The following is a 72,089-nucleotide window of genomic DNA, read 5'->3' on the forward strand; positions in this document are numbered from 1 at the left end:
GCTTATGCTAAATTCATGAAGGATATTTTGACTAGAAAACGTGCTTTTTGTGAGGTAGAGACTGTAGCTTTCACTGAGGAATGTAGTGCTTATTTGCAAAACAAGTCTCCACCTAAACTTAAGGACCCCGGGAGTTTTTCCATCCCATGTAACATTGGCACCGTATTTATTGATAAAGCTTTATGTGATCTAGGTGCTAGTGTGTCTGTCATGCCTTTGTCTGTCTGTACTAAACTGAATATGGGTGAGCTTAAGGTTACCAATATCACTCTACAAATGGCCGACCGTTCTGTCAAATACCCCTTAGGTGTTTTAGAGGACGTCCCTGTTAGAGTAGGTAAATTCTATATACCTGTGGACTTTTTAGTATTAGACATGCAGGAGGATTCTCAAATTCCCATAATCTTAGGTAGACCCTTCCTTCATACGGCGGGGGCGGTAATTGATGTTAAAAGTGGGAAATTGACATTGTCTGTTGGGGATGATAAGGTGACTTTTAATCTGAATAGTGCCTTAAAAAGTCCCATGCTAGAGGAGGAACAATGCTATCGCATAGATGTAGTCGATTTTATTACTCGTGATAACGTCTCCCAAGTTCTCGAAAGAGACCCTTTGGAGGCAGTGCTTTGTTGTGAGTCTTCTGCAGGTGATAGCAGTTCTTGGAGTGCTGAAGTGGATGCTCTGGAGTTGGCTCTTAATGGTGGAGAATCTGAGCCGGAGAGCACCAAATTGAAGAGGTTAGTTCGGCCGGTTTGTTCTGTTAAAGAGGTAAAGAAACCCGAACTTAAACCTCTTCCTGCTAACCTTAAGTATGCGTTTTTAGATAATGAACAACTTTGCCCTGTGATCGTCAGTACTGCACTTGATGCAGGCCAGTTATCCCAACTTCTTATTGTGTTGAAAAGGCACAAAAAGGCCATTGGGTACAGTATTGATGATTTAAAGGGTATTAGCCCTGACTTTTGTATGCATAGGATACATCTAGATGAAAATCATAAACCATGCATTCAACCCCAGCGTCGTTTGAACCCTGTCATGCAAGATGTTGTAAAAGCTGAAGTTATGAAATTGCTTGATGCGGGTATTGTGTATGCTGTGTCTGATTCTAAGTGGGTGAGTCCCGTTCAGGTAGTGCCTAAGAAAGGGGGGACAACTGTGGTGAGAAATGAAAAAAATGAGTTGATACCAACTAGGGTAGTCACAGGTTGGCGCATGTGCATTGATTATAGGCGTCTTAATGTTGCTACTAAAAAGGACCATTTTCCCCTTCCCTTCATTGATCAAATGTTAGAAAGGCTAGCCTGTCACAAGTTTTTCTGTTATCTGGATGGTTATTCTGGTTTCTTTCAAATTCCCATACATCCAGACGACCAGGAAAAGACCACCTTCACCTGCCCCTATGGTACCTTTGCATATCGTAGGATGCCTTTTGGTCTGTGTAATGCACCTGCTACTTTCCAACGTTGCATGATGAGTATCTTTTCTGATTTTATTGAGTCTATCATGGAAGTGTTTATGGATGATTTTAGCGTCTATGGTACTTCTTTTGATTCTTGCTTGCTAAATCTGATTAAAGTTTTGAAAAGATGTGAAGAGTGCAATTTAGTCTTGAACTGGGAAAAGTGTCATTTCATGGTTACTGAAGGGGTGGTTTTGGGACATTTGATATCTGATAAGGGCATTCAGGTGTATCGAGCTAAGGTCCAAGTGATTGAACAATTACCCCCTCCAGTTAATGTGAAGGGTGTTAGAAGTTTTCTTGGTCATGCGGGGTTTTATCGCCGCTTTATCAAGGATTTCTCTAAAATTGTTAAACCACTTACCCAGCTCCTTCTCAAGGACGCCCCGTTTGTGTTTACTGATGCTTGTCTTGAAGCCTTTGACAGGATTAAACAGGCACTGATTTCGGCTCCCATCATCCGTTCTCCCGAATGGGATATTCCGTTTGAGATAATGTGTGATGCAAGTGATTATGCAGTTGGGGCAGTGCTGGGTCAGAGAAAGGAGAAGGTTTTACATGCCATCTATTATGCAAGTAAGACCTTGGATGAAGCTCAAGTTAATTATGCAACTACTGAGAAGGAGCTTCTAGCTATAGTCTATGCCTTGGATAAATTCCGCACCTATCTGATTGGATCCAAGGTGCTAGTCTATACTGACCATGCGGCCCTTAAGTATCTGCTCTCTAAGAAGGAAGCCAAGCCTAGGCTTATTCGATGGATACTACTGCTACAGGAGTTCGATCTAGAGATCCGCGACAAGAAAGGGGCTGAGAATGTGGTTGCAGATCACTTGTCTAGATTGAGGTATGACGATGGTAAGGGATCTACACCGATTGATGATTCATTTCCGGATGATCATTTACTTGCACTTGCCAGTCAGTCACCATGGTTCGCAGATTTTGCTAACTACATTGTAGGTAGAATTCTTCCGGTCGATCTTTCATATCAACAGAAGAAGAAATTCCTACATGATGTCCGGTTCTACTTTTGGGACGATCCTTATTTGTTTCGTGAGACTGCTGAAGGGTTATACAAGCGTTGTATTCCAGAATGGGAAGTTCAAGGTGTTATCAGTAGGTGTCATTCTTCACCTTATGGTGGCCACCATGGACCGTCGAAAACAAACGCTAAGCTGTCACAATGTGGTTTTTACTGGCCTACTATGTTCAAAGATGCACAGGCTTTTATTATGGCTTGTGATGCGTGCCAGAGGGCCGGCACTATTTCGAGGAGGTATGAGATGCCACAGAACGGGATCCTTGAGGTTGAGATTTTCGATGTGTGGGGAATTGATTATATGGGACCATTCCCATCGTCAAAGGGTAACTTGTATATCCTTGTTGCTGTAGATTATGTGTCAAAGTGGGTGGAAGCCGTTGCCTCACCTACTAACGATGCTAAGACAGTCATCTCCCTGTTCAAGAAGATCATTTTTCCTAGATTTGGGGTTCCGCGCGCTTTGATCAGTGATGGAGGGTCACACTTCCATGAGAAGCATCTGGATGCGCTCCTGCGCAAGTATGGAGTTTATCACCGCACTGGACTAGCCTACCACCCTCAGACGAGTGGTCAAGTTGAGGTCTCCAACCGAGAGATCAAATCTATCCTTGAGAAAGTGGTGGCAAAGTCTAGGAAGGATTGGAGCGATAAGCTAGATGATACTCTATGGGCATACAGAACCGCCTTTAAGACACCTATTGGTACCTCCCCGTATCGGTTGGTGTATGGCAAGGCGTGTCACTTACCAGTAGAAATGGAGTACAAGGCTTATTGGGCAATCAAACAGCTCAACATGGATGCAAAGCTAGCCGGTGAGAAGCGGTTACTTCAATTAGGTGAGCTCGATGAATTCCGACTACAAGCCTATGATAGTGCCCGGATTTACAAGGAAAAGACCAAGAAGTGGCACGACAATCACATTTTGCATAGAGAGTTCGCGGTGGGCGACAAGGTTCTACTTTTTAACTCTAGGCTTAAGTTATTTCCTGGAAAACTCAAATCTAGGTGGTCTGGGCCGTTCACTGTGACTATGGTAAGCAAGTTTGGGTCTGTTGAAGTAAAGAATGGGAATGGTGAACGATTCAAGGTCAACGGGCAACGTCTGAAGTTGTACCATGATGGGGCTACTGTAGGAGTGGTTGAGGTCCATCACCTCAATCCCTCCGCCTCATAAACTGCATATTCAAGGTAACAAGGTCGAGCGGGACCTAGAAATAAACCAGCGCTTTGCGGGAGGCAACCCGTATTTTATCGCTTTAAGTAGTATAAGTTTGATTTTTTTTATTTTTTTTTTTTTTTTGCATTTTTCATTCTATTTTTGTGTGTTTAGTTAGTATTTCCATACCTAAGTGTGTTTAAGTATTGTTTTTGGTGTTAGTGAGGCGAGAAGAGGGCATTACGCTGTTTGGGTGTTTAATAATGTGCAGGCCTAAAGCTCCAAGTTCGAGAAAGTGAAATTACGCACAAGGCCAAGCACGCTGCAAACCGCCCGATACGAATCGGGCGAGGTGCGCCCGATCGGGCGCGCACGGATGAGTTTCTTGCAGTTTATTTCCGCCCGATCGGGCGCAGCATGCCCGATCGGGCGGTCCAGCGAGTGGAATGCTCGATCGGGCGAAATAATTTCGCCCGATCGGGCGCTTTTGCGAGTGGAACGCCCGAGTCGGGCGTTAGTTTGCCCGATCGAGCGCAAAAGACGAGTGGAAGGCCCGATCGGGCGAAATTATTTTGCCCGATCGGGCGGTTGATGAAATTTTCGAGGAAAAGTCAAGGATGATTCTGGGCAGGAAAAAATCAAGAAAATGAGCATTCGCAAATCGCCCGATCCGGATCGGGCGAGGTGCGCCCGATCGGGCGCGCACGGATGAAAAGAAAAGGATCGCATTTCGCCCGATCGGGCGAAATGTCGCCCGATCGGGCGCGATACGATTTCAGCAATAACCCAACGATTCGACCTTTATTTCTTCACTTCCTCTTCATCTTCAACCTAAATTTCTCTCACTTCCTCCATTAAACCCCAACTTCCAAAAACTTCAAACCACCATATCTCCCTCAAATCTCCACCAAATTCAACAATTCTTTCATCAAAATCATCCTCTCATCATCCTCTACAACCTACACCTAACCGATTTAAGTTTTCTCTCATCCCCACAAAATCCCCAAATTCACCCAAAAAGCTCAAAAAAAAAAAAAAAAACTCAAAAATTCAGATTTTTCATCAATGGCAAATAGACCACAAAGAAAATGCACGAGGGTACCAAGGAATCAACATGAGGCTTCCACAAGCCGAGCTCGGGAACCAACACCACCACCTCCACCACCGCAATTCGAGCCCGACACGGATTTTCCGGATGTCATCTTTATTACGGAGGAGCAACGAGCACGATTCATGCACCTCAAATTGAGGGAGGTAATCCCTACTCGCTTTATATGTCAGAAATCCTTGCATGAAATGGGGATTGAGCGTGATGTAAAACGTGTTTTTGTTGGTGTTGGTATGAGTAACATGTATAGTATGCTCCGTCTCACATTTAGACGGTTGACTCTAGAATTCTTGAGTAGTTTTAATGTGCGTAGGGGATGGCTATCGAACCGTGTCATCGGATCAATTTCGTGTGATGAATAGAACCTACACCATGAGCTTATCTGATTTTGGTAGGATTTTTGGATTATCTACCACATATAGTAGGAAACCTAAGGAGACCCATAACAACTGCACCATGTGGGGAAAGCTTACGGGCAATGATAATCCCGGGAGTATGCAACATTTGCATGCTTCCAAGATACAACACCCGGTACCCATTGTCTTTTACAGGTTCCTAGGATTTACAATCTTTGGTAGGGATGAGACCCAGAACATTAGGAGTACGGAGCTAGAGATCCTAGGTGGCTACGTTTCCGACGGAGAGGAGAGCTACAAAATGAACCTTGCACATCACATGGCCTCTCAATTTTACTCCATAGCCACCTCCACACATACTACCAAGATTACCATTGGTGGGTTGATCACCCACATAGCCATGGCCACGGCCAATTTTACTGAGGCTAACCAGATTCCAGTTCTGGGTAGCAACTTGCTTGATTTGGCTTATTTTGCTGGACTCCGTAGGCTACAGGGGGAGCATGGGTTATTTAGGCCGGGAGCCATGTACTGGATGTTCGAGGGAAACAGGCTTTTCACCTTGCCCGACCCTCAGGGCCGCACTAGTTTCAGACCCGGTCAGGCTCATTATCTATTTGTTGGATTTGAGCAAGAGCCTCAGCCTGACCCCCAGCCTCAGCCTGACCCTCAGCCAGAGCCCCATCAGTACCAGCCAGAGCCTCGCACCTACTTCAGGAGGGGGCGTCGAGACACGGGGAGGCCCCAGAGTGGCCCGGTAGTTCATGAGGATCAGGGGTCCATTGATGAGAGGTTGAGCAGACTTGAGCTCGGGTTCCGGGAGTTCGCAGCTGATCACCAGAGGACCATGTTCCCATTTTATGATCAGTATGCCAGGCAGGGCTATATTGCCCCAGATTACGAGCACCCTACCTGGTTTACCTATCCCGCGGAGGGATATGGAGCTCCGGGTTCTATGGGCACCTTCACACCCACCCAGTACGGAGGGTGGGGAGCGGGTCCTAGTGGGCATGCTGGCCGAGATGATGGTGATGATGATGATGATGGCGGCAATGGCCGTCAATGATGGAGATGAGATCGAGTTGGTTCGATACCCTTGAGCCAATGAGGACATTGTCTGATTTGGTTTAGGGGGGGTTTCACATTACTTGTACATTGTAGGTATGTTTTTCTTTTCTTTTCGCATTTCTTTATTTTGGTGTGTTTAATGCTTTCTAGATTAGTTTATTGCTTTAAAAAAAATATAATAATAAAAATATACAAAAATACGTTCCGATGAATGAAAAATCATGCTTCCCTGTGCCCCTTTGATTGAAAATTGTTTTGATTCTTGGTGTTTGATGATGGGCAATATAGATGTGTTAGCCATGATTTGATGTTCGATTGTTTTGATGCCTAAACATGAGTCAACTCCGACTAACTACTTGTGGACTTGGTTCTTGACTAGTTGACTTGGTTAGGATGTGTGATAGCTTCCTGGTGTGCCATTGATTTTGAGTATTGGTTTGCAACTATTAGTAATGTTTTATGACTCATATACATGCACATTGTGGAGGACGAAGGCATTTTTCTATTTAGGTAGCCTTCAGATGAAATTAGATACGTTTGTTCCCTCTTTTTCTACCCATGTTGTGCCTGTGCCATTTATTCGGTGACTAACCACATTACAAGCCCGTAAATTCCCCATTGGTTACTAGTCCCAAGCCTAGCTTGGGGGAGCTAATAGTAGTGAGGTGAGGGAGTTGTAGTGTGGTACATTTTGAGCATATTGAGTATTGAAAAGGGAAATTCTTCTTATCATGATTGTTGTTGAAAAAAATGAAATGAAAAATGAATGAGATGAGGAGAATAAAAAAAAAATCGTGTGAAGGTTCCAAAAAAAAAAGAAAAAAAGAAAAAAAAAATGAGATTGAGCAAGAAAGAAAAAAAATAAGAAGGAAAAATCGTTATTCTCAAGAAAATTCAAAGCATTGTTTCACTCAAGTATTGTAATTTCTTATCTTTATGAGTGATTGATTTTAATTGTGAAAGAAAGGCAAGAAAGTATAGTGTGGTTTGTTTGTTGTTTCATCATGTGTTGAGTGGGAAGTTGTGGTTGTGGTCATCATTTGTGGTTGACCATGGTTTTGCTAGGATTTATGCTCCCCAAAGCCAAGGCTTTAAGCTCACGTTTTACCCAAATTTACCGCACCTCTACCTAAGCCTATCATTACAAGCTTTTAAGACCTTCCGACCTTTGTGCATAGAGTCATATTAATGTGAAAGTAGTTGTTTATCAATGCAAGTTATGACATGACACATTCCGAGTCGACTACTAGGTTGAGTGCATGTTTTTCTAGACACACGAGTGTTGTGAGTTTGGGAGGGCATTGTACACATATATGTTGGGAGGGGAGCGAACGGGTACATTTTTTATCCGCCACATAAATGAGTGACGAGTGTGTGAGCACTAGTCTTGAATTCCATTGTACACTTGTGGTTCGCTTTGCGTAACGATTGTTGAGGTGGATTGGCGGTTGAATGAATTTGATTGGTTGACATTGATGCATGCTTGTTGGATTTTGCCTTGAATCGTATCCATTGTTTTAAGATGTGTTTGGGGTGAAGTTGATTTATGTATTCATCGATGATTTCTTTGCTTAGGGGCAAGCAAAGATCTAGCTTGGGGGAGTTTGATATATGCGTTTTATATAGAGTTTTTACCCCCGTCCCTTAGTACTTTTATGTATCAAACGTGCTCTTAGGAGCCGTTTCTAGTACTAATGTGTGTTATTGAGTGTGCCTTGAGTTTCAGGTTTGATTATGAGAAATTGGTCGTTTTAGACCCGTTTCATTGTTGATCAAGGCCACTATATGAGTCCGAGAAGTTCGGGACCTCCATCGTCGACTTTCGGGAGCCTTAGATGCTTATGGTTGAGCCCCGGGAGTTAGACTTGGTGATACGGGCGAGATACATTGAAGATTGCAAATCGCCCTGGAAGCTGAGGGCGAAATGCAACCATCGGGCGGAATTATAAGCAAGCCAAGTTCATCAACGCGCGCCCGATCGGGCGCAGCTCGCCCGATCCGGATCGGGCGGTCAATCTGGAGGCTTTGTGGAGATTTCGCAATCCGCCCGATCTGGCGGATTTTGGCCCGATCGGGCGAAGCGTCGCCCGATCGGGCGACGCCAACCTCCAGCAGTTTTTCGCGTTTTTAATTCCGTTTTTAGGCCTTATTTTGGCAAAACTATATAAGCAAACTTGTTTTATTTTTTAGGGACATCTTATTTTCCAGCACTAAACCCTTAGTTTATTTTTCTAAGTTTTATTTCCTCTCTACATTAATTCAAACACTTAGTTCGATTTATATAAAAACACAAGCTTTCAATTTCCATTGTTCGAGAATTAGGTACTGCTTCTTACTTTAATTTATTCTATTGCTTTGATCATGTTTTCCATTATGTTAATCGCTTTGTTATTAGTTATCATGAGTGAGTAGTTTAATTTCTAGGGTTTAGGGGATCCATGAATGCATAATTGGGATTATATGTGGACTTGATTATTTGATTGATTGATTATAATTTCTATAGCTTATTATTATTGCTCGTCAATTCTGTTCGACCGGACTATTTTGATTTGAGTTTGATTAACCTTAGATTATGCGCCGAGAGGTATAAATCTGATGTTTTTGGTCTGTGGCTATTAGATAGGAATTATTTCTAGTACGTAGCGAGAGCCCGCTAGTTGTTCTATCCTAAGGAATTCATAAGATTCGAGAGATGCATGTTTTCCTAGTTATGATTGTTAATTAATTGTTATTGTCCGTTGTCCAATCCCGGTCTGCATTTATGGTGAACCACTACCCTAGATTCCCTTAATATTGTTATATTCCAGTTTGATTATTTGCCTTAGCTTAATATACAAACCAATCCAATTCTTTGTTACCAGTAGTCTAGATTAGTTAATTAATAGTAGAAAGAACATTGTTTCCCTGTGGATACGATCCCTGCTTCCCTTGCTATATTTTTAGTTGGTGAACGTTAGGTTTATCTTTGATAGGAGTGAGATTTAGCCTGTCAGAATCCAAAAAGAATCCGGAGATAAAACGGCCCCAGGCACTTTCAGCGCCCAAGGCTGGGCGCCGAAGATTTCGGCGCCCAGATCCAGGCGTTGAAAATGGGATCTGGGCCGAGTTCTTTGTCAAATTTGGACTCTTAGCACACGGAGCTTTTGAGATTGATCCGAGTCTTTTAGTGCGTATTAACTTATGACGGAATGTGTCTGGGCCCGTTACGAACTCTAGGTTCGTTAGGAATTTAATTAATACGTAACTCTTATTTTCGAATTATACCAGGAATGCAAATTCTATCTCTTTTAGTATTTATGTTGGAGTGCAACACCTAATTCTGTCAAGTTTCTATCTTTTATGACTTTGCCACTTTTAACAACTACCTTTTACGGCAGTTACTATTCTTAGCAGGTTTCTATAAATAGCAGCTTTGGCTGAAATGAAAGGTTGATTGAGATCCGTTATTTTATAGGAGATGCGTTGCCAAGTGGAGATTTATGTTCTCATCATCGAACCTTCCCTTTCGGGAATGTGGACAAAAGTAGGTGTCTACAACTATGTGGCAATTAATTTGGATTCCTGGCTTTATGGTTTTTCCGCATGAAATATATTGTTTATATTTTTCATAACCTAACAGGATGTTGGGACCGAGAAACTGTAATGACTACCTACAATGAGGAGGACCGAAAGAAGGTACTGCAAATCCCCCTTTCTTGTCCTTTCCAATGTGATAGATGGTTTTGGTGGCCTACAAACAATGAGGTATATACGGTGAAGTCGGGGTATTTGGTTGAGCAGATTGGGATACTTAGAGGCATGGAAATTGTTCCATAGGGCGGCATATTTATAGGGGTATGGAAAGAGAATTGGAATCGAATTAGGATACGAATTAATTAAATTAGAATCACAATAAAACTCTTATTTAATTAATTTATCAAATAGAATTAGGAATTTATTCATTAAACGAATCCTGTACGTTTTAGGTTTCGTATGTGAACACAAACACCCACGCACGCACAGCAGCCCACGAGGGGTGCCATGCGCGCGCGCGCACAGCCCGAGCATCGCAGCCCACGACTGCCGCAGCCTTGGGCGCGCGCTGGGCCTGCCTTGCGGTGGGCCTGGCGCAGCCTTGGGCTGGCGTGTTGTGGCGCGCGTTTCCCTTGCTGGACGTGGGCCTGGCTTCGTGCTGGGCCTTCGTCTAGCAAGCTCGTCCGATGCTAATTCGTACGACGCGCTTCTGATTAATTTTCCGATTCCGGAATTTATTTCCGATACGAACAATATTTAACATTTCCGATTCCGGAATTAATTTCCGTTTCGAACAAATATTTAATATTTCCGTTTCCGGAATTATTTTCCGATTCCGATAATATTTCCGATTCAGACAATATTTTCGTTTCCGGCAATATTTCCGATTCCGGCAATATTTCCATTTCCGATAATATTTTCCGATACGTACCATGTTTCCGTTTCCGGCAACATCTACGACTTGGATAATATTAATATTTCCGATACGATCCATATTTCCGTTCCCGGCAATATCATCGTTTCCGGAGTATTCATTTCTTGCCTGTGACGATCTCAGCTCCCACTGAAACCAAGATCCGTCGATTCCGAATATCCATAGATGGAGTATTTAATGCCATTAAATACTTGATCCGTTTACGTACTATTTGTGTGACCCTACGGGTTCAGTCAAGAGTAAGCTGTGGATTAATATCATTAATTCCACTTGAACTGAAGCGGCCTCTAGCTAGGCATTCATCTCACTTGATCTCACTGAATTATTAACTTGTTAATTAATACTGAACCGCATTTATTAGACTTATCATTGAATGCATACTTGGACCAAGGGCATTATTTCCTTCAGTCTCCCACTTGTCCTTAGGGACAAGTGTGCATTTCCTAATTCCTTTGTCGCTCGATGCTTGCTCTTGAACATAAGGTAAGAGTTGTCATCCTTATTATGTCCAGAGGTGTTCCTCGGTTTCAGAGTTCAACTGATCAAATAAACAGATAATCATAGCCTATGATTCATCCGAGCACGGCCATGCATTTCACAGTTTCTAGCTCTCCGAGTGGCCTTGTACAACTTTTAAGCATCTCATCCCGATTTATGGGAGGACAATCCCAATCTTGCGATCTTGAGATTAGACTTCGTTTGATAGGTGATTACCTGAGCGTTGCCTTTATAGCCTCCTTTTACGGTGCGACGGTTGGTCAACGTCAAAGCAACCAGTTCTCAAACAAGTAATCTCAAATCACTCAGGTATTGAGGATTTAGTGTCTAATAATTTTAATGAAATTTACTTATGACAGATTTTCATCTCTTACAGTAAAGTTTCATAGGTCTTGTCCGATACTAGTCTTCCCAAAGTAAGTATCTATGCAAATGATTATGACATTGCCATGTCCACATAGTTCAAGAAACAGAACTACTAGTCATCTTGCATTCTAATCGTCTAACGTTTTCTATGCGTCCAATTTTATAGAAAACTCCGACTAGGGACCATTTTCAACCTTTGACATTCAAGTTCACTTGATAGACATTTCTTAGTCACAAGACTGGTCCTGACAGTCTATCTTGAATATATCGTCAAATTGAAGGGACTCATCATTTAATACTAAACCAAGATTAAATGGAATATGAAAATGCATTTCATATATGATAAATGTTCAACCCCAATGTTTTACAACCATGGGCCTCAAACCCATCTTCTAAAACAGTTCATGGAATTTCAAAGCTATGCTTGATTTCCAGTGCTACAATGTAAGTGTTGCTTCTCACTTGTTGCATAGGTTTAGTTATCATGCTTTGCCAATCTTAATATCCTTTTCATCGAATGTTCTTCGAGATAGATGATAAGATCTTTTGAGTATGTTTATTTTGTGATCTAGTCTTTCTCGCTACAATGGTGGTTCTACGCATTTCTCAATGAAGAACCATCAAGTTAGCAGACCTTTTTCTTGCTTCAAGAGTGGTTCTACGCATTTTCCAATGAAGAACCATCAAGCCAGCAGATAGGTGATCTTCCCAAGTTCAGTGAAGAACTCTTTAACATAAACAACCCTGTTTTATTGCTTCTTAGGCAATAAGTACTTTTACTTCAACTGTTTAGGTTGCTAGTGATGCTTTGTTTGGATTTGCTTATCCAAGCAGTTCACAGATATGTGGAAGACTTTCCAGCTGTATCTTAGAACATAAAAATTAATATTTTAATTTCCCACGCAACAACTCAAGGTCTCCAACCCATGTTGCCATTTTCAAAACACGATTCTCTATAGCTCGTCCTTATCAATGGTTAACTCCAAAGGGTCTTGCTTGATCCTTTGCCAGTGTTTATGCGTGTAGCATCAATATTTAGCATATCTTTATTTCCTTGAATCAAGAACTATTCCTATGTACCTTTTCAAGTACCATAAGTGTTCTTGATCTCAATCTAGTTGATCTTCACTTAGATCAATAGAGATTGGTATATGTTCGTCATGCCTAAAGTCATACGATACATTTTTGGCGATCCTCATATTATATCATACATGATAAATTCTTTTGCAGAATAATTCCCAATTGAATTCTATTCATGTAACTTTAGCTCATTCAATTTCAGTAGATACTGAATCCAGCTAAATTCTTTGACATATAATATAGGTTAAGAATCTCACTTAGATCCTTTGATGTTTTAACTTAGTAAATGCTTATACATAGTTCAAACATTCTTTTACTTAGATTTATTCACATGGGTCGAATATCTCCAATGGAGTCTTTCGTGTTTGATTTAGTAAATGCCATTACTTAATCCAAAACAATATTATAAGATCTTTGTAAATAGATCTTAGTACCCAGTATGAACTAAGTTTCGCCTTGGTCCGTCATTGATGAATAATCTCAAATCTAAGTATTTAGCATTTGAATGTTATTTCACAATAGAGAGATATGTGTGTGATACACATAGGGCCAATTAAGTTTTATGTACTCCCACTAAACTTCTTATATATCTATAAGAATCATGTACATTTTATGAAACTAAAATACTTATTAGCTTCACTAAAATACATTTCTAATTCCCAATTGGTTGCTTAAATCTGTACTTAGATTTTATAAACTAGCTTTTCTTTTCAAGCATTTATTTGGATCCACAAATCCTATGACATACCATGTACATAGTTTATTCCAACATTTGATTGAGGAATACGTTTTGTCATCCAATTGCTATATGTACCAATATGCAATCATTGCTTGAATATAGACTTGAGCATTACGATTATGCATGAGGTTTCAACACAATCCATGTCATGAATTTACTTTTAACCTTTAGCAACTAATCTAGCTTTGTGTGTGAACACAATTTCATGTTTGATGGTTTTTATCCTTGAAACAAACTTGCAACCAATAGGTGTGAAACTATTCTTGCAAATCAACAAAATTTTAATTTTGTCATCAAAACATTGAGTATGTTTTATGGCCTCTAACCATTAAACATTTGAGTCTATATATGGCCTCTAACCATTTTAGGGAATTTGGGTTTCGTCATAGCTTTCTTACAGGTCACAAACTCATTAATTTACATGATAATAGTTTGACTGCAAGTTGTAGGTTTCTTCACTATCTAATAGAAGAATATCATAGTTTCATTGACCAGAACTCTATGTTTCTTTACTATCTAATAGAAGAATCTCATAGTTCCAGTGACTTGAACTCTATGCCTACTTGGGTATAGAACATCAAACAATAGAATATCAACAGGCACTTTGAGAGTCCTTTGAATATTCTATTCTCCTTGAAGCACTTGTAAAGTCTTCTAAGAGATGTCTATTCTTTAAAGCCACTTGTAAAGTCCTTACAGAATAAGTTCGGATTTTCTGAAGCACTTCGAAAAGCCTCCGGAATGTCCGTTTATGTTTGTTGTTCGCCTCGAAGACTTTCGAGGTCTATTTTCTCCCACTTGTCATTTTGGAAACGAATCTCCAAAAGGACATTATTTCGAGCAAACAAACATTATGTTCTCAAAAATTCGTGGTAGAAACAATACCCTTGTGTCTCATTTGAATAAATCACAATGAAACATATATCTATACTTGGGCCTTAGTTTGTTGAATAACAAACACTAAGCTCCCACTGAGTTTAGCAACTCTCTAGATATATATTATCGAAAAGATATTCTGAAATTTCTTTTCTATAGCTTTGACGGATTTAGTTTAGTTTGGTGGTAGTTGAGCTTTTGTTTTAGAAATTATAGGAAAAGTCTTTATGATCCATCATTGATCGAATCAAGTACTAATTGACTTCGATTATTCCAACTAAGATATGCCATATCTTATGGACCTAGATTGTGAAATTACAACACACAATCATTGATGATCATATTTGGTCTCAAGTAATCATCAACATGATCTAACCTAGATCTTTATGATTTCTTGCCAAGTGGGATTTATACTTCTGAATCTTTGAACTAGCCAAACAGATTCAAACTTATATCACATTGAGTAAATAAACCTATATTCACTCAAATCTGTGTGAAATAATAAAGTCATAAAACCTTTCTTTAGCTTTGAACTCTATTGTCTAGGCGTTCTAACAATAGTTCATATCTTTTGTTACTTTCAACAAGTAAGACTAGTCGTCTTAAATTGATCTAGAAATCAATGAACTTTCAAAAGTCCATCAAAATAGAGCTTTTGAATGTTAATTTGTTGATATGGTCTAAGCAACAATGCAAAAGATTAGTGGAACTCAAATCAAGGGGTTGATTTGAACCTAGTAAAGTTCTTTAAAGAGTTGTTTGTTTTAATCAAGCATATTGACTCAACCTGTAATTGACCATTTCATTCAAATAAACAAACAAACAAGCATTGTTTTTGTTCTTCTGAATGTGAGTCTTTCTGTGTTTGAAGCAGAAATTTAGGTATGCTGATTATGGAACAAAATAGCCATTAAGTTCCAGCCTTTGAAAGGACTTAAAACAAACTAGATGACCCTACAATTAATGTAGCATTGCCATGCTTCATTTCCCACTTGTAGGTCATTAGTGTATCCTAGCTTCCATTGTTTGAGTTATTACCGAAGTAAGAACCTCAAGCGGTATATGATACCAAGGAAGTTTGATTGCTAGGTCACTTCTCTTTAAACATAAACTTATAGGTAGAAACGGAATCGTAAATTCCTTTCATTTGTTCCTCGTTTTCCTATTTCTTGTACCCTTTCTTATAGTTTTAAGAATTGAATTCTTTAGTGTTGACTTTTATACTTTGTTAGACATGTCCAATGTCACCCCAACAAGGTTCTTACCATTTAATTTATGTTGAATATTAAGTTTCAACTAGATGATCTTACCAGAAGCTTCTAAAGTTCTCTAAGCATCGATCTATTCGAATGTCTAGGGACTAGACTCATTCGAGAATTAAATGGACAAAGATATTAGGTTGTTAACCATTGGTAAAGCTGAGCGTATTAAACTCAATGCTTTATGATCTCAAAACTACAGTGTATTTTGAATTCACAAGCACCAATTGGTTTGCCATTCGACTTTGATGTTCGAAAACAACCATAAAAGTCGCTATAAGAAACGTACATTTTAAATTGCTCACTTTCTCTCATTTCCGTGAATCGTTCTTGGATTCACTACCAATCGAGGAAATTTACTGTTACCTTTCTAAAAGGATTTATTGCAGTGCAAGATATTTAATTATAAACAATAATTAAAACATACATTGAAGCATGCAAAGTCTAAACATTTATCATGAATAATAACTTGAAAATGAAAGCAATCATGCAATTTAAACAAGTTATTACATTTTATTCGAATTTATTGTTCCGGCAGGTGTGAATAAAATGATTCCAAGATCCTAAAACCATTGAAGAATTAAGCACAGTTTTTCGACTTAATTCTAAAACATTTTAGGTAAGCAAAAGCCTTTTGCTAATAGTCTAGAAACTACTCTTGGTTGATAGGTACTTCTAAGAACTTATTAGGTAAACCTATCGATTTTGCCACGACATAAAAGGACTCCTTACTTATATCGTTGAGTTTCACCAAAACTAACATGTACTCACAATTATTTGTGTACCTTGCCCCTTTAGGACCAATAAGTAACACCTCGCTGAGCGAAAACTATTACTAGATTGATGTAAAGGATATCCAAGCAAGTGTATATTTTGGCATGGCACCTTATAACTCAATTTTTTAAGTTTGGAACTTAAGGCTCTTACTATGTTGGTTAGATTTTAAGTGAACTAAAATCCTTAATCATGCAACATAATCAAGCTTTTGATCTCATGCATTTTAAGACATATTTAAAAGCAATAAATAACTTAAAACATGCATAAGATAAATGTGATCTAGTATGGCCCGACTTCATCTTGAAGCTTTAACTTCAAAGTCCGTCTTGAAAATCTCCGTGGGAGGCACCATTTTCTTCAAATAGGATAAGCTATAATTAAAACTAATTACAACTATTTGATGGTACGCAGACCATATTTGAATTGAAAAACAACTTTGGTACTTTAGACCAATTACATTCAAATTAATGGTACGCAGACCATATTTTCTATCCTATTTGGGCCATACTAGTCACTTTATAACCTGCAAAACAGTACATATACAATATATACCATTCACCCATTCATTATCATGAATGGCCTACATAGCTGGTTAGTAAAACACATTATGCATCACGTAAACATTTGCAGCAATTAATCAAGGGCACCAATAATCTACCAATTATTCAGTCCTTATTAATTCTAATCAAGTTGTTTTAACCTTAAGGATTTGTAGACCTAATCAAGAGTTTATGACTAAAAAGGGCTCCCACTCAAACCAATAAATTCATATGCTTTACTAATTTTAAACATAAAAATGTATTTCTAGTCTAACCGGAAACATACAAATTTAATTAAAATTTAAAGCTCATATAAATTTATAATTGAATCCAAAAGTTTAATTTAATTTCAGTCGTATTTAAATTAATTCATGATTTTAATTTTAGTAAAATAATTAGAATAAATAACATTTATTATAATTACAATATTCAAAATTAAAATCCAAGAAAATAATTTAAATTATTAATTTTAAAATTAATTAAAATTACGTAAACTGAAAATTTCAAATTAAACATTCAAAACGATCTAATCGCAACGCAAACACCCTACGCATCGCACGCCCATGGGCCACACGCACACAGCCATCGCTGGCCATGTGCGCGCAGCCCATGCGCTGTGTCGCATAGCTGCTGCTTCTTCCCTTCGCAAGCAATCGCGCGAGTTGATGCTCGCTGCGCGCGCGCCAGCGCTCGATGCACGCGAGCCATCGCTCGCTTGTGCGAGCTCGCCAGCGCTCGCTTGATGCGAGCTTGCCAGCGCTCGCTGCGCGAGGCATCGACGCTGGGCGCAGCACTCGTGGCACGCAAGCTTGCGCTCGCTGCGCGCGAGGCTGCGCGCGCTTGCGCGAGGCAGTGCGCGTTGTGGCGCAGCTCGCTTGCTGCCCACACGCGACTGCCGTGCCTTGCCTTCGCCCATGCCCATTCGTCCAGTGCTCGTAGCCCACGACACAAGGCAGGGCTGCTGCCTTGTGCTCGTGCACCATGCCCTTGCTCATTGCATTCGTGCCGCATGGGCGACGAGCTCCCTTGCTCGTCGTCGCATGCCCGCACTATACAACACCCCTTAAAGGTAACACGTAGCGTCCATTGCTTTGTGCGTGCAAGTTATATGAACGAATCGCATAAAATTTAAAAATTTATATTTAAAATTAATGACAAATTAATAAATTAATATTAATTTCATAATTTTAGGGCGAAAAAATCGAAAATTTATTATTCAATTGATTTCCGATTAACATGGATTCAAGTCTAGGTCATAAAAATTTAAAATTTATCATAAATTTACAATTTTTATGGTGGTTTTTAATCATAGGTATCTAATTAAATTATAATTAATTATGAAAATCAAATTAATTCTAAATTATTCTAATTTTCAACAAATTAATCATAATTACAAATTAGATTGCATAATTAACAAGGCTAGGCATTCAAACTTGTTAAACATATACAGTAGGTCAATCAAAAATTCAAGATTTATCAACAAGAATCGCAAATATTTAATTTAACATCTTAAATTTACGAAATTTTGCATTCGAAAAACTAAAACCTTCGAAAAGTCATAGTTAGGCTTCGAATTTGAGAATTCTGGGTTCGGCAGAAAATCACTATTTTTGTCAAAATTTTAGAATGCCTTTTACATGCGGAATTGACACAAAAATCACTCGATTTGGATGAGTAACGAAGAAACTGCCGAAAAACTGCGTACGTATAATTAAATAAACGCAATTTGCAATTAATTAACAATTACGAAAATTAATCACCCCTTTTAATTCTTGCAAATTTGTAATATTTAACCATGTTCATGCAATTTAGATTATGAAAATAATAAGAGGCTCTGATACCACTGTTAGGTTATGATACATATGACAATTCATAAATCATGCGGAAAAACCATTTAGCCAGGAATACATATTATTTACACATAATCATATAGCATAGTTTAGATGCATACTCTTTGTTGCGTGCCTTCCCTAGCTGCGCCCGAACCGAACAAGAACAAGTCTTTAGGACTCCAAGTGTCGTCCCTCCGTAGATAGTCCACAGTACGTCCGGATCCGCCTTAAGATTGACCAACTAGAATCGCCCTTAAGGTACTAATAATTTCGGCACTTTTAGGCAAGGTATGTGACTGAATTTTTCTCTCAAAAACTCACTTTGAATACTTGAAAAAACCGTTATAAATTGTGAACCCAGGCCACATATTTATAGGGGTATGGAAAGAGAATTGGAATCGAATTAGGATACGAATTAATTAAATTAGAATCACAATAAAACTCTTATTTAATTAATTTATCAAATAGAATTAGGAATTTAATCATTAAACGAATCCTGTACGTTTTAGGTTTCGTATGTGAACACAAACACCCACGCACGCACAGCAGCCCACGAGGGGCGCCATGCGCGCGCGCGCACAGCCCGAGCATCGCAGCCCACGACTGCCGCAGCCTTGGGCGCGCGCTGGGCCTGCCTTGCGGTGGGCCTGGCGCAGCCTTGGGCTGGCGTGTTGTGGCGCGCGTTTCCCTTGATGGACGTGGGCCTGGCTTCGTGCTGGGCCTTCGTCTAGCAAGCTCGTCCGATGCTAATTCGTACGACGCGCTTCTGATTAATTTTCCGATTCCGGAATTTATTTCCGATACGAACAATATTTAACATTTCCGATTCCGGAATTAATTTCCGTTTCGAACAAATATTTAATATTTCCGTTTCCGGAATTATTTTCCGATTCCGATAATATTTCCGATTCAGACAATATTTCCGTTTCCGGCAATATTTCCGATTCCGGCAATATTTCCATTTCCGATAATATTTTCCGATACGTACCATGTTTCCGTTTCCGGCAACATCTACGACTTGGATAATATTAATATTTCCGATACGATCCATATTTCCGTTCCCGGCAATATCATCGTTTCCGGAGTATTTATTTCTTGCCTGTGACGATCTCAGCTCCCACTGAAACCAAGATCCGTCGATTCCGAATATCCATAGATGGAGTATTTAATGCCATTAAATACTTGATCCGTTTACGTACTATTTGTGTGACCCTACGGGTTCAGTCAAGAGTAAGCTGTGGATTAATATCATTAATTCCACTTGAACTGAAGCGGCCTCTAGCTAGGCATTCAGCTCACTTGATCTCACTGAATTATTAACTTGTTAATTAATACTGAACCGCATTTATTAGACTTATCATTGAATGCATACTTGGACCAAGGGCATTATTTCCTTCACACTGTGTGTAATCACAGTGAGGAAACGATACTAAACTCCCTGGTTTGGTGCAACATGCAACACTCATTTGGACACCTAGTGAGTTTGGGCACTGCTAAGAGATGCCCCTACTTCATCATTTGCTGCAATGTTTCGATGGGTAGCTGACAAATTACCAAAAGACAAGTTGCGTTCCTTTGCTTCCCTCGCCTGGGCTTCGTGGTTCTGTAGGAACTGGGTCTATATTGAGCCTGGCCGGTGTTGCAGTTGATGTTGTGTCCATAGCTACGGGATTTGTTAAAATCAATTAGGATTACAATGTGTATAAAGCCAAGGTCAGCACGAGTGGAAACCCATCTCCCTACCCTTCGGCAATAGCGTGGAATCCCCCATTACAACACACATACAAGATAAATTTCGATGCACATGTCATGGAAGGTATGGGTGTCTCTTTTAGGTTTGCGATTCTAAACAATGAGGGCAAAATGGTGGTGGTTGCGGTCAACAGGCATGATGCGGTGTGGTCATCGGAGATGGCAGAGGCGGGAGCGGCGAGGTATGGGTTAGAGGTGGCACAGAGGCTTGGTTTTACTAAGGTAGTCCTCGAGTCAGATGCAGCGAATATTGTGAAGGAGTACACCAAAAAAAGGAGGGAGCAACACCCAATTTTTTTTTTTATCTTTGAGGATATTAGTTGTCTAAGTAGTAGCTTTGAGTTATTTTCATGTTCTCATGTTAGACGGGCGGGAAACACGGTAGCTCATACAATAGCTAGATGGGATACCGGTAGCAATTCAGAACGTATTTGTATGAATTCGTTCCCGTAATATTCAAACTTTGGTGGAACTCGATATCTTCCTATCTGAAAAAGCCGAACAAGCTTCATTTTTTGTCATAATTTTTATTCCAAAAATACCCCTCCTCTTGAAAACTAATTACAAATCAATTTGTTTGTGGTTTAAAAGGCACATGTCTTCCACGTGGCTACTAGCTACCTCTGCAAACAGAAGGAAATTAGGCAACCCCATTCTTCTTTAACAGAGAGTAAAAGCAGAGAGGTAGAAGAAGAAGAAAGAGTAGGATTAAATCGGAGGAAACGGGACGAATTAAGTCGAAGAGACGAATCCAACTTCAAGCGTTTGCCTCTTATTATTTGGGGCATCGCTTTATAACTTTTTATCAATTGAATTTGTCCATCAAAAATTATATAAGCATGTAGTATGTTGGGCACAATAAAATCTAGAACCTCTCGTCTACATCTTATAATAAATTGTTTTCTTTAGTTTTGATTTTTGTTCTTTTTAGATTTATCATTGATGTTATTTATGTTTTTTTAATCTAATTGAAGTTTTTAGTACTTTTAAGGTGTCACCTTGTCTAATACTCTAATTTCATTGTTTTGCAAAACTGTACTGCTGTAGCTTTGTAAATATCGTCCTTAAATGCAGCAAATTGGCCCATAAACTAAGACTTGTTTTAGAACATAGGTTATTAAGCCTTGTTTTATTTTTGGGAATTTATGGTTAATAAGAAATATAATACTCCATACATTTTAGCAGTACTGCAGTTTTAAGGCTTGCTTGAAATACGAAATACGAAATACGAAATACTTTGTACTTTTATATTTATTTTTGGGAATTTTAAGATAGTGTTTTACTCCGTATGACCACATTTAGTAGCCTATGTCAAAAAAAAGAATCACATTTAGGAGGGATCTATAGAGATTTGAGACCAATTTTTTTTGACATTGTATCAACTGATGAGATTAATATAATGGTTGGAATTTTCTAATTTTGTAAATTCTGCCAGGCTTTTCTTAAGAAGAGGAAGTTATCTAATTCATTGTTAATGTGGGCATGCTTGGCCATGATGATGTATTGGAATGCCAAAGAAGCTAGATTGAGTTCTCTAATACGTAGTAGAAGCTACCATGGTAGATTTTAATGTCCACCTATTAATAATAGATACATAACGGAGTACTCCGTAAAAAAAAATTGTAAATGTGAACATATTCATTACATGTTCAAAATTATAGTATATATGAAGTTCTTTCACTTGCAAATGAGAATGATACACTTGTGTTTGATTAAATAACTAAGAAAACAATGTCCTACATGTTATACGGAATGGAAAACAAACTTAATTAGAGTACGGAGTAGTAAAAATTATAAATGTAGAGTCAACACTGCACTATGCACGTGCTTCTGACTAGTGATTTAATAAAACCCGCTTGATCTTTCCGTCAAAAAAAAGTAAGTCTTACGAGTTACAAACAACCAACAGAAGAATATCCGTTAAACTAACAACAAAAGAACCGTAGTATAGTAGAAGCGACAACATGAATCTCATGATATCATCTATCAAGAACAAAGACAGGTATGATTGTATCATTCCCTCAAAAAAGTACATGGTTGTATGATCATAAGGTACATGACTCAAAGCTCTTTCAACTTCCATCTCATTACAGGCTGATCCTAAACTTGCGACTGGTAAACAGTGGAAAGTATAATGCAAATTCTATACTTGTCACTTGAGATATAATATCTACTAAAGCTACAAGGCAAAAAAACTCATCTGTGTAGATCAGTTATGCCCCTAAGTATCAAATTACCAATACGGCAACACCATGACCAAGTTTCCCTTTCGTATTTTAATAATAAATAATAATAAAATCCTACTGTTGTTGACGTCCATAGCGACAAGTGACTTCCTCCCCTTGTATAAGCTTCTCAACAGCATCTGAAGGAAGACCGATCATCTCTAAAGTCTTCTCCCAAACCCTAAATGATGTCCCAATGTTGTGTGCCTCTTCTGAAGGATTTGTAGGACGACAATCCTGAGAAATGAAAGCGCAAGTAGGCCATTCATCTGCCTTCAACACCTCACAGTATTCTGGAATCTGAGGATCAGTTGCAGCAAAAAGGGTACTTCTTGAACCTGTAATTGTGAGTTACAAATTAATTATCAGATGCCACCATTATTTTCAACCTTGATGATGATGATGCAAGTTGCAACCATGTTCGTCTATACCTCTCTAGCATAAATATATACAGAAGCTACACAGGGTATTATTCGTTTGCATTATGCTGGACATTCTTCCGGGTTCCTACTTTTCAGAAAAAAAAATATATTCTGTCCCATGCTTTACTAGGGATTTAATTGTAAAGGATTCCAGCCATGACTGGGAAATGGAGTGACAGCCTGACAGGAATAACATAAACTGCATGTAATAAAGACCTCAATATCTAAAATTTATTGAATAAACAGCGTACACAGTCAAAGACCTAGCGCTAAGTTGCAATAAACTACAAATTTCAAAATACGGATATAAAAAATAAAAATAAAAATAAGAAACTAAAATTTCACTACACCACTCTCAAAATTGGTCAAGGTGATGATAGGTACCCTCTAATTTGGCTACTCATATTTTTATCCGGTGAGCCAGAACAATTTAAACATCAACCAACCAATCATAGGCAAGTGTTGCAATCTCTGAAACGACTTGCCGAAAAACAGTGAGAATTAGAAGGAGAAAATCGCTGGCGAAGAACCAGAGAAGATGGAAGGTAATCCCAAGTAGAGGACAAAACAGCAGAAGGTAATCCCAAGCAGCCTGCTTCACAAAACAGTTTCTGATCTCGTAGCCGGAGCCAGGAGACAAAGAGGAAATGCTGGCAAGAACAAGAGAGGATGGAGGAAGGGCTCCACAAGAGAATGTCCTTGAGAGAGAAGAGAGAAGAGATATGAGGAGTTGGTGAAGACAGGGTCGTGGTGGTCGGATAGATGAGGTGGTGGCAGGCTGGCAGCTCCAGTAAGGCAGCGTTGACAGGTGTTGGTGGGTGATAATGGGGAAGACAGGAAGAAACAATTAGTTTCTGATGGTGATGGCGGATGCCGGTGGTGGGATGAGGGGTAGAGGTGTGGGGTCCTGGTGGGTGGGTTGTGGAGATTGGTTTTTATGATATAAAAGTATATGAAACCATAGCACGTAAGCACTTAACAGTATAACTAACAGCGGAATTAACAGAAGTGAATAGCGTATAGGTAATCAAAATTAGAGTAATACATTAACTTTTTTTAAAAATTGGTCCAGAAAATAGATTTGTCAAAAGTACAAGGATACCATGTAGAATTTCCCCACACAAAAAAATATTCTCATAGAGCAGCTTGTTTGTGATATTCATACTATTTTAATTTCTTAATGACATACATGCAGCAATATTTCAAAGGCTGTTACTCCCTTCTTGTTAAAGGGGAAGCACAATGGAAAAATACAAGTGAGAAGTAAGACGACCTACCTTCTTGGGGACTAAAAATGAAGTACGGTATTAGATGGTAAGCAGCTTGAACAATTCTAGAAAGATCCCTTGCCTGCAAGAAATCAGTGACTTACACCCCTTTCGTTGTTTGACATGAGAAATACATACAAACACATGCTCAAGCTGAAGAGCAGAGTTGAGTTCATGGGCTTACCACATTGGTATGAACAATGCCTGGTGAGACACAAACAACATTAATGCCCGACTCTGCTGGTAACCGTTTTTGAAAGATACTGCTAAACATGATCTGAAAGACACAGAAACTGAGCTCTTGAGTAACAAATTATAGTTATACACATGCATGTTATATTATTTAAAAATCCTCCACATAGAAAACAAATTACCACTTGGCCCAACCACTTGAACTTTGGTTTGACATCCACACCATCCAAACAAACAAGAGTGCATTTAAAAGAAACTAGTTAGTGCCTGGGCGATGCCCCGAATAGTATAAAAATGGATCAATTAGATTATTATATAACTTGTTTTTAGTCTAATTATATTTAATTTGTTAGATTATAATATATCTTGCTTTGGAGTATGTTTTAATAAATTTTATCATGCAAGGATTAGTAACTCGTAAAAAGTAATGACTAATTAGTGGTGTGAGACTATTAACGAATGATTGAAATATTTTTTCTAATTATATTGACTTAATATGGTTTTGAACGTATAGGAAACAACAAAATGAGTTGTGGCATAGCGGTTAGAATATGAGACATAGAAATGAGGAGTCATATGTTTGAAGCGTTCTTCTATTTCTTTGTTTTGTTTGGACAAGAAAAATTGTTGATCAAAACACATAATCTTCTTTCAATATCTTTTAATAGCTTTATAATTCTTTTAGGAATAACTTAAGGAAGAAGCTGAGAATTAGTCAGAGGTGGGTGAGGGAAAGGAAAACAGAATTATCTAAAATTGTAGGAGTAGCGAGAGAGAAGGGTATGATGAATGTTATTGAGAGTTTATTTTAGTTGTTTTGTATTTTGGGAGAGAACAAGCCTCTCAAAACCTTGTAGTTTACCTGTAGTTGCAGTTGTTATACTAAGTTTATCAATACGAAATTATCACCATCTTCATCTTCTTCCTTCTTCATTTTCCAATCTGCACAATTTTTCCTCAGTTTTTATTTTCCAGTTTCTAGCATAAACTAACAAAGCTATGGTTCTAGTTTTCTGATTAACATTCATTTGAAGCATGCCCACTACCAACTTCGTGTCCACGACAATGAACATAATAAAATAAGCAAGAGGAACCCACACATTACTGACATCTGAGTACTAAGTATCTCCACAATTGTTAGTAATCTGACACAAAAGGTTAATACCAACAAAAAAGATGTTCACCGCCGACTGATGTATTACTAAATAAATTCAGACAGGAGGTTAAGTAAACCTGTGCAAGCTTGCTGCTTGAGTATCCCACCAAACTTGTAAATTTTCTCTTTCCAGAAACGACATTCAAATCTTCAGGGTCAACAAATCCAATGGAATGCATCTACAAGAACAGAATTGCATAACATAAGCCCAGGAAAGAACACATATACCTCTCCAGCAGAAACTAATTCAGATATCAGCTCCAACAGGTATACAGGTCCAGGGATAAATGAAAATGTTCAATTAATATGCGGCCAAGACAGATTTGATTAGTTCCCAAAAAATGGTAATCTTACCAAAACTTCAGCTCTCATCTCCAATTAGCATACTCAAAAGGAGCTCATATCTTTCAGCTTGTTCAAATTTGAAATGCAACTCATTATAAAAGCATGTTTTCCTACTATAATAACAAAAGAAATAACCATGACATGCATGACAGACATTCCCAGAAACCTATGTGTTACTTGTAAACTGGACAATTATTAAGCAAAGAAGAGTTCCATTTACTCTCCGTATCACTAGAATTCTGTGCAAAAACAAACTTATTCTCCCTCTCTGAAGATTTAATGTCACCTCTAAGTGGTGGCATACCTCTTAAGAAAAATCTATAGAGAATAGGAAATGAAAAATTCCACGATTTGATGTTAGTAATGCAGATAAGTGAAGAATTATGTTGGGATGTCAGATTCTCAGAAGATAAAAGTGACTTTTATTTTCAGTGGAGGTACTCTGATTCTCTGAATATCACAAGACCTTTCAAGGATAGTCAATGAAGAATAAAACCAAGAGAAACACGAGGAGGACGAACAAATAATAAACTAAAATTTGGATTATCATGTCCCTAAACAAGAGGACAACCAAATGCCTCACTAAACATTTATTATAATTTCAGAATCTAAACAAACACCAATTAGCTGGAAAGAGAACACAAAAATATATCAATTAATGGAATTTCGGCGGAACGAAATTGAGGAATTGTATTAAATCTCAATGAGTTTCATTTCTAAACTAATCTTAAGACAAAGAGGTACAGTCAGTCAATGTGTAGTAATTCAGAAGATGCACTATGCATACATGTTCCAACTTTATGGATCCAGTGTAAATCAAACAACAACCGTAGCCTAGAAATCACTGATCATCCATATCAAAGTATTAATGATGACTACATAACTTACAACGGAATTCACGTTGACTATGCGGCTTGGAGAACCTTTAATAAGGGATGGCAAAAGAAGCACCGATAACAATGCTGGGGCCAAATGATTCACTTGCATGTGCTCTTCGTTACCATCCTTTGAAATCTTTTGTGGCTCTGTACCAACAAAAAATGTTCCCGGTCAATAGAAGAACGAACTCAAGTAACTCATGATTTAACGCATCAATTACAGGAATACAATCAACATGAATTCAAAAAGAAATCAAACGAAAAAAAGGTTATGAAGCACAACAGAAATTTATGATAGAAAAAAAAACACAAATCATCCAAACTAACTATTCAAAAGAAAACTAGGAGAAACTCGGTAAACTTCTAATTTAGCATCCTGTCCTGAATAACCAACGAATCATAGTGTAGCTATGGCAGTGAACAGCAGTGCTCACAAGAAATTCTAGTAACATTGAAGTGGTAATGTTAAAGACATGAAAAATTCTGTTCGTTGATAAAAATGTAGAGAGCTGTCAGTTTACCTTTTTTCCCCATTATAAAAATAAGCACCTATATTTCCTTTCTGCATACCACTGTTCATATAATTTCAGTTCCTATAGGACCCACGTACTTCATTAATACGAATGATGTTTTGATTTAGTGTGTCCAGAGACTCAAGGTTTGTAAAGGTTCTGCTGCTAACGTCTGTCTGTTGAGTTTCAACAGTGCTGAAATGAACAAATATTTATTGTATGTTGTGCCTTCTGCTGGAAAATATAGTAAAATCTCTTAGGAGTTTGTGGTTTGTTGAGTTTCAAAGAGGCCAACCACACAAGGCCAGCGCTCTCAGCAGGTTGCTCGAAGTCCTTAAACTGGAGACTGAATCGGGTACATGAATCCACTGAAGTACTAATTTAAAAGCCAACAAATTTAGCTCAAGTAAGGAAAATCAACTGAAACGCACAGAAATTAAGCTAGATTGGATGCCTTTTCAGCTGACATCCTTTACATATATTTATTGGTTGTGACTTGTGAATTGTGAGCATGCCTCAACAGTCCTAACACATTTTTCAAGAAATTCTACTTTTTCATTTTTGGAAAAAACTACTCCCTCCATTACCAAATTAGTTTTTTACGATTATCATGCCACATAGTTTTAGATCATAAGTTGTTTGATAATCAATTGTTAATTTATTTAAAAAGTAGATGTGATAGGAGATAGTTGAATATTTGTCTATTGGGAAAGGAGATTTGATGGAAGACAGTGGGATTCTTTTTATTGAATGTGAGAGAGTGTTGGACCCTAATTTTAAATTATGAGAAGGTGTTAACCCTAGTTTTGGTTGATGACAAAAAGAAAACTTCCTAATGTTGCTGATTGATGTTTATAGTTAAGTGCTCGAGTTCCTGTGAGGAACTAGGGATAGTAGCTGGAGTTCCTGAGTTGGAAGCAGCAAAGCTAGAGCATCAAAGGAACAACTATTGCAATCGAATGGTTCTCCATATTAAGCAAGGAATGATGAAGTTCCTAGTCCTGAGTTCCTCTATGCTTAACAAGGAAATCATTTGTTCTAGAGCTGGAACAACTGAACCTTCTGAGTTGCAAAAGTCTAGGTAGCTTAATGTACTTAGAATTTGTGTAAACTATTAATGTTGCAAATGGTACATTATGGAACCCGAGGAACTTAGTTTTATTGGAATATTTATCAAATATCTGGTAGCAAATTTTATGGAAATTATTTACATAAATAAATATAAGTTTTTACGTTTTAAATAAAATCAGACTTTTCCTTAATCTTATTTCGCAAGTAAAACTGTTTTAGATTTCCTAAAAATTACACCACGTCCAGCAATTGTGGAATTAAGTGGGAAGTGGTCTTCCCTTGTTCCTAAAGACAAGGGACGTGGAGACCAAGGAGCCTGATTGTTGGCAGTTGACATTTGAGGAGAACAAACCCTAATGACTAATCTCTATAAAAGGTTGTACGTTTTCTGATAAAATTACACAAACCTTCCAAGAGTCATTTACTTCCTAAAAACGTTTTAAAGAGTTTTCATAAAAGAGTTTGTGTCCTAGTTAAATTCAAGTTCCTAAGTTCCTAATATATCTAAGCTTTATTAATACTAAGTGTTCTCACAAAAGTATTGTATTTTTGAGTGTGAAAGGATTGAGTGGTCCTTGTAAAGACTTAGAGTTAAGTCTGAGAAAAAGACTGGAAGAAGAGTACAGTAATCGAAGTAATACTGTAAGGAACTTGAGTTTGAGTGGAACTCGAGTTGTAGTGTATTGTAATTAAAGTATTACTTTAATATAAAGAGTGTTTGAGGTTTTTCCTTCTTGGTTAGTATCACGAAGTTTCCTCAATTGTTTATCTTTCGTCTCCCTGTTTCTCAGTTCCTTTGTTGTTTCTAAGTTCCGCAAGAAACTTCACTAAAAGTTCGAAATACAATTCACCCCCCCCCCCTCTTGTACGTGTTCCTACTGGAATATCAGAAGGGAAATGTATTATAATAATAGTGAGACATTTATCGAAATAGAACTGTAAAAACCAATATGGAACAAATAAAAATGAAAGTATAAAAAAGTAATTTGGGACATAGGGAGTTTAATTTTTTTTAAAAAAAGTGATGATAGTGTTCCAACCATAAAAAAGTTCCCATTTACAAGAAAGTTGCATTCGCAAAAAGGAGGCAGAAAAGCAAGTGGTGAGAACATAAAATAGAAAAGACCATGACAATGACTAAGGTTATCCTGTAGCAAATATCAGGGGAAAGGATATACAAGTAATAAGGAAACGAACCTCCAATGGAAAATATTCCAGCATTATTTATTAGTACATGCAAAGGTCCTAATCGTGCATTCCAGGCTTCTGCAAATTGCGCAACAGAGTCCAAAGATAGCAAATCAAGTTCCATAACCTACAAAGGAAGGATTAAAAGCTAATCTTTCAGCAACGAAGTAGTGTTGGATGTAAAATGAGACTTCTATCTTTTCTCTCCCCCATTTATAGGGAAGAAAAACATAAAGTCCTCTAATTAGTTGCTCGTACTAAAACCCCAGAATATCATACATGCCAACGATGAAAAAGTTGAATTAACACATATTCAGTAGCACATAAAAAGGGTGGCAAACAAAAACAATGAGAAAGAATTAATTTACATATATGCAATGTTTCACAATAAAACGAACTGTCAACGATGTCATTGTTTGACTCAACTTATTGCCTAGACTTATCTGAACGTATTTAAAATTATCAGAAATTATTTGAACTTGTTTAAAAGTATCTGAAATTGCTTCTTTGTTTGTGAAATTGTCTGAAATTGTATGAAAAAACCTCATTTTATTTGAATTTGTCTGAACATGTTTTGTTGAAATAAAACGAAAACATTAAAAAACATGTAACCAAACAGGGTGTCGGTGTCATACCAATTACCTGGATAACAGAAACAAGAAACTTCCCTGGACATAATGTCTAAGACAAATCAAACAAGTTCTTAGTACCTCAATATTTAGAGGAAGGCCTTTCCCAGACCAGTCAGTTTGCCATTTTTGGATCAGCTCATTAGCTGCTTTAGGATTCCTCACAGCCATGACAACATGTGCACCAGACTCTGCCAGTTGCCTAAAGATATAACAAAACAATCACACGGTAAGAAAGTGATCCTTAGGTCATTTGTTCAGTGATTCTTAGCTCATTTATTCAAGTATAGAGTCTACAGTAGTATTTCTAGAGTAAAAAACATTGAATATAATTCACTATGTATATACTGACACCAATTCACCAATAACAGTTGAAGGTATGGGTCTGATTCCCACAATCCCACCTCCATCACTTGCCTCTCCATCGCCATTTCCCATCCATCCCCCATGTCATATTACCACAGATAAGCACACAATGAAAACAAAAGGAAATTACATACTGCCTAGGACTAGGGGACTCCAACAGTCAAACAGCCTGAGCATGTACACCTTGTTATCTTAAATAACAAGTTATCGTTTCTCTTACTTCAAGAAAATCAACCTTATCCATACACCTACCATATTGCAACCGGATTAGGTACTTATGGAACTGAAAGTCCTAAATTCTGAAATTATGCACAGCAAAGATTAACATATTTTACATCTAGTTCACAGAACCAGCTTATCTTCCCAAGAATATACTCCTAGAAACCGGGTCAATAACCACAAAGAGACAACAGTTTGAGCTTTATGTTGAAGCATAATGGACATCCAGGTGTCTTGTTAATGACAAGACATGGTCATGTGTTTCAAATTTCAAGTACGATATTTTGAAACCAATTGCAGGAATTCACTATTGCAATAAGTTACATCAAAGAATAAAAATAGTTAAGCTCTGATGTCTTTTTTCTTACAAAGTATTGAAAAATGAAAATTAATTGTCTGTTATTTTGTTTGAATTTTTATTTGATTTTCTTATAAGTTCTAATGAACCAGTGGGAAATAGATAATAATAATTAAGTTAATATTTAACAATACAATAATAACAACTAATCTAATACGTAAGATCATTAACATTTCTAATGGAAGTTAAAAATAACCAAATTATGGATCGATTTTGCTTTCCCTTTTAACATTTTCCAGTGATTCGGAATTTATTATTCTCCTGTGTAGTATTTTTAAAGGTTGTCTAGGTCTTATCACGCATAACTGGTGGTCGCTGCAATCTTATATTCTTATACTTTGTATATCATCCAATACAAGTTAAATCATGATTTTTATGAACAGATGGTGAGCTGCCTATTATAATAACCTTCACCAAAAGAATGAAAATCTCCCAAGTCCCAACGCACTAAGAGAACAGAAACCTTTGCAGACAACTCTCATTTCTACCTCGCATTATACGAAAATAAAATTGGCTAATTGACATCGTACATCCTACACCCTCTGGATTCTGGGTAATTTTAAACCCCCTTCCAAATAACTGGTGGGTCCAACAGTCCTAAATTATGTTATTTGTGAGTGGTTATCCCCTGCAATCTTATGCTTCGGGTCCTCCAATACAGGCTCAACCGTTAATTTTATGCACATATGACGACTCAAAGGGTAGGCATGCCCACTACTTCGCCAAAAGAAGAAAAATCTCCTAAAGCACAGAGGACGGAACAAAAGCTTTTGCATGCTACTCTAATTTATGCCTCGCATTACGTTAAATATACAACCATTGTCTTTTTGACATCGCCAAGAATACACACTACTTTCTTTTTTTTAGGGTAAAAGGATACACGGTAAGACCAAGACACCATCACTTATTAGATTTCTTGTTTTCTTAGAAGACAAAAATAATCGTAAAAGATAATCACTCCATTGAGATTAAACAAATTTATGAAGTCCAATACTGCTCAAAGGCATAGCGAAAGAAGCCTGATTCTAAAAGAAACTGAAATATACTACTCTAGATCAAAATGCTTAAGGCAATGATTTGATGAAATTGCTGAACTTTCAGCCATTACAAAACTTGTATTCCCTGCAATTTTTTCCAACTCAATCTCTTCCAAAAACATTGGATCTTACCAATTCATAAACCTCAACATGAAAATAAGTATGCAATAACAACAGTTACAGCAATTCTAGTCATCAATAACGCACACAATGAGCCCAATTTACTATCATCCACCATAAAATAGCATTTGCCTGCGATCACCAGACTCAATCTCTTTGAAAAATATTCGCCCCTTACCAATTCACAGAACATCCACATGAAAACAAGTACACAATAGCAACAGAAATCATGTTCATCACCCAATGGCCTCAATTCTCTACCATCCACCATAAAACAGCACCAAACGCAGCATAAAATCACTACAAAGGAACTCCAACAAAAAAAACCCAAACAAAAACCAACCCAGAAATCAAGTCAAACTACAAAAGAAAAGTTAGAGAAGAACCTGGCGATTTCGCGGCCGATACCGCTAGTGGAGCCCGTAACAATGCAAGTAAGATTGTCAATGGGAGGCAAAGGCATTGGATTTTCAAGATGACTAGCTGAAATACGCTGAAACAACATCTCAAAAATGACATTAAACCACCCTTTTAGCCATTCAATCCATCCTAACCCCTTTTTCAATTTTTCTGGTTTATTATCAGTCAGTTGTTGCTTCTCTGATTTCTTTGCCGGCGGCGAAGCTGATCCCATGTTTTCTGACTCTCTCTCTATCTCTGGTTTGTTTTCTCTTTCTGGGAAGGGGGGTAGTGTTGAATTTCTGTTGGTGTCATTTTGTGCTGAGCTAACCAAGATTCCTATTCCAATGATTGTACTCTTGCAGCTAGAGACGGCCAACAAGGCCAGTTGGGTGGGTTGTTTGTGGTTCAGGATGGGTGACGCACGTCGTGGATTGTGTTTAGGAAAGGACAATGTGATCGGTTGTGTTGTAGGATACGTGGGTGGTGAGCGCAAATATGATGGTGTAGGGGTGTGCACGGTGCTCTTTGTGCACCGGTATCAAAATAACAGGCAATAAATGTAAAACGCGGATTTCTTATTAAATCTGGAGAATAAAAGAACATCTTTCGTTGAACAAAAGAACAAACGAACTTTTTTTGTTAAAAAAGAACAAGGAATTCTCTGTTCTATTCAGCTGTGTTTTATTATGTTCTTTTGTTTTCACTCCTTTTTGCGGGTATATATTCCTGTATTTTTCATAATTTTGAAATCAGAATTTGTGAAGAGGAGAGAAAAATTGTGATAAACTTTAAAATTGATTTTAGAGAGAGAAAGTAATTGAAAATTCTCAGATATTGGATGATTTTTCTTCTTCAATATTAAATTATATTGATTCTTTTTCTTCAAATTTGAATTTCTCAGCTGATAATCAGATGTGTGAAGGTAATTTTTCAATTTTTTTAATTTCGAATTACATATTTTGATGATTTTGATTTCGCAATTATGGTGTTTTTTATTATTTTGATCCTTTTGATTTCTCAATTACTTTGATTATATATTTTGATGATTATGATTTCGCAATTTCGCAATTACTTCGCAATTATTTTGCAGTTCTTTTGGTACTGTTTTGAAATTCTTTATAGTTGTTCGTTTCTCTATCTTAATATGTTCGTTTAGGCTTTGTTGTTGTTCTTTTATGTACTGGTAATGTTCTTTCTTTCTTTTATTAGTATTCATGTAGATTTTGAATGTTCTTTCTTTAACTTTTGTTGTTCTTTCTCATATGTTGCTTTTTCCCCCTGTAGTTTTCTGTTTTTTTTTTTTTTTTAATTTTGAGTTTCTTATTCTTTTATTTATGGTTTATGTTCTTTTTAGGTTTTTCAACGTTTTTTAATTTTTCAAGTATTATATATAATCAATATTTGATTATCTTGTTCTATTTATCATGCATTTTTCTCATGATGTTCTATTTATAAAATTTTAAATGAGAACGAATATGTTCTTTTCATATTTGTACCCAAAAAACAAGTGCACCGTTCTGATTATGAACACTGCTTATATTTCTTCTCCTTCCTCCTTTTTTTATTTGTTTTATTTTTTATTTTCTATATATATATATATATATATATATATATATATATATATATATATATATATATATATATATATATATATATATTGAATTCAATAATTTCTCATTTTAGAAACACATTTTAGAGAGAGAAAGATGAGAGGTTTTATTTTCTCTCAACAAAAGGGAGATTTTATGAGAGAGAAAGTACGAAATACATTTTCTCCTCCTTCTCTCTCTAGCTAACATGTGATTTTAATTGAATTTCGTTTATCGAAAACTAGCTAATTAAGCAAAACACTAGTTTAATTTCGCTAGTTTTTGTATCTTTTTATCGATTCAAAAATATTGATGCTGCTGATGAATGTGCATCGGGTGATTAAGGTACACTTCCTTGTTCTTATTTCTATGTTCTTTTTAAATTCTAATGTTCTTTTTTATAACATATTATTTCTGTGTCATCAACATTGTTTGTTCTTTTATATCTTCACTAATTATTCTTTTACATAATTACAGTGTTGTGTTGAGTTATTTTTGATAAATAAAATAACGGAATTAAAACACATTTTTGATCTTAAAAATAAATTGTATTAGAAGTACAATAACTACTTTTAAAAGAACATACATATAATTCTTTCTTTGAAATATAATTTTCGTCCTTCCAAATATCGTCGTTTTATTAAAAGAACAAAAACACCTTTTAAAAGAACATTAATCTTAAAAATAATGTTGTTCTTTTTTCGAGACTTTGTGGTTCTTTTTCACTTACATTCTTTAAATAAAATTGTTCTTTTGTTGTTCTTTTACTTTTGTTTATTGTTCTTTTCTTTTACTTTTGTTGTTCTTTCTCATATGTTGCTTTTTTCCCCTGTAGTTTTCTGTTTTTATTAATTTTGAGTTTTTTGTTCTTTTTGTTTTTAATGGTTTATGTTCTTTTTAGGTTTTTTGACATTTTTTTTTAATTTTTCAAGTATTATTATCTTGTTCTATTTATCCTGCATTTTTCTCATGATGTTCTTTTTATAAAATTTTAAATGAGAACGAATATGTTCTTTTCATATTTGTACCTTTTATCTGATTTGTTAATCTTAGTGCTTTACTTGATATGTTCTTTTTCAGGTTTTTGTTAATGTTATTTTCAGGTTTTTGTTAATGTTCTTTTAATTTACGTTATTATGTTCTTTCTGATTTTTTTTGTTTTTTTTCCTGTTGCACTTTTCACATGATGTTCTTTTTGAAAAATAGTTGTTCTTTTTATAATTTACCAGGAGAGAGAATATATTCTTTTCGTTTTTTACCTTTTCTTTGGTTTTTTAACATTAGTGTTCTTTTCAGGTTTTGGTTAATGTTCTTTTTGTTTACGTACTCTATCATATTCTTTCTGATTTTATTTTTTTTGTTTTTCTGTTGCATATTTCACATGATGTTCTTTTTGAAAAATAGTTGTTCTTTTTATAGTTTATCAGAAGAGAGAATATATTCTTTTCGTTTTTTACCTTTTCTTTGATTTTTTTAACATTAGTGTTCTTTTCAGGTTTTGGTTAATGTTCTTTTCGTTTACTCTATCATATTCTTTCTGTTTAGTTTATTATGTTCTTTTCCGTTTTTTTGCTTTTTTGCTTTTTGTTTTAATATTTTTTGCGTTTTATATTAGTGTTCTTTTTGGCTTTTTGTTAATGTTCTTTTAGTTTACTTGTTAATGTTCTTTTATGATTTATTTTCTCCGTTCTTTCTCCTTTTTTGTGGTTTTTATTTTTGTTGCGTTTTATTGTTATTTATGTGCGTTTTTGGACAGGTGCACCAAGAGCACCATGCACACCCCTGCACAATCTGAGCGTTGGGGTTGTGAGCAAGCTAAGTGAGCTGTTGGGTCGGTTTGGAAGATTACTTAAACGTAAAAATAATTAGAAAATTCCTATGAACTTAAATATACGTCATGTTCGGCAAAACTAGTGGTAGCGTGTAGCGGTTAGCGGGTAGTTGTTGGAGTAGCTGAGTAGCGGTGAATAGTAGCCGGTAGATGCCAAAGTATTAACCAGAATGAGTGTTTGGTAAAAGTAACGATTGAGATTGTAAAATAAATTAAAATCTATATATTGTTTAAAACTTTGTTATAATTTTATCAAACGCTACCCGTTAACTTCAAACACTAGTATATTTGACGTTTGACAAAGCTACCCAACCGATATCTCTACCGCTACCTAAAACGCTACCTCACCAAACACTTACAAATTTTATATGTAATGTTTTGAATATGTCAAAACGCTACTCGCTACTTCAAACGTTACCGTCGAACACGCTCATAACCTGTTAACTCTCAACTCTCCTCTCAATTATCTCTTCAAAAGGGAAAAACATCAAGATTCATCCGCCTCCGCAACCAATTCAAGTAATTCTTTGAGGTGATTTTCATTACTTTTCTCATTTCCAATTAATATGCTATTGGTTTTCTCTTTTGATTGATATTCGAATTAACAGTAAGTTTCACAACATGAAATTATGTTTCGGGTATACTGAAATTGAAATGTTTTTGCTTGAAATATGTTAAGTGTTTGATATATTGATATTGTTCTTTCTTGATTTTGTTGTTTGTCTTTGTGGGTATTGAATTGTTAACTCTGTTCTTCGAATTAATTTACAACTTTGATGTAATTCATAAACCTTAGTATGGGGAGCATGACCATCAATGAATACTATAGCAGATTTATAGCATGACCACCTTAAGATTAGGTGGGGAAACCTTTACATCTTTGGATATTGTGTATGGGGAAGCTTCTCATATTTATGGTTTGCAGTCTAGAAGGGACAAGAAAAATATTGTTGTTGGGGAGAAAAGAAAAGAGTTTAATGCTGGGGAAAACCAAGGGAATTTCAAGAGAAATATGAATGAAAATGGGAATGGGAATGGGAATGGGAATGGAAACTTTCAAGGAAGGAACAGACAGGGTCACAACAATAGGAACCAATCTGAGAGAGTGTATCACTGTAAGATGTGCAATAACAACCATCCTGGTAGAAATTGTAAGGGAGAATTAATGAACTGTAACTATTGTCAGAAAAGGGGCATAGGAAGTATGAGTGCTTTACTAAGCAGAAAAAGGAACAAAATGGTAATGGGAGTGGTAACCAGGTGAAGTCGGGATTTAACCAGTCAAGAAATTAGAGTTCGAAGCCTATAGGGTCGCAAAACACCTAGGGAAACCACAGTAAGTCTGCCAATAAGAACAACAACCAGAATAAGGCTCCGGGAAAACTGTTCGTGATGAGAAATGAAGCTGAACGTTTTGCAGACGTAGTTCATGGTACTTTTTTTTCTATTAACTCCGTGCTAGTTAAAACGTTGTTTGATTAGGATACCTTATTCTTTTGTTTCGTCATCTGTTGTTAAGAGTCTGAATTTAGTAGATTTTGAGGTGATTGATTTACCTGTTAGTATACCTACTGGTGTAACCATAGGGTATATCAAGTTGTTTAATAACTTGTCTTGGAAGATAAAAGATTGCGTTTTCCTTCTGATTTGATAAAGTTTAATCTGAGGGACCTAGATGTAAGTCTGAGGATGGATTGACTAAGTTTGTACAAGGCTAAGGTAGACTGTGAAATTTAGAAAGTAAGTTTAAGGAACCCTATTAGAAGGTTGACCTCATATAAACGTTTTGAGAAGTCGAATAACCCTTAGTTATTTCGGTAATGCAAGTGAGGAAATTGATGAATAAGGAGTGTGAGCTATTTTTCTGTAGTGTGCTAGTTGGGAGTAAAGAAGTTGGAGTGGAGATCGAGGATGTTCCCAGTGTGAATGAATTCATTGATGTGTTTCCGAGTGGAATTGCGAGTATGTCACCAGCTAGAGCATTTGGGTTCACTATAGAGTTAAATCCTGAAACAACACCTATATCCAAGACACCTTATAGCATGGCACCTCCTGAAATGAGCGAATTAAGACACAGTTGCAAGAGTTGTTTCGTTAAGGGGTATATTAGGCCTAGTGCATCACCGTGGGGAGCTCCTGTGTTGTTTGTTAAGGAGAAAGATAAGAGTATGGAATTATGCATCGATTTTAGGGAACTAAACACCATCAAGAACAAGTATCCTTTGCCTAGGATAGATGACATATTGGATCAATTGAATTGGGCGAGTGTGTTCTCGAAGACTAATTTGTGTTTGAGGAGTACCACCAATTGAGGATAGCTGATAAGGGCCTAAGACCTCATTAGGATTCGTTATTGTCATTATGGGTTTAGAATAATGTCTTTTGGGTTAACCAATGCACCTGCCATAATTATGGATTTGATGAATAAGATTTTTCCACGAATTCCGAATTAAGTTCGTTATTATGTTATTGATGATATCTTGATTTATTCAAGGAATGAGAAAGAGCATGACAAACATTTGAGAATTATATTGGAGACGCTTAGAAAGAATTTAGTTTTATGTGAATGAAGTATACAAATCTTGAAGTCATGTGTGTATAAGTGACACCGTCGGAAAAGTAAAGGACTAAATTGATTGAAAACTACGTTACGTAAAGGAATAAATTTAAGAGAAGATTCGAGTGGTCCAGGACCATTAGAAATCATTTGTTGTCTTGAAAAGATGGGAGGAATTATATGAATTGGTGAAAGAGCTAAGAGTTAAGCCCAAAAGTTATGCATCCATGAAAGGCGTGATGAGGTTCGGTAAAAAGGAAAAGTTGAGCAGAAGGAGTTTCTGTAGATCCTGCTAAGATTCAAGCTGTGAGTGAGTGACCTACTCCAAAGAACGCGTCCGATATCTGAAGTTCTCTGGGCCTAGATGACCATTATAGGAGGTTGTGAGAGACTTTCCGAAGATAGCAAGACCAATGACCAACCTGGTGAAAAAGGAATCAAAATTCGAGTGAAGCGAGAAATGTAAGGAAGCTTTCTAGATTCTAAAAGAACGTTTGAATTCCGCACTGTTGTCGCGTCATTGAAACCCTATGAGACTAATTATCCTACCCATGACCAAGAGCTAGCTTCTATTGTGTTCGCTTTGAATGATTTGGAGACATTACCTTTATGGGGCAACATGTAAGATCCTTACCGACCATAAAAGTCTGAAATTTTGACAATAAGGTCCAGTTGAATCTTGGGGACAACAGTTGAAAATGAGTACTGCTTTCCACCCTGCAATTGACGGTCAGCCTGAGAGGACTAACCAAACTATGGAATATATGTTGAGAGCTTGTGCTATTTTCTTTAAGTGTAGTCTAGAACCACATAGATTCGATTGAATTTTCTTACAACAATAGTTACCATGTGAGCATTAAGATGGCACCTTTTGAGGCGTTGTATGGAAATAAGTGTAGAAATCCCACTTACTAGAATGACTTCCGTGAAAATGTTGTATTGGGAACAGGATTCGTTGAATTAGAAATATCCAGAATTATTCCCTGAGATGAGTTACGAGGGCGTAACTCGTTTTCTTTAAGGGGGGTAGAATGCGATAAAAATTTGCGCTTTTACCTATTTTTATGGCAATTTTATGCATTTTATGCTCATTTTTAGCAACTTATACATGTTGATACAAGTAAATAGATTCTCCGCATAAGAAAAATATGTTCATGAGTAACACAAGCAACTTTAAGTTGGCAAAAGAGTGCACATGAGTGGCACAAGTATTTCTCTAGTAAGAATGAACTAAAGCCTTTTGAAAAATGTGTGAATTTTCATGTCAAGTTTCGGGACGAAACTTCTTTTAAGAGAGGTAGATTGTAATCCCCCGTAATTTTATACATTTTATTAATAAATTTTAAAATATAGTTAATTAATTTAAATAGAATTTACGAATTTTAGAAATAAATATATAATAAATATATATTTATTTTATTACGTTTTAAATATTTTAACGGTTTATGAAATCAAAAATAATTTTTAGAATTTTACGTTGAAAAGAATTCGAATTACGAAAACACGTTCAATTGAATCTGGAAAAGCAATCCTAACCGTTTTGGGTTCAAACAAACTCAATCCTAGTTCTAGCCCAAATTATAAAAGCCCAAATAAATAAACCCAAAATTTCCTACCCATGTTTCAATTCATGTGAAACAAATCCACTCCCCTTCTTCATCCTACGTAAAACCAAAATCCTCAAACCTTACTTCCCCTCCAAGTGAACTCTCAAACGTTGTTCAGCCGCCACCACCTGTACCCTCACCGGCGACCACTGTTACCCCTCTCAGCAACTTCCGCCGGCGGTAACTCCTCCATCTCCTGCTTCGTTTTTCTTGCTTCTCCTTCGTTTCTTACCCTTCTCCTCTTGGTTGTTTATGTTTTCGCGCAGCGAGACCACCGTGCTCTCCACCAGCACAGCCGCCGCTTCTCCGTCGTCCCGCTGTCGCCGCTGCACGGTAACTCCTTCTCTCTTTTCTTTTCGTTCTTCGTTCTTCGTTCTTCTCTTTCGGTTTTCTTGTCTCTTTCTTCCTCACATGTTTTGGTTTCTCACAGCAACCATAACAGCTCTTCGCGAGCCTCCTCGCCGCCCGCGCAACACCACCTTCGTCAGCCAGCCATTCGCTGCCACCGCGAACCCGCCGGCCAGCCACTCTTCATTCTCTGTTTTGGTTAATTCTTAACCCTTGAAACTAATTAATGTTTTAATTACGTTTTAATAATTTAATTTATGTTTCTTGAATTAAATTTATGATTTTTATGTTTAAAGTATGAATTTTCAGATTATATATTTTGCTTAATTAATAATTTAAATTTCAGATTATATGATTGAATTGAATAAGAATTTTAATTATTTAAAGCATGAATTTCAAGGTTTTAATTGTTGTAAATCATAGTAGGATGATAATGAATTATTAAATTTATGATTTGTTATGATTCTAAGCATGTTAATTTAGTTTTGGTGAAGTTTTTAAACGAGTTTATATTGCTGAAAAATTAAAGTATGATGTTTGCGAAGAGTTTTCAACGAATTTCAATCTTTAATTCAATAATTATGATGCTAGGAAATCAAATATTCAAGTTATAATGTTGGGGAAGGTTCTAAATATGTTTAAGATGTATTTAGAATGCTTTATTATGGTTGCGAATGATTAGAAATTGATTGGGAATATTTGTTGGTTGTTTTAGGTGGAGAATTCTCTTTAGGCGATATTTGAAAGTGTTAAAGTGGCCTATTAGTTGTTTATACAAGGTACGTACATACATGTGTGCTTGGAATGTGTGTTATCTGTTGAATCCATGTTGAAAGTTGTTGATGAACTTGGTTACGTTGGAATTACATGTTTAATATTGTTGGATGGACGTGTTGAACATATATATTTCGTTATGAGAATTATAACATGTTAGTAGAAGATTGACGCGAACATGTTGGTTGGGAACATTAGATTATTATATATATTTATTCAGATCGATTGTTCATTGTTCCCTTTTAGCTTTTCACTACTTTATAAGGGTCGAGGACCTTGTTTAGTAAGTTGAAACCTTACACCCATATAGAGGGGTTGATCAGTATTAAAGGAAAGGTTGGATTAATTGGAATAAGTTTTGATTGACATCTCTGTGATCACTTACTTAATTTCAAGATAAAAACAGTGGAGAATAATTGTTGATTGTATGACTTATGTGATTGTTAAGTCATAACAGAGTTTAATTTGTAAATCATGTAAAGTGAAACTGAGTAGCAATAGCTTTAGACTGTGCACGTCTAAAGTGACGGACAATCAGGAGTTGGGGTCATGGGTCGCCTATGGCTTTCTCTGGGCCGGATTGATCACCGGTTCTATTTTATTCAAAAGTCCCTCGATATCGCAGGTCATTGGGGTTTACGGAGTCGCGCTCGTACCTCGTCTTCCTTAGTGAAGAAGTTTCTAGTAGACAACTCAGTCCATTGACTATTTCAATTAAAATAATGTTAATAATACAAAGGTCTAGTTCAGTCAAATATAGTCTTCAAGTCAATATGTTTTGGTTAGCCTTGCTTATGTTTTATAAGTATCATGTTAGGATTGTTCGTTTAATAGAATCATGTTAGGATTATTATTGATTTAGTATGTAGTATTCAGCTTCGCTGATTACGTGATTTTGCTTGTGCATGTTGATCATGGCTATGCCTTATTGATCATGTGATGATCCAATCTTTGGTGAGCAGTCTCTAGGGATCCATAAGCATTGCCCGTTGCAGGTTTGAAGATGATGCATCAATGGGGTTCGGGATCTGGAGAGATTTGCGTAGTCGCTATTTTATTTCATTTGAATTTGGTTTTGTTGAACTTGTTTTAATGGACTTGAATTGAACTAATTATGTCGACTTCGGTTTGTTGGTTTTGGGTAGTTGACTTATTTAAATTATTAAAGTTATTTATTATGTTTTCCGCTGCAAAATTCTGAATAAGCCGAAATATTTTCACACGGGCGATAATACCTTGATAATTCTCTATAGTTATATTTATAAAAAGGGTTGTTTTAGAAAAAGGAGAATTGTCGGGGTGTTACAAAACAAATTTGCAACTGTTACATTTTACGACTATACTCATGTTATCCAATCAAAGGAAAGACTTAACAAAGTCTAACTATTGAACTATACTGACAAAACTTTTCTTATAGGAGAACTAAAACTAATTGTAAGTTCCCCTAACAACAAAAATATACAAATTATAAACCCACCTAAAAGTCTCAAAATGTCGATGACGATTTACCCACCTTTAATCATTTGCATGGAAACCATAAATTATAAGATTATCCTTCTCTGCAATTTGAATTGCAACTAATTAAGCAAGAAAAATAAACAACATACTTCCAATGTGCTTAAGAAAATCAAGAAACACGTGTTTAGAGAGATAGAGGGGGAGGTGGTATTACAGCTTGAATTGCATGCATGAAAATAAACAATAGAAATGTTGAATTAAAGCACCATACAATCTCCTACCGTTTTAAAACGGATAAGTCAAAAAGTCGATTAATAAGACTGAGACACATATCATCAAAATAGTATTGCTTAGAGCATCTCTAATGGTAGACTAATTTGATAATTAGCTTGTTATGCCACATAAGATTTCAAGCTATTACATTGTCTAGCTAATTTGTACTCCAATGGCTAGCAACTAGCTTGTTATTTAAATTGGTCTCACTTGTCTCACTTGTCAATTAATAATTTGGCAATTTTTGAGAGCTAATTGTCAAGCAAATTAGCTTGTTTAAGCTAATTTGCTTGGCCAAGCTAATTTATTACTCTCACTCCAATGGGTTAGCTATTAGCTTAAATTTTTTATAAATTTCAAGCTAGTCCCTAGCTACAATCATTGGAGACGCTCTTATGTGTCATTGAAATGGTTAATACTAGTTATTGATTGATGTCGGGATATTCGGTGAAAAAACAGTAAAAGAAAAGTAAATTTTTTCGTAAGTATTCCCTTTAAAGAAAAACAATTTGTTTCCGAAAAAAAAAAAAAGAGAATTCCGCTCCAACATCCAAGATTTCCAATTTCGCAAAAACCCTAATTCCACTATCTGCGCCCTCCCTCCCTCCCTCCCTTGCATTTCCATTTTCTCTCTCCTCTGAAAGTCCATGGCGACGGAGGCTAGCGGCGGAGCAGGCGGCAAGTTCCGGAAGAAGCCGGTTCGGAAGAGCCAAGCGACGCCGTACGACAGGCCTCCCACGGCTTTACGGCCAACTCAGCTAGTCGGTGGCGGTGGTGAGAGAGAGAAGAATAGCTGGTTGTCGAAGCTTGTAGATCCAGCTTCCCGGCTCATCACCGCTGGCGCGCACAAGATTTTTTCTTCCGTGTTTCGCAAACGTCTTCTTCCTCCTCCTCCTCCTCCTCAACATTCTCCTGGTAATTTTCAAGTTAGTTGTGCTGCTTTATTGCAAATTTGGCGTGATAATTTTGTTGTCAAATTGGCCTTTTAGGGATTCGTATGTTGCTTTTGTTAATGATTATTGAACTTAATTTGGGTACTTGGAATTAACTAATATGGAAATTCGGGAACTTGGAATTGGTGTATTTGGGAACCTGGAATTAGTTGTTAGGGAAAGGAGGAATCGTTAGAGCTTGTTACTATTTCCACGAGAACATTCTGCAGAATGTTCTCTTATTAGGATTGTTCTTCATATTCCATAAAGGTAGTTGGAGTGAATAAAAAGTGATTGCATTTCAGATTGACGATACAAAGAGGATCATTTGTAGAAAATTGAACTGCTAGACTTGTGCATTAGTCGCCCATCTTGTCATTTAAGGATTATGTTTAGAATATGTGTTGGTTTGGTGTTTATATTGTTGTGTTTGTTAACATTTGGAAGTTGGTGGATATGTTAGATGGGATTGCCCATTTTCCCTAGGTTTAATTCTGATAATGTTGATTTGGATTTTAGTGTAAGGGTCTAATTGTTTTTTTATTGTTGTTGCTATTCAGATCTAGATTTTAATGTATGAGTTTAATCACATAGTTAAGTATGCAATCATGTTTTTCTTTTAATCACTTAGTGAAGTACTGAAGTATACAATCGTGTTTTTCTTTTATTAATTCAACCCATTTTTAAAACTGAGTGATTTCTTATTGGGCTTTTCCCATGTATATAGGTGAGAGGACAGAGATAAGGGATGTCCAGCCAGAAATCACGACAAAGGTATGTCTCACATCTGATTTGTGTCTTTTCGTGTTTGTTGGACTTTGTATTCTCAAATAGAACGTTGTTGTTGCCTATTCAAACTTCACGTTTTGTATATTGAAAACATTTCCTTATGCTTAAAAGGGAAAGAATATGAGCTGCTCTAGGCTGACATTACAAAAAAGCACGTAAGCGCTTTCCTTGAATTATTCAACTTCCGATTAATGTGTTTTGTTAACAAGGGGCTTGTAGTTGCATTGTGATTCCGGAAGCATAAATCATAAATGTGATGCAAAATCATGTTTAATGATTGTTTTTATCGATGTAGATAGCTTTTTGGCTGTTACTTTGTACTTTGAAGTAAAGGAAAAAGGTCAACAATTCTGAACAGTGAATGGAAAATAATTCTGAAACAGGGAATTCAATAATCTGAGGAAGTAAACATGCAACTTGAGCAGGAGGAGTGGTATGTCTAGCATTGGACATTTGAAACTCGTTAGTGTAGCTGTTACCAAACCAAACTAAAGTAACTAGTTGACCATAGTAAGAAATTTCTTTTTTGGGGGGTGGGGCCGCTGCATTTTTTTATTTTTTTGTTGGTCAAAGCTTGTTAAATTAGGTCATTACTTTGTTTACTATCTGTCTATAATATGATAACAACCTTCTACAACTATCATGAAAATTCTTCACACATTCTGTCAATATATTTGATAAAAAGGATTGATAAGCATTGAAATAGTGTTTTTTGGAATGCCGTTGTGGACAAAAGATGATTGTGGTGGAGATTTGTAAGTTGAGGTAGATGTGGGATAACTCGAGAAAATATTGAAATAACATTGAAGAGATACCAAAGGAGGTTGGGCTTGGAGTTGCAGTCATCAAAGATAGGAGAACCAACTATGGTCATCTGGACATTTCCATCAGTCGATGGGGTTCACTGGTCCAGAGAATTGGCAGTTGCAGTACTGCACATAAAAATAAAAGAAGTTGAGGTAAATCAATGATGACATGGACACAAGGGGTACTAATTGACATGAAAGCGTTGTTTCCCGGGTGACCGAGGAGAAGAATTCACATGAGTGACTGAGGGGAGTACAATTTGCTCCTTGTAGGCTACTGCACCCATTTGGAATTACGGTTGTGTAACTGTTGACAAAAAGGATCAATTGTGCCCTATTATTTTGGAACGAGAACTGAATATCTAGCTGTAATCCACTTTTTATTTGTGAACTTTCTCTTGGTAGAGTATTCTTTTTGTTTTAAGATAATATTCACGTGCCTGTACATTGCAGATATGCTTAATGCTCAGTTTGTTACTTTGTTTGTACTTTGAGAAAGAGCAGTATTTAATGTGGATGCATTGGTCAATTGGTTTTAGTCTTTTAGGTACTTGGGGAGTACTTGAAATATCTGCTAATTACAGGTTTGAGTTGAATGGTTTGGTTTCTTTTTAGAGGAGCTCATACTTATAAAGCAATCAATTGGGCCTGAGGGTCCATTTAGTCGGTTTTGAGATGAGGTCTGAAGATTAGAAATGAGGCCCAAACAAATTTATGATGTATTTGACTGGTCTGAAATGAGATCTGAAAATAAGATTTAAACTAGGTTACATTAGTGGCTTGAAGTGATATATACTGTGTTACTTGACCTGTTAAGAAGAACTATGGTTATAGAAGGTTTAAAATGAAGTTGCAAAACTGTTGTAATTAGCTGTGATAAATAACTAGATGATTTCTGTTGAAATTATTGTTCTATTATCTAAAAATAAAAGTTCTATTTTGAAAAGATGGTCATCTCTATATTCTAATTTTGATCTTTGTTTAAACTTCTTGTTGATGTCTCTTCTAGCATGTGTTACTTGTCACCACCCTTGGACTTTATCTGTTATCCGTGACAGCTCATCACTATATCATATTCACTAGGTTGGCTCTTCTGGCACCAAGGAACCACTTGTTTATAAAGGTAATGATTCAGGCGGAGTATCTGAGAGTAGCGGGGTTGCAGATTTGGAGTATATTTTGAAGCAGAAGACCTTTACTAGGCAAGTCTTACTGATTTCTTCTTGGTATTGTAACCTTTTTTGTATTTACAGTTTGACTCTCTATGATATTATAAAGAGGGGATGTGTACTTTTCCTTCTTTTAGCATAGGCTGATGGAAGATCTTGAATAACTGTGAGTCATTGAGCTAGTTAAATGAGGGTGATAGTACAATACTGAAGAATTAACTAGGAGTCATGCAAGGTGGCAAATCCAAGGGAAGTTTCACCACCTTGAGAGTGAATATGTTCTGTTCAAAGGTCCTTCTTTTCTTTGTCATCATAGGGTGACGAGGGTATTTCCTATAAAAAGCTGGAATTTTCTATGTCATATGACTTTTGTTCCCCTCTATCCTCTTCGTGGAAATCAATTAGTTACCTCATTCAATATGGACTATCCAAGTTGGTATTTTATGTAATTTGTCGGATTTTGGTATAGGTGAACAATCTCAAATAATTCAGTTTTTTGAAAAGAAAAAATAATCAAAAGAATGCTTTTATATTGTGGATCAATATATTTTCTGATACTTTAATAGAAAAATATATCTTTAACAGTGAAATGTTTCCGAAATCTGATTTCAAAAGCCAAATGTAGAAATTTTGATTGGATGGAGGTTTGTCTTTAAACTTAATTCTTGTCATGCTAGACGAATAAGGCTGCCATGAAAGTGCACTCTTTTGTCATGATGGGTGAAGGGTATCCAATGCATCCACTCAGTGTTACCTGATGCGCGGTTCTCTTTGTTGCGGGGTAAAGGTTTGTGGTTCGCTGGTTGGCTGTTATTGGGGTCGCTGGGGGTATAAATAGTCAAAGCACACTTTCTTGGAAAAGATAAAAGTCAAGTATTTACTATGCAGTGAATAGTGTGTGAGAGAGAGAGAGAGAGAGAGAGTGAGAGAGAGTAAATATGGTCTTTCACGCGGGTTTGTTAATTTTGATTGCAGTTTTTTCGATGTTACCTAACTTATCTTGTTCCCAGCCTAGATTAAAAAAAATAAGTAAAACCCAAAGAAAAAAATCAACGCACGTGCAAAGCCCCACCAGCAATACGACAAACATGAAGAAAAATAAAGGACACAGGAAATGAATAGAACGCCGGAGCAGCCATGGCTGAGTTAGAAGAAAGACAATTCATCAACAAAAATTGGAATTGGCGAGTGGATTCATCTCGTTTTTCCTTCTAAAACAAAAGCCCAACATATTTTTTCTTCTCTCGCCTTCCCTGACCATCAATGGCTAGAACTAGGGCTTAGGATTTGGGACTACAATTCCAGTAATTTGATTCTGAAGTCTTAACAACAACGAATTGGGACTCCGGCTACCGTGAATTGGTTCATCCGAACCGATTAGAGATTTGCGGGGCTAAGTGCTAATCTGATAACGGTGATTCGTGAATCCGCTTTTTCGACAGAGACTGTTAGCAAGCCTTGATAGAACCTAGATCATACAATGATAGTGGGCAAGCTTATAAGTTCTGCAAGGCTAACACGAAAAACTATCTGGGTTTTCGGTTGGATATTTGCACCCAAATGAAGTTCCATTACAGTGTCCTAATATCTTAATTTTTTTCAGGTCCGAGATAGATCATCTTTCTGCGCTTCTACTGTCAAGAACTGTTGATAATTTGGCTGGAGATGAGAAGGGAAGGTCAGAACTTGATACTTCTGACAAGAAGGTTGCTCATAGTAGACGTGAAATATTAACTAATCTCCCTGCTATAGAAAATGGAGGAGAGCGTGTGTTACCTGCAGTCATCTCAACTCCTGTCGTGAGATCGAAAGTAGGGATTCATCTTTGAGATATTGATTTTTCTGTTTTCTCTTCTGATTGACTTGTTCATGCTGAGTTTTCCTATGTAAATGCTTCATTTGTGTAGGTGGTTGAAGATGTTGTTGCTTCCCCTGCTGAGCTTGCGAAAGCGTACATGGGTAGCAGGCCTACAAAAGCTTCTCCATCAGTGCTGGGACCGAAAAGTGATATGGCGAGGGAAGACTTGTCAGCTCCTTATAATCCATTCTTCAAACAAAAATCTCCCGCCGTGTCTGTTATTCAAAGGCCTACAAGTGAGATTGGAGCATCTGCTAATGGTTATATGACTCCGAGATATCGAGGACGATCTGCGATATATAGCATGGGTCGTACTCCTTATTCCAGGCATCATCCAACAGATATATTTAAGGTTTGCTCCGGAAGGTCTGTTGTATGCCGCAATTTATGCATTCACATTTCTGCTTGCTTATAGTTAACTTATGTCGCAGTCTGCTGAAATGGCTTTTGATACGCATGGTGCGTCATCATCATCATCATCTCATAATACAACGGAGACTCAACAGCTTAGTGGATCTAAGAAACAGGTAATCTGCCGACAGATTTTGTTCTTTTGTTGTGGTTTCTGTTTGCTTAATTTGGTTTCTAATTGCCTCTTTATTCACAGGTTCTTAAGCGCAGGAGTTCTGCCCTGGAAAGTGATATTGGGTTTGTTGGTCCCATTCGCAGGATTCGTCAAAAACCTAATCTCCTGCACCATAAAATCTTGTCACTGCCTGCATCTGGTGTTCCTCATATAAAACATGGTTATGGAGCTCTTACAGAAGCTACTGAAGTGCCCTCTTCCATTGATTGGAGTTCTAACCACCGTTCTTCATCGAAAGCACTTGCAGAAAATGGTGTCCACAGTACAAGCAATGGATATGTTCCTTCGCAATCTATTGAGACGGCCCAAAAGATCTTTCAACATCTTGACAAATTTTCTTCAAAAGGAAAGTCTCCTGAGAAGAAATGTGAAATTATGGGAGGAAGTTCAGCTGCCAAGATGACAACTGATATGCGTGAAGGACTGGCTCATAAGAGCATGAGTACCGAGTCATTGAAGGTCTTGCAGACTATTCAAGACAGTAGGAAGGAGAATGGTTTGATGGACTCTTCTAATGCACATGATCATTCACTTAAGACATCACCAAGGGTAGAAGGTGGCACCACACAAAGGATTGTCATTCCCTCTGTTGAAGATGGTGCAGAGGCTGGAAGCTCTAAGAAGGCCCTGGAGTATATGAATCATCGGTCAAGCTTTGACCAACAACAGAAAAAACGGTCTTTTCAGATGAGTGCTCATGAGGTATTTATTTTTGTCAACTCTTTGCTGCATCCTGTATTATAGGAAATAGATTATTCATACCCTCACTTTTAGTTATATTAAACACTCTTTTGTTCTATGCATGTTAAGATAAATTGAACTATGCAATTGGCTAGTTCCACTTAATTATTGTACTCTTTAATACTTTCTCCGTTCGATATTTTCTTTGTAAAAGTTATCTGCACCATGGTGTTGAATTTGTATAGTTTTTAGATAGTGCAAGCTTTGAATTGTGAATAGTGCTTCTCGTGTTTTGTTGATCATTTTATATTCTTATGGGTAGTATATGAAAGATGTTATGCTATATTTTCTCATCTGGCAGGATTATTTGGAGCTGGATGATGATGTTCATACAAATGGTGTTGCTTCCGCTCCAATGATTAAAGGAGTGGAATGCAACAAGTTGGCTGAAAGTTCAGCTGCTTTCTCTGATAATCCTCAAAGTGCAGCAGTCTCTGCTGTGAAGCCTATAGCTCCAGAAATAAAACCATCGTTGAACTCTTTAGGCTCAAACAAAGAAGAGTCTCTACCAGATGGGTCTGCAGCTCAAGCATTTTCTGGCTTTACCATTCCTACGGGATTGTTGACTTCATCTACAACTAGCACGAGTAAACAAGCAGCAGTGAGTTCTCAGTTTACAGCAGAAATTAATAAATTTAGCTCAAACTCTGCCGAGGTGGTTCCAATTTCGTTTTATCCCTCATCCTCCGTTGTGGAATCTACAGCCGCGAAGGACATTAAACCAGAATTGTCAATCAGGTAATTAATGCAATTTGATTATCTTATTTTAGAAGGCAGTCTCCCGCTTTCTCTGAGTTAGTTTCACTTGTCTAAAAATATTGTTTGTGACTTGTAAGAGCCTCTTTTATGGTTATACCCCTTTACCCAGCTGTCATTCTACTTCCAAGTTGCTTGGTTAGACTAAAGAACCAGGTTGAGGATAAACATGTTTCTTCTGAATGGGTGGAAGCATAGTGTTTTTTTATTTTTTATGCAAGCTTGTGTGGTTAGTTTGGGTACAGTGATGTTAGACTCTGGAGCTTTCTCTTTGACTTGAATTGCTATTGTATTTTGCTTTGTTTCCAGTTCAACAGAAGCCGCAAACAAAGCAGATGAACTTGATAAAACTGCCAAGGGGAACACCCTACATTTTGGTGATGTTTCTAAGAAAATGGAAGGCTCTGTGTCGAGCTCGGGTAAAAGTTTATTTTCCTTCGAAACACAACCAAATGGTGCAACTCTTACGAATGTACCTAGTACTGTTTCTGTATCAAGGGTTACGTCGTCTCCCGTTCCGATTTCAAGTAGTTCAAATGATCAGCGTCTAGCTCCTGTATCAGTCTCTTCTTCACCATCGCTCTCTATTTCGAACGGCAATGCTGTATCTACTCTCTCAGATACTTCTGCAGGAACCGTGATCAACACTGCTACTACAGGTGGCATGCCAATCTTTGGCAGCAACACTAGTCAGTTTTCAACGTCCATTGCTCCTGCAGTTCCATTTGGATCCAATTTGCAATTCGGATCTCCTTCAGTTCCTTTTACCCCAGCAGCTGCGACTTCAGCTTCTGAGTCTGTTGTAAATTCAGGAGCTAAATTAAGTGACTCTGCTTTTTGCAATGCTACTAGTGGTCAGTTCAGTGCAAAACCTACTGAAACTGCTAGTGTAGGGAACAATATTTTTGGATTTAGTGCTTCTACTTTAAAATCTACAAGTAGCGAGACTCCACCTGTTCTTCAAGCTGCTATCTTCAGTTCTCAAGCATCATCATCTGCTGTTGCATCCACAACATCGATAGCCGGCTTGTCTAGTCAATCCGCTCCATCAGCCTCATCTCATGTTTTTGGGTTTAGTGCACCTTCTAGTGCTTATTTAAGCACTGGTGCTAATCCTTTCACTACAGGTTCTGGGTCAGCGTCAAGTGTGTTTGGTTTGTCTTCAGTGACTGCACCTGTCAGCTCAAGCAGTAATACAACATCTAACATATTTGGTTTGCAATCATCTAAACCTGCTGTCACTGGTTCTACATTTGGCGCATCTGGATTTCAATTTGGGTTGAAAGCCTCTGAGGCATCTGCAACTAGTAATAGCACCCCGATTGTGTTTGGAGCTACGTCTAGCTCCTCTGCAGCTAAGAATAGTACACCACTTGTGTTTGGAGCTGCCTCAAGCTCTTCGGCAGCTAACAGTGCATCATTTACATTTGGGGCTACCTCATCAGCAGCTAACAGTGCACCTTTTGCATTTGGGGCTGTCTCATCAGCTTCTGCTTTCTCAGTCCCTTCTGCTGCTGCCTCTGCGCCTGTTTCAAATACGCTTTTTTCGTCTCAGCCGGCATTATTTGGTGGCTCTACCCCTTCACCATTTGGATTTGGTTCGACACCCCCTGTTGGAAATAATGACCGAATAGGCATGGAAGATAGCATGGCTGAGGATTCTGTACAAGTTCCGACACCTGCTGCACCAGTTTTTGGTCAAGCAATTTCAGCATCACCAAGCAGTTTTGTGTTTAATGGAGCAGCACCATCTGCAGGAAGTCCATTTCAATTTGCCGGCCAGCAGAACCAATTTGCAGCCCAGAACACACCATTTCAGCCCTCTGCTAGTCTAGAATTCAATGCTGGTGGGGCTGGGAGCTTTTCAGTAGGTAGTGGTGGTGGTGATAAAGCAAACCGTAGAATTGTGAAGGTAAAAAAAGGAATACGGAGAAAATAAATGTGGTTGCTCAAGTTACATGCATTTATAGAACAAAGTTGTCCCTTATTCGCTTCTCATGGAACAAGAATGGGCTCAGAACGAGGCCCTTGGGATGACCTTGGTTTCGCCTAGGTTTACCCTCCGGATTGACAATTGTGATTCCAGGAAAGCAAGGACAAGATCTTTCCATTTCATAATTTTTTTTCTTCATTGGTGATAGGTTAATACCATTTTCAAGTCTTAGTTTTCACAATTTTGAGTTTTCTTTGAATCTGGTCAAATATTTGTATTTGTAATAAGTCCACTAGTTGAGTAGCTAGGATCATCTCTTCTACCCGTATTGTGTACCATAAAGAACGGAGTTGTGAATCCTATTCTTTTTTCTTAAAGTTTGTCAGGAAGTACTGCACTAAAATGGTTCAGTATGTTTATTCCATTGAAAACATCTTGTCCCTAGAGTCAATTTTGATGTCCATTTAAGTTTCTCACTTTAAACTATGCTTTCTGCTGTATTGATTCTTGCTTTACAAATTGTGATAGCTAGATTGGTCTTTATTTGGTGTTAAATTTTTTATTTTGTTTGGTAGAGTTTCCTTGTACAAGGCATTGATAAATCATAAGTCCTGAAAATTTGAGTTTTTACCAACGAAATGTTAAGTTGACCTCAGTCTTCTAGCCACTTATGGAGTAGAATCTGACATACAATACACCATGGTGTTCATCTGACTACATGAATTGGGATCACTAAATCAAAAGGGGTAATACCGCAATAGGAGACAAAGGTGAATGGATGGGTGAATTGGTGATATGAGAGATTATGGAGCAACACAAAATTTGAAGACAGGTGTACACAACTTTATGAAAGATGGACTACCAACAACTCAATTCAATATGATCGGGCTAATAATTTAACTTTATTGTTGTGGCTGGATGGATGATTCTACTATAGTCATCTTAAAAATGACCATTGTTTAGAATTAATATGGACCACAATTTTTTTTCTTTTACCTTTAAATTTAATACTTCATCCGTTCCGGAAATATCGCACAATTTGTTTTTCACACTATTCACACTACGACTTTGGCTATTTTTTGTGATTCGTACGTATGGAAATTTTAGTCATGTGGGATAATGTTAGATTGGTATTGATATATATTTTCTAAATATTAATTTTTTATAATTTTTACTTGCACACAATTTGAGATATTAAGAGTCAAAGTAATGTTTAAATGAGTAAAAGTTAACCATGGTGCGATATTTTCGGAACGGAAGAAGTATAAATAATATATTTTAATGATTTTAATTGTTTTTATCTTTACATTTTTTATAAAAATAGTTTTTGTAATTTCTGAATTTCCCAAAATTAATTATTTGTATTTTGCAAAAATGTAAAAATTTATAATTAGGCTAATTAAGATAATTAGCCAAATCTAATTAAGAATGAGGTTTGTAAATTTCTCTCTCCTCTGGCCAAGCCGTCGTCGGACCACCACGCGTGAATGGGTCCGGGCAGGTAGGCACGACCATTGACCGGCGTCGTGTTGCGAGTTGTTGGTTGCGGGGGAGGGGGGATGAGTCAAGGGTGGATGTGATTTGTTGATTAACGAAATGGAGGTGGCTGTGCAGGGGAGGCGCGCGACGGGAAGGGGTGGGCGCCGTGAAGGGGATGCGAAGGGGGAGGGGGGCGGCGACGGGGAGGGGGGCGACAATAGGGAGAGGGGTTGTTAGGGGCTGCAACGGGGAGGGGGCGGCGACGGGGAGAGGGCTGCGACGTTGGGGACTGCAACGGGGAGGGGGGGGGGGCGACGAGGTGGCAGGAAACCCTTATCGGGTTGGGCTAAATTTAGGCTCATTGGATTTTTAAAGTCTCCCAGTTTATTAAAATAAAAATTTGCAACTAATAACATAAAAACAATTTTGTCTTGGTGGTTATGGACATGTTGAAATCCTTTGAACACCATTGGTTTGAGGTTAATCCTTGATGTCACTACCGCCTCGAATAGCTAATTGATGGGGAATGTTTTTGTACTGAATAAAATCGCTACTAAAGGCCAAAATAATCACCACGAAAGCCCTTTTTTCTTGTAGTGTGTAACCATTTTTTGTGTTATTTTTTACATTTATTTGATAACCATCTTTTTTTATTTTTTGACATTTACTTATATCTTCTAAAATAAAAGATAAATCTTACAGAAATTATTTTTAATATTTTTTTAATTAAATATCAAACTTATTTTTTGTGTTTTTATTTTTGACATTTACTTGATAACCATCTTCTTTCCTTTTTTATTTTTATGTTTTATTTTTTAACATTTACTTATATCTTCTAAAATAAAAGATAAGTCTTACAGAATTATTTTTAATATTCTTTTAATTAAATATCAAATTTGTACCTATTATTTTATTTCAATAAATATAAACACTTGGACATATAGCGATTAATTTGAAAAGTGAATCACTCGTGAGATAAATATTATAAAAATTTATATTATAATCTATTTGTTTGAGGTAACTTGCAAGAAAATATAAGGACATTACCTAAAACGAAAATATAGATGGACATTGTTGTTGATTTTTGCGATGGTAAATGTCCGTCTACATTTTTGTTAGTTATCTTAAACTATTTTTAGAATTAAGTATTGACAATATGTTGAAAACATGTTATGATAATGTCCGTCTATATTGTTGGTAATTACCTTAAACTATTTTTAGAACTGAGTATTAACCATTCTTATTTCTTTTTATTTTTTATGTTTTTATTTTTGACAGTTACTTATATATTCTAAATTAAAAAGATAAATCTTATGGAAATTACTTTTAATATTCTTTTAATTAAATATCAAACTTTTGATTATTATCTTATTTCAATAAATATAATCTCTTGGACATAGAGCGATTAACTTGAAAAGTGAATCACTCGTGAGATTAATGTTATAAAAAATTATATTATAATTATTTGTTTGAGGTAACTTGCAAGAAAATATAAGGACATTACCAAAACACAACTATTTTTAGAACTAAGTATTAACCATTTTCTTATGGATGTGCATTACCATCCTTATGTTCTTATGGATATTACCTACATCATCCATGGATAGTATCCATCCTTATTTTTCTTAATTTAGTTCATTTTAATTCCATTTATAACTTAATTAACAGCTTTTAATTACTTTTTTATTTTTCTTATTTGTGTTTTAAATATAATTTATAAACTTAATTATAATTTTTATTTGTTTTAATGCATAAAAAGTATATAATTACGAGTTAAAAAGAATAAAAATCTTTAATAAAACTAATTAAGCTACAAAATAATAAATAAAGGTGTCGACACATTGTTCATCATCTTCTCCCCTCATACTCCTGTAGGGGAATACAGTTAAACATAATAACATGTGCGGAAACAATCCCCAAAGCCAGGAAACATGTATAAATCACAGATTAAGGAAACTTACATTCGAAGCGTGTTTTCCACAATAATCTGTCAACGAACACGAACTTAGAACTCCACTTGTCGTTCCTCTACTTGGTTCACCGACACGTTCAGATCCGTCTTGATTATCGTAGCTTAGACAATCGATCAAGATACTTTGCTTTTGGGAAGAACTCACTTTGGAGGCACAGAGAAAATTAGGGTTCTCTGTGTCTCTAGGGTTTGAGTAATGAATTGTGTTGGAAATTGGTTAGAAGGTTATTTACATAACCTTACTAACCGACCAAGCCATAAGGCAAGGCCGGCTAGCAAGCCCGCGCAGCATCACACGGACACGCACAGCGAGCTGGGCCGTGGGCCGCGCTACTACTGCTGTGTCGTGGTCTTGGCCCACGCGCGCACACAGCTGCTCGCCCATGGGCCAATGCTTCTTTTTTCGCCTTGCTTGCTTGCCTAGCGCGCGCGCCCATGGGCCTTGAGTGCTTCGTGCACTATGCTCGTGGGCCGCTCCTCGTATCCGCGTTTAATATATTTTCGATATATTATTTATCGTTTCGTATACGACGAATCACCGTCGTACGATACGATTTATTCGTTTCGCCTAGCTTACGAATATTCACGATACGATATACGATTCCGATGCAAGGTCGTATTGTATAATACGTTTTCCAAACTAATTCCCGAAAAGCTATTAAATGAATTTTCGAATCATTTAATCCGTTGATCTGTTACGTGTCATTGGTGTGACCTTGTAGGTTCAGTCAAGAGTAAGCTGTGAGTTCAATATCCATTAGAACTCACTGATCGGAAGCATTGCTCCAGCTAGCTGTTCCGATCACTTGATCTCAATGAATTAATTGTTCGCAATTAATCTGAACCTTGGTATTAGACTTAATGCACCTTGGGTGAAGGACATATTTCCTTCAATTTCCCACTTGTCATTCAGAGAAGTGTGCATCCACATTCCTTTGTCACTTAGTGTTACTTACTGAACATAAGGTAAGATCCAAGCCATCCTTATTAGGTCCAGAAGTGTTTCTCGGATTACAGAGTTCAACTGTCAAACTTTTGCAGAAGGTTAAGCCTAACCATTCTGAGCACGACCATGCATTTTATAGTATCTAACTCTCCGAGGACCTTGTTACACAACAACACCATATCCTATCAAAGATAGGAGGACAATCCATTCTTGCAATCTATGAACACTCACTTTGATTCATAGTACGCCCAATAACTGCTTTTATAGCCTCCTTTTACGGTGCGACATTTAGCTAGTATCAAAGCGAACTAATTCTCAAACGAGCAGACATAATCGCTCATGTTCCGAGGAATGGTTCTAATCACCATTAATGAGAACTACTTATGACATGACTTTATCTCTTAAAGTGTTCTCATGGTCAATCTGATACAAGATCCAATAAGTATCTATGCAAATGATTTCTGACATCCACTCCATCTAGTTCAAGAAACAGAATTATAAATCATCTTGCAATCTAATCTTCATTAGTCATTGGTCTTCCACCTTTCAATGACCTGGATTAGGGATCCTTTGTGAATTCAATATTCAAGTTCACTTATGGGTGTTTCTTTGTCGAAGAATCCATCTTGACATCCCATTTGAATTATTTGAATCACATGGACTTATCATTTAATACTAAACCAAGATTAAATGAACTATGAAATATAATTTCATAAATGATAAATGTTTAAACCAAATGCTTACCAATTTGTGGGCCTCTAACCCAAAATCAAGCATTTAATGTTTTACAGATATAGGCCTTTCACCCAATACTTAAAACATTCATGGAACTCAAACTTGATTCCCTTTCTGCATATGAATGTTGTGTCTCATTCAATGCAGAGGTTTAGTTTATCATACTTTGCTATCCTTAGCATCTTTTCTATCGAAAGCCTTTCGATGTAAGATAAAAAGATCTTTGAATATGTTTCTAGAATGATCTAGTCTTTCGTTGCTGTTTAGAATGATAATCATATCTAAAATAGAAAATCATCCAGGTAGCAGACTTGTGATCAACCTGAGTTCATTGAAGAACTCCCACTAAAAACAATTCCCTTTCATTGCTTCTTAGGCAACAATGAATTCATTTCAATTATGTAGAATTTCAAATGATGCTTCCTTTTGGAATGCTCCAACCAGTTCACATAGATGTGGGAGATACATCTTTCAACTGAGAACTTGGAAACTAATCATTGATTCAGTTTCCCATGCATCACATATGGTTTAGAACCTATGTTACCACCTTTTAATCACGACGCCTGATTGCCCGTGTATGTTTGTGGTTTGGCTAACAACAAGATTCAACTTTTGCTTAGGCAAATGCATGTAGCATCAAAACCTTAGTTATCTTCACTTCCTCTTATCAAGTGTTCATCCTACATCTCCAAATGCATTGGATGTTCTTGATACTGTTCCAATGATCTTTGATCCAAATCAATAGAGATTGGTATAAACTCGTCACGATCCAATGTTCACGAGTTATCTTGGCGATCTATATGTTACATTTCACATGATTGATTGTAATGCAAAAACCATTCGCATTTTAAAATCCATCCATGTAACTTTTAGCTTCATTCTGTTTCAAGAGACACTGAATCTTGCTAAAATCTTGGCATTGCCATGTGATATAAGGTGAAGGCACCTCTTCAAGGTCCTTCATGCTTAACTCTAGTGATAACAACCTAGCTTTATACTTAGTTAAAGCATTCATAACTTAGACTTTCTCATATGGGTTGAGACTCTCCTTCGAGTCTCTCCATTGTGTTTGATTTAGTAATTACTTTTACAGAATCCAAACAACGCTTTAGATCCTATCCAATGGATCTTTAACCCAGTATGTTCTAAGTTTCGCCATGGTTCTAATATTGACAAATACTTTCAAATCTAATCATTTAGAATTTGAATGTCATTTTCAATAGAGAGATATGTATCTCATATATAGAACCAATAAACTTGACTTAGCTCCCACTAAACTCCTCATCTATAATATGATCCATATTTTCATAAAGCTATGATTGCTCAATAGCCTTTTAGACAAATATGGTCCAATTCCCACTTGCATGCTTTAATCTACGAATAGATTTCTTAAGCTTGCTCTTTTATCTAGCATCCAAAACTTTTACATTGTGTGATGTACACAATTCCTTTCTACAAGTCCAATTGAGTGAGGTGTTTCGTTTTCCAATTGCCATATTGCCATATTCAATGATTGCTAGATTATCCAAAATAGTTTAAGCATTCCGACTTGGTGAAAAAGATTTCAACATTATCAACGCCGTGAAGTTGTTTACAATCTTTAACCACCAATCTAGATTCTCTTTTGTATGTGTATACAATATCATCTCTGTATGTTTTGAAAACATGTTTGCAACCAATGGGAGTAAACCCTTTATGCAAATCAACGTTGTATGTTTAGAAAACATATTTGCAACCAATGGGAGTGAACCCTTTATGCAAATCAACCAAATCATAGATTTGATTCTTTAAGATGAAGATATTTCGGATAAAATGGCCTCAAACCATTTTGTATGGCCTCGAACCATACTTGGGAATTTTTAATTCGTCGTAGCTAACCTGTAAGTCGTATGTTCTTGAAGCACTTTCCAAAGTCTTCACAGTTTTCATTCCTCAAGATATCTATGTATCTATCTTGGTTGAATTCTATTCCTTATACGATTTACTAGGTATTGAATGTAATACCTCGTATTTTCCTGTATTTTATAAATATATTTTATTATATTTATAAAGTATTTTTATGATTTTTAGAATTCAAAATGCATTTAAATGTTATTTAAATGTATTTTATTTAATTAGAATATTTATTAGTTTAATTATTACCAAACGAATTTATTATTTAATGTTGGGAATTTAATTGGGTTTCAAAAGTAAAACGATTTTAAATGAATCTAACCCAATTCAATTCCGAGTTCAAGTCCAAACAAATTAAGCAAGCCCATCTTATGTTTAATGAAGCCCGAAAGGGAATCCTAAAGCCTAGCCCATCTTTGAGTTTCCTAAGCCTATAAATATAGGTGCTCACCGTCAAAATCGCTCCCTATTATTCTTTAAATCTAAAAAAAATAAAACCCTAACCCTAAATTCTTCTTTCTTTTGCCGAACTTATGTTGGGCCGTTTTTCTCCTACTTACGTTCGTTTTCAGAAAAAGGTTTCTTCTTCAAAGTTGTAGATCTCGTAAAGTTCTTGAACTTTGCCTCAAGAATCGATCAATTCTGAGTTGTAGATTAAAGGTTATGAGCGTTCTAAAATCCTGCTGCAGTATTTCTTCTTTTCCTCTCTCTTTCTTTCGGCTCTCTTGTGCCCGTCTCCCTTGCCCCGCACTCAACCGAGCACCACTGCTCGTTGGTGCCTTGTGCCTCTCTCACAGCCCTTGTCCCTCGCCCCTCTCTTCGTGCTCGCTTCCTTGTGCCCTCGTGCACGCAACACCACCCACACCCCTTGCCTCTCGCTCTCCCTCGCGTCTCTCTCTCACAGCAACACGTGCTGCGTGCTGTTGCTTGATGTTGTTGCTTGTCGCTGCGTGGCCTCGTGCCCAGCCACACTCACCCTCACTCGCACTCTCTCTCTTTTCTCTCGCTCGTGGCCACACGAGCCTCGCCCCTACTGCCTTGCTGATGTTCGTGCCGCACCGCATGCACACACACGCACAACCGTGTGTGTTATGTGTGTGTGTGTTCTTGTTCGTTCATTCAATTCTTTCGCCCAATCACAATTAATTCTTGGTTGTTCCGTGCTATAGGCCGGATTGGTATAATTCTCTTCTTCCTTGCCTATTCTATTTCAATTCCGTATTTAAATTATATTATTATTATTATTGGTTTTGATTAATTAAAATGCTGGGATCGGTTATGAACACCAACTTTTGAGGATTTGTATGTTTGAATTATTGAAGAATGTTTTGAATTGAAATATTATAATTTTCAGATTTGAAGTATATATTAAAGCTTCAATTTTTATTAATTTTAATGGTTTTAATTACAAACTATGATTGGAGTTTTAATCTAAGCCTTATGGGCGATTGATTAGCATAATTAGATGATGAATTTAATTATGATAATCAATTATATTTTTCAGAATATTGTAAAGACTTAAAACGTCGACTTTTAATGGTTTATACATGAAAATAAATTAATTTCATGCTAGGGTTTTAAACGATTGATTGAGACGATTATTTTATTAATGAACGATTAAGTTCTAATTAATTCAAGTGTTTTAAAACTAAACAAAGTTGCTGGAAATTTAGTAAACATGGATAATAATTAAGATTCTCCATTTTGTTTATAGGAGTTGATTTCTAGTAAGTTGTGATTCGCACAGTGGACCCCGTACTTAGGTATTCCAGGTACGTACAAGTCTACGGCGACTACATTAATTGTCAAGGGACATTACGTGATTATTTATTGATGTGAATCATATTACGTGAACTTGGTGAATTCATATTTGATTTGGTGGACAATCATGTGAATTATTAATATTGGAATTATTGAATTGTTGATTGAACAAGCATGTTGGGATTGTTATGAGTATGGATTTCATTGTCAATCATGTTGTTCAATATTTATGCATGTATGGTTTGTTTCACATGCAAGGGATGAATTATTTATTTGTATGCTATTGTACGGGATGTCTAGCATACTTTGAGCCAAGTATTCGTACCTCGTTGTACTATTTATTTTACCACATGTGAAGGGTTAGCTCGTGTAAGCCACCACACATGTAGGGTTCAGTTGGGAATATTATGGATGAAATGAATTAGGATTTGTCGTGCAAGGGCACAACCCTCATGTTAATGTGCATGATGTGGAGTCTCACTTTGGTGAGGAGGAACATGGTAGTAATTTCACAAGAGTCTTGCTTGGTTGATCACAAGTCTTAACGCATTAAAATAAGATTGTTTTGGTTGTTGTTTATTAATAGTATGATTGTACATTGTTGAGTCTTGAGTTCACCTTTAATAAAATATTAATAAACGTAAAGTGCAACCGGAACAAGCTTCAAAACTCTTGGAACGTATATACCTTGAGTATGAACAATGGGGGGAGTCTTGCCGGAAAGCTCGTACTCCTACTAATGATACAAGACGTTGTTTCATTTATAATATGCGCAGGAATTCCGTCGGTATGGCCCGACACTCGGTATGGGCCGATTTTATTATTTATTATTTGGTGTATGGTTGGCTCCCATCAGCTTTCCTTTATGGAACTTTATTTTGGCCCGTTCGAAGCTTATTCTAATTAAATTGTGAGTCAAGAGTCGAGTCAAGAGTCGAGTCTTGCATTCATGATTGGTTGTTAATTATTATATGGCTTTTTCATGATGATTAGTACTTAGTGAGTGATGCATGTTTTAGTTTCATTTCACTCTATTCTTGTAGGTACTCAGCTTTTGCTGACTACGTGCTTTGTGTGTCTTGGTCATGGCCTTTGCCTTAATGACCCTATGATGATCTATCATTTGCACTTGCATTGATGGGGAGTAGAATAAAATAGCAGGTTGGTAGATCGGAATCATGTGGCTTGGGATGATCGAGAGAGTTGCATGTTTTCGTACTTTGAAACTATTTAATTATACTTTAATTATGTTTGAAATGTTTGAACTATTTATGTTTTGGTTTTTGGGCCGTTACGGTTCCAAATTGTAGGAGGCCTCAATATTACATTAATTATGTTTTTAAAAGTTAGTTGACATTTATTTCCGTTGCGTAATTCTGGTAATAGCCTTAACCGTTATCACGGTGGCGGTAATACTTTAGTAATTCCTTTATTTTAAGTTGGAAAATGATTTTATAAAAGCAAGGAATTATTAGGGTGTTACATTGAACATCAAACGTTAGTGTCTATAAAGACATTACTCAAGTCCTTTGAGTATTAGGATTCTCTTGAAGCACTTCTAAAGTCTTCCTGAAGCTCTTCCAAAGGCTTCTAAGTTCGGAGCTTTTCCAAAGACTCCTAAGTATCCTACATTTGTTTGTTGCTTGACTCGAAGTCCATTCGAGGTCATTTTTCTCCCACTTGCCTTTTTGGAAGTATGATGGTTTCCTAAAAAGACATTATCTTAAGCAACAACCATATGTTCTCAGATTTGTGGTAGAATCAATACCTTTTGTTTCTATGAGTCGCTCATAAAGAAACATATATCTATACTTGAGTTTGTTTGATGTAAACACTAACTCCCACTGGGTTTGACAACCCTACATATATATGTACTAAAAAGATGTACTGAACCGAAGTTCAATCCTTATGACATCTTATCCTTAGCTTTGACAACTTTGTTTAGTGTGAAAGTCACTTGAGAGTGTAATTAGAAACCATATAGGAAAATAGTCGTGATTATCGTTAATCGAAATAGATTCCGATATCTCCATTTAGACATACCATGGAGCTTCGATTGTTATAATGCCATATAAACAATCTAGATAATCTTTCTTGGCTCATGCAAACATCACCTTGACCCAGCCTAGATGTTCCAAAATTCTTGCCAAGTTGATTTTATACTCTTTTGTGAATCTGATATGTGTGTTATATATAGAGTTTTTACCCCCGTCCCTTAGTACTTTTTGATCTCAAATGAGCTATTCGGAGCAATTTTTAGTACTAATGTGCTCCTTGTAGTGTGTTTGTAGTTTCAGGTTCATCATTGTAGGAATTAGCATATTTTTGTGCATTTCCTACCCATTTGAATCAATACAAGAGATTATGTACTTTCGAGAGCACAAACATTAAGTTTGAAGAGTTTTGAAGCAAAGCGAATAACGAAGGAAGTAGAAAAATGACTATAGTCCACTATTTTAAGCATAACTCAAGTTCTACAACTCCAAATGAAGTAATTCCAATTGGGTTGGATTCTATACGTCAATATCTTTCCAACAAGTGGTCACTCGCCTAATTCAAACGAATAACGAAGGAGATATGACGTTTTGAAGATAGAGGATCGTGTAGTTTCAACACGCGCCCGATCGGGCGGGCTTCGCCCGATCCGGATCGGGCGGTCATTCTGGGCGCTGTTCTAATTCCGCCCGGTCGGGCCGACTATCGAGCACATCGCCCGATCGGGCGAAGCGTCGCCCGACCGGGCGACGCCAACCTCCAGCGTATTTCGCGAGTTTTTATTTCCGATTTTGGGCTCTATTTTGGGCAAACTATAAATACTAGCCCCTTATATTTTTAGTGACATCTATTATTCTAGTTTCTAATACTCAATTTATTTTTAGTTTCTCTCTAATTGTTAAAATACTTAGTTTTTAATTCTAAGTAAAAATTCAAGCTTTATTATTCATTTGTTCTTCAATTCGGTATTGCTTCTTACTTCAATTTATTTTATTGCTTTAATCATGTTTTCCATTATGTTAATTGCGTTGTTATTTATTATCACGAGTGACTAGTTTAATTTCTAGGGTTTAGGGGATCCATGAATGCATGATTGGGATTATATGGGGACTTGATGATTGATTGATTGATTATAATTTCTATAGCTTATTATTATTGCTCGTCAATTCTGTTCGGCCGGGCTATTTTGATTTGAGTTTGATTAACCTTAGATTATGCGCCGAGAGGTATAAATCTGATGTTTTTGGTCTGTGGCTATTAGATAGGAATTATTTCCAGTACGTAGCGAGAGCCCGCTAGTTGTTCTATCTTAAGGAATTCATAAGATTCGAGAGATGCATGTTTTCCTAGTTATGATTGTTAATTGATTGTTGTTGTCCGTTGTCCAATCCCGGTCTGCATTTATGGTGAACCGCTGCCCTAGATTCCTTTAATTTTTGTATTTTCCGATTTGATTATTTGCTTTATTTTAATACACAAACCATTCCAAACTCTTGTTACCAGTAGTCTAGATTAGTAATTTAATAGAAGAAAGAACGCCTGTTTCCCTGTGGATACGATCCCTGCTTCCCTTGCTATATTTTTAGTTGGTGAATGTTAGGTTTATCTTTGATAGGAGTGCGATTTAGCTTGTCAAATTTTGGCGCCGTTACCGGGGAAACAGTTTTATTTTCTGTTATTAATTGTTTTTCTAGATTATTGTTTGTTACTTCTCAAGGGACTCCCGTTCCTTGAGACCGGATCTCACGACTGTTTTCTAGTTTTTGCTTGTTTATGCCCAGGACTGTCCATACCAGCGACCTGACTTCGTTCGATCCTGAACCTGAACGGACCTTTCGTAGACGGCGTAGATTCGTTGAACAGTTGAGAGACTATTCTGACTCTGAATCCGACTATCTGATTAGCAATCTATTCCATACAGATTCAGAGATGGGTGACCAAGCACCACCACCGCCACCCCCACTTGTGCCAAGACTTACAGACTATTCTAAACCAAGTCTGTCTATGCTTCCCAAGGAAATCATGCCTTCCATTGCGGTCGAGAATTTCAAGATCGAACCCCAGCTGATAAACATGATCGAGAGACACCAATTCGGTGGGGAAAAGGGTGAAGATCCTAATCTCCATATTCAGTCTTTCATTCAGTATTGTGCCACCATTAAGCAGAAGAATTTATCACCGGAGCAGACTATGGAGGTACTCTTTCCATTTTCATTGAGTGGGAAGGCAAAGCTATGGATTAATAGTCTCAACCGCGCAGCTATGAAATCACCGATTGGAATTCTTTGGCCCTTGCATTATATGTTAAATATTTCCCACCTGAGAAGACAGCTCGTCTAAGGGGTCAGATATTAGGTATCTCTCAACAAGCAGATGAGAGTTTGTTCGAGGTTTGGGAAAGATTCAAGGACTTGCAAAGAGAGTGCCCACACCATGGTTTGGATGACTGGTTCCTGGTTCAGCAGTTCTATAATGGTCTGGGTAATGAGTCTAGGTGTCTTTTGGATTCAGCTGCCAGTGGGAGATTTATGCAACTAGAGGTGCCTAGAGCTTTAGAGGTGATTGAGGAGATGGCCATACATAGTGCCCAATATGGGAATTCTAGAGGTTTTGGCGATCGGGGTGTTAAGCATGAGATGAATTCTATTGAACAACTTACTGCTCAGCTAACTGCCCTACATCACAAGCTAGATAATATACAGATCGCATCCTCCCAATCCACCCAACATACCAGTGTCGCTGCAATGAATGCCCAATCTGCCAATGTCTGTAATAGTTGTGGGATGCAAGGCCATTATGCACAAGAATGCCGGAGCTCTATCGAACAATGCAATGCATTCCAGTCCTACAAGCAGAACAATCCGTACTCTAACTCTTACAATGAGGGGTATAAAAACAACCCCCTACTATCATATAGGAGTACTAATGTCCAGAACCCCCATCAGATTCAACACCCTCCACCACCACAACAACAGTACCAACCGCCACCACAACAGTCATACCAACCGCGGAGTAACTACAACCCGCAGCCTAGTGGACCACCCGGTTTTCCTCCACAACCTCAACCCACACAACCTGATCCCATGCTTGTAGAGATGAGGAATATGATGTTGGAATTGCAGAGATCTCTGAGCGAAAAGGATGCCAAAATCGATGCCCTCACTGCTCATAACAAGATCATGGATAAACAGTTGGCACAAATGGCTACCACTCTTGCAGAGAGACCCAAAGGTCAACGCCCTTCACAGCCTGTGACCAGAGAGTCTGTAAATGCTGTCACTTTGCGGAGTGGATATGAGTATGATGGGCCGCCTATGACCATTGAAGAAGAGGTTGAAGTATCCGGATCGGGCGAGGAGCGCCCGATCGGGCGCGTGTCGATTCAAGGAAAATGTTGGAAAATCGCCCGAACGGGCGACGGTTGCCCGATCGACTCAAAGGGCGAATTTCGCCCAATCGGGCGGTTGGTGATGACGTCTGTTCGAGGGTTTGAGATGATTTTGGGTTGGAAATAGTCGAAGAAAATGGGCATTGCATTTCGCCCGATCCGGGTCGGGCGAGGAGCGCCCGATCGGGCGCGCACAGATTCAACGAAAACGTTCGAAATTCGCCTGATCGGGCGATCTGCTGCCCGATCGGGCGATCTGCTGCCCGATCGGGCGATCTGCTGCCCGATCGGGCGATTTGCGAATCAGCGACAAATAAGCCACGGGTTGCTCACTTTCCTCATGATACCCCTTGAGCCAATGAGGACATTGTCTGATTTAGCTTGGGGGGGGGTGTTTCACTCACTTGTACATATTAGGTATGTTTTTCCTTTTATTTTTGCATTTACTTATTCTTTTGTGTTTATTTTGGTGTGTTTAATGTTTTCTAGAGTAGTTTATTGCTTTGAAAAAAAAAAAAAATTACAAAAATACGTTCCGATAAATACAAAATCATGCTTCCCTGTGCCCCTTGATTGGAAATTGTTTTGATTATTGGTATTTGATGATGAGCAATGTAGATGTGTTAGCCATGATTTAATATTCGATTACTTTGATGCCATGACATGAGTCAACTCTTACTAACTATTTGTGGACTTGGTGCTTGGCTAGTTGACTTGGTTAGGAATGGGTGATAGGTTCCTGGTGTGTCATTGATTTTGAGTATTGGTTTGCAACTGTTAGTAGTGTTTTATGACTCATATACATGCACATTGTGGAGGACGAAGGCATTTTTTTTCCTATTTAGGTAGCCTTCAGATGAATTTAGATACGTTTGTTCCCTCTTTTTTCTACCCATGTTGTGCTTGTGCCCTTTATTCGGTGACTAACCACATTACAAGCCCGTGAATTCCCCATTGGTTACTAGTCCCAAGCCTAGCTTGGGGGAGCTAATAGTAGTGAGGTGAGGGAGTTGTAGTGTGCTACATTTTGAGCACATAATGAGTGTTGAAAAAAGAGTTCGTCTTATCATGTTTGTTGTTGAATAATGAGTTGAAAATGAAAGAGATGAGAAGAATAAAACAAATGTGAAGGTTTCTAAAAGGAAAAAAAAGGGAGATTGAAAAAAAATAAAAAGAGAAAAATCTATTACTCTCAGAAAAAGTTCAAAGTATTGTTTCAATCAAGTTTTGCAAATTTATATCCTTATGAGTGATTGGTTACAATTGTGGAAAAAAGGCAAGAAAGTATGGTGTTGGCTATTTGTTGTTTTGTCATGTGTTGAGTGGGAGAGTTGTGGTCATCTCTTGTGATTGATCATGGGTTTTGCTAGGATTTATGCTCCCCAAAGCCAAGGCTTTAAGCTCACATTTTACCCAAATTTACCGCACCCTTACCTAAGCCTAACATTACAAGCTTTGAAGACCTTCCGACCTTTGTGCATAGAGTCGTACTAATATGAAAGTAGTTGTTTATCAATGCAAGTTATGACATGACACATTTCGAGTCGACTATTAGGTTGAGTGCATGTTCTTTTAGACACACGAGTGTTGTGAGTGGGGAGGGCATTGTTCACATATATGTTGGGAGGAGAGCGAACAGGTACATCTTTTACCCGCCACATAAATGAGTGACGAGTGTGTGAGCACTAGTCTTGAATTCCATTGTGCACTTGTGGTTCGCTTTGCGTGACGATTGTTAGGGAGGATTCGTGGTTGGATAGATTTGATTGGTTGACATTGATGCATGCTCGTTGAATTTTGCCTTGAATTGTATCCATTGTTTTGAAATATGTTTGGGGTGAAGTTGATTCTTGTATTCATCGATGATTTCTTTGCTTAGGGACAAGCAAAGATCTAGCTTGGGGGAGTTTGATATGTGTGTTTTATATAGAGTTTTTACCCTCGTCCCTTAGTACTTTTTGATCTCAAATGAGCTCTTCGGAGAGATTTTTAGTACTAATGTGCTCCTTGTAGTGTGTTTGTAGTTTCAGGTTCATCATTGTAGGAATTAGCATATTTTTGTGCATTTCCTACTCATTTGAATCAATACAAGAGATTATGTACTTTCGAGAGCACAAACATTAAGTTTGAAGAGTTTTGAAGCAAAGCGAATAACGAAGGAAGTAGAAAAATGACTATAGTCTACTATTTTAAGCATAACTCAAGTTCTACAACTCCAAATGAAGTAATTCCAATTGGGTTGGATTTTAGACGTCAATAGCTTTCCAACAAGTGGTCACTCGCCTAATTCAGACGAATAACGAAGGAGATATGACGTTTTGAAGATAGAGGATCGTGCAGTTTCAACACGCCCGATCGGGCGGGCTTCGCCCAATCCGGATCGGGCGGTCATTCTGGGCGCTGTTCTGGGCATTTTGCAACCGCCCGATCGGGCCGACTATCGAGCACATCGCCCGATCGGGCGACGCCAACCTCCAGCGTATTTCGCGAGTTTTTATTTCCGATTTTGGGCTCTATTTTGGGCAAACTATAAATACTAACCCCTTATATTTTTAGTGACATCTATTATTCTAGTTTCTAATACTCAGTTTATTTTTAGTTTCTCTCTAATTGTTAAAATACTTAGTTTTTAATTCCAAGTAAAAATTCAAGCTTTATTATTCATTTGTTCTTCAATTCGGTATTGCTTCTTACTTCAATTTATTTTATTGCTTTAATCATGTTTTCCATTATGTTAATTGCGTTGTTATTTATTATCATGAGTGACTAGTTTAATTTCTAGGGTTTAGGGGATCCATGAATGCATGATTGGGATTATATGGGGACTTGATTATTGATTGATTGATTATAATTTCTATAGCTTATTATTATTGCTCGTCAATTCTGTTCGGCCGGGCTATTTTGATTTGAGCTTGATTAACCTTAGATTATGCGCCGAGAGGTATAAATCTAATGTTTTTGGTCTGTGGCTATTAGATAGGAATTATTTCTAGTACGTAGCGAGAGCCCGCTAGTTGTTCTATCCTAAGGAATTCATAAGATTCAAGAGATGCATGTTTTCCTAGTTATGATTGTTAATTGATTGTTGTTGTCCGTTTTCCAATCCCGGTGTGCATTTATGGTGAACCGCTGCCCTAGATTCCTTTAATATTTGTATTTTCCGATTTGATTATTTGCTTTAGTTTAATACACAAACCAATCCAAACTCTTTTTACCAGTAGTCTAGATTAGTAATTTAATAGTAGAAAGAACGCCTGTTTCCCTGTGGATACGATCCCTGCTTCCCTTGCTATATTTTAGTTGGTGAACGTTAGGTTTATCTTTGATAGGAGTGCGATTTAGCCTGTCAGAATCGCATTGAAGCATTTCACATATTTCACGTTGAGTAAATATAGCCATATTTTCTCAAATTCTTGTGAAATAGGTAAGTCATAAAATCCATCTTTGGCCCATGAACTTTATTATCTAGAAACTTCTAACAATAGTCCATTTCTATGTCATGTTCAACAAGCAAGACCCACGTGTCTTAAATTAACCAACTTTTAGAAATCCATGCCATGGAATCTTGGAATGTTGTCTTGTTGATATGGTCGTATGACATTGCCAAAGATATGTGGAACACAAATCAAAGTGTTTGATTTGAACCTTCTGAAGTTTGAGTTTGAAGAGATTCGTTTGTTTATTAATCAATCATATGACTCAACCCTTAAATGACCATTTCATTCAAACAAACACTCAACGAATGTTTTTGTTTACTTTGAATGTGAGTCTTTCCGTTTTCCAAACAGAAATTGATTATGATGATTAATGGAACATAATACCATTAAGTTCCAGCCTTTAGAAGGACTTTAAAACAAACATGATGACCCTACAATTAATGTAGCACAACTTTGCTTCATTTCCCACTTGTAGGTCAATAACCAGACTTAGCTCCCGGAATTTGAGTTCTTAACAAGAGTTTAGAACCTCAAGCGGTAATATAATACCATAGGAGTTTATTTGCTAAGTCGTTTCTCTTTAACATAAACTTCAAGGTAGAAATTGAATATTGAATTCATTTCTTTTGTTCCCCTTTCCTATCCTTTCTAGCACGTTTTCTTATAGTCCTAAAGATCTCACTCTTTGCTTGATCTTCGTACTTTGTTACGCTTACAAAGTCCCTTTCTTTTGTTCACTTTGAATGACAACATCCAATGAGTCTAATTCATTATCGAATCAAAATAAAATTGGTTGTTAACCATTGGTTATACAAGAGTCTTTAACTCAATACTTCATTATTCCAAAACTACCCAGTATTCTGAATATATGAGGTCCAATTGGTCTACCATTCAAATTCTAGTTTGAAAACAACCATGAAGATCACTATAAGAAAATAGCATTCAAGATACGCTCTCATTCTCCTTTTCTTTGAGAATCGCACTCAAAATTAGTTACCAATCGATCGAGGAAATATCGCAGTTCTATTGTCCGAACGCAATAAGGTTGAAGATGTACTATTCTACAGAATGAAATAGCAAAGAAAACATTTATCATACTTTAATAACTTGAAATAAAAGCATTCACGCAATCATCAAAACTATTAAACATTTCATTCATGCAAAAAGCAAAAACATGGTCCAAAATGAATGAAACGATTCCAAGACCCCAAAAGTCCTAAATCCTTAAGCAGCTTTAGTATGTCTTAAGTAGTTTAAGATTTTAGGTAAGCAAAACCTATTTCTAGTAATCTCCAAATTACTCTTGGTTAATAAATTAATACCATAATTTATCCCATTGTCACAACATAATGCCATTGTTGTTTGAGTTGAAACCACAATCAACGTGCTCCTTTAGGACGCCTTACCACCTAAGTCAACTAAAATAGCACCTCGCTTTAGCGTAAACCTACTATCTTAGATCCTTAGATTTTTGTAAGTGCTTGATTTGGAAGGCAACTTTTGAACTCAATATTACTTGGACCTAGTTGTTTCTATGTTGGTTCGATTATTAAGTGAACTTAATCTAATCGAGTCATATGAAACAACCTATTCATGCAAAGCATACATACATTCATACATTCACGCATAATATATATATATATATATATATATATATATATATATATATATATATATATATATATATATATATATATATATATATATATATATATATATATATATATATATATA

The 72,089-nt window shown here is 37.1% G+C and overlaps 2 protein-coding genes and 1 pseudogene across 2 annotated transcripts; 1 reads left to right on the forward strand and 2 right to left on the reverse strand.

Moving 5' to 3' along the window:
- Positions 1-22,333: 22,333 nt before the first annotated feature.
- On the reverse strand, positions 22,334-33,203 carry LOC110798308 (dehydrogenase/reductase SDR family member FEY). The gene is made up of 8 exons (XM_056836841.1): positions 32,727-33,203; positions 30,322-30,442; positions 29,621-29,738; positions 26,851-26,987; positions 25,695-25,796; positions 24,454-24,546; positions 24,279-24,351; positions 22,334-22,917 (listed from the first exon to the last, which is right to left on the reverse strand). The coding sequence occupies exons 1-8, from the start codon at positions 32,972-32,974 to the stop codon at positions 22,655-22,657; spliced, it is 1,155 nt and encodes a 384-aa protein (XP_056692819.1). The 5' UTR covers positions 32,975-33,203; the 3' UTR covers positions 22,334-22,654.
- A 10,548-nt stretch (positions 33,204-43,751) lies between these two features.
- Positions 43,752-53,200, forward strand: LOC110798306 (nuclear pore complex protein NUP1). The gene is made up of 9 exons (XM_022003483.2): positions 43,752-44,094; positions 44,839-44,885; positions 46,790-46,908; positions 48,479-48,686; positions 48,783-49,085; positions 49,165-49,260; positions 49,341-50,021; positions 50,362-50,798; positions 51,126-53,200. Exons 1-9 carry the CDS (start codon positions 43,827-43,829, stop codon positions 52,753-52,755), a joined length of 3,789 nt encoding a protein of 1,262 aa, XP_021859175.2. The 5' UTR covers positions 43,752-43,826; the 3' UTR covers positions 52,756-53,200.
- A 12,670-nt stretch (positions 53,201-65,870) lies between these two features.
- On the reverse strand, positions 65,871-65,970 carry LOC130468265 (uncharacterized; annotated as a pseudogene).
- Positions 65,971-72,089: the final 6,119 nt, after the last annotated feature.

The sequence above is a fragment of the Spinacia oleracea genome, chromosome 2, assembly GCF_020520425.1.
Source record: "Spinacia oleracea cultivar Varoflay chromosome 2, BTI_SOV_V1, whole genome shotgun sequence".
Lineage (NCBI taxonomy): Eukaryota > Viridiplantae > Streptophyta > Magnoliopsida > Caryophyllales > Amaranthaceae > Spinacia > Spinacia oleracea.

What these genes read in the sequence shown, in the direction of transcription:
- LOC110798308 (XM_056836841.1), bottom strand. Translation starts at nt 32,974, where the DNA reads ATGGGATCAGCTTCGCCGCCGGCAAAGAAATCAGAGAAGCAACAACTG. An exon ending in CAAGCAGCAAGCTTGCACAG is followed by an intron (nt 24,547 to 25,694) that starts GTTTACTTAACC and finishes TGTGTCTTTCAG; the next exon opens with ATCATGTTTAGCAGTATCTT. An exon ending in CATTTTTAGTCCCCAAGAAG is followed by an intron (nt 22,918 to 24,278) that starts GTAGGTCGTCTT and finishes TCACAATTACAG; the next exon opens with GTTCAAGAAGTACCCTTTTT.
- LOC110798306 (XM_022003483.2), top strand. Translation starts at nt 43,827, where the DNA reads ATGGCGACGGAGGCTAGCGGCGGAGCAGGCGGCAAGTTCCGGAAGAAG. An exon ending in TTCAGATGAGTGCTCATGAG is followed by an intron (nt 50,022 to 50,361) that starts GTATTTATTTTT and finishes CTCATCTGGCAG; the next exon opens with GATTATTTGGAGCTGGATGA. An exon ending in AAACCAGAATTGTCAATCAG is followed by an intron (nt 50,799 to 51,125) that starts GTAATTAATGCA and finishes CTTTGTTTCCAG; the next exon opens with TTCAACAGAAGCCGCAAACA.